Source organism: Phoxinus phoxinus (assembly GCF_949152265.1).
Source record: "Phoxinus phoxinus genome assembly, chromosome: 9".
NCBI classification, from domain to species: domain Eukaryota; kingdom Metazoa; phylum Chordata; class Actinopteri; order Cypriniformes; family Leuciscidae; genus Phoxinus; species Phoxinus phoxinus.
In genome coordinates, this window is record NC_136884.1 from 24,379,941 (window position 1) to 24,445,069 (window position 65,129).

A 65,129-nucleotide genomic window follows, 5' to 3' on the forward strand; every position below is an offset into this window, starting at 1 on the left:
CTCTCCATGCTCGACATGTCGGCGGAATAACGTAATGATAGGGAGCGGGGTCACGTGACTCCACACGCGGTAGTGTTTTAAAGGGAAAGTAATCGAAATAATCGACCTGGGCAAATTTGATCGATTATAGGTTCTGAATGTCGATTTTGATTACTTTTCGATTAATCGCCCAGCCCTATACGCAGGGTCTCCCGCAGCACTTTGGAAATAAGCAACACACGCCTGCCGCCTTAGATACGTCGTCAACAAAAAGTATATGAGCGATATCCGCCGCGTTACTCTGTCCTGTTTAGAGCTTAGATTCTCTGCCCGAGCCGATATTTCCCGCCGCTATACTCTGGCCGGGCCCATGATCTAGAGACGTGCGGGGTGGGACTACTAGATGTGGCCAAGTGCGAGCGCGGGCGGTAGCCTAACGCTGGGTTCACACCGGACACAGAAGTGAAGCGGCGCGGAACGGATGCCGCTTCCTTACGCCGCCCATGTTAACCTATGGTGTCATCCACACCAGACGCGGAGCGCCGTGGCCGGCCCGCGCCGTGAAGCGCCAGTTTCGGCATCTGGTCTATTTTTTGCGAGCTGCGAGTGATCCGCGTCAATTTTCAAATTAAAATACTGCGAGAACACACAAACAAACAGGGAAACAGCGAGAGAGAGAGGCAGGCAGGAGTTGATAAGTGAAAATGGATGATGTCAAATGAATCGTTGAAGTGGAGAAGTACAGGGAGTTGTATGACCCCCAGCACATGTAGTACAAGGACAACAGCAAAAAGGACAAATGTTGGGAGGCTGTAGCAGCAGCAATCGGATCAACAAGTATAGCCTATCGTTTGAATCAAAAGGTGTCACAAGTTCTGTGTAAAAATAATTGTCCATAGATTGTATATTTCCTCTATAGATTAAATAATAGCCTACATCTTCAACACTGTGACCAAATTGAATCCGGCTACAGGGGCCACCAGACAGGGTCCCATTGACTCCACCATCCCCCATTACCTGTTCCAAAAAAGTATTATTTTTATGTATTGCATATTGTGGTTGTACCTCTAAAGTTTTGACAATAAATTCCTCCCATAATGTTAATATCATCTATTAACACCTTTGGCTCATAATAACCCCCAAATTGTATCTTTATCTCTAAAGTATGCAAAAAAAATTCATACATAAAGATGTAAGCAATGCTTAAATAGTTCAAGAATTTAACTTTACTGTAAATAGACATGTAAATTCCTATCTAAATAAGAGGTTAATGTCAGAGTCCATGAAATATAAATAAATTGATTTTCATTCACATTTATTTCAAGCATAATATACAGCAAATTAAGGCCCTAAATAATGTGTATATCTATCTCCCCTCAAATCCAAGTCCCCCTAGCTGTGGTTCAGCATGTCACTCACACCATCCGATCCTGCCAGGACACACTGCCCTCTGGAGAGAGGAAAAATGAAAAGAGTTTTTATCTTGTTTCATGTGCATCCCTGCATCCTCTGTTGCCACCTATGTTCCTGGCATCCAGGAGATGTTCCCCTCTGCCTCCTCCAACAAACTCTGATTTTCCACTGCGTTAAGGAGGTAGTTGTGCAGGATGCACACAGCCATAACAACAGCATCCACATTCTCTGGTGCCATTACGATGCGTGTATAGAGAGCTCTCCACCTTGCTGCCAGAATGCCAAAGGCGCATTCCACCACCATTCTGGCCCTGGACAGTCTGTAGTTGAATATCTTTTGACACCGACCAAGGCGTTGCCCAGGGAATGGCCTCATCAAGTACCTCTTCAAAGGGAAGGCAGCATCTCCCACCATAGTGTATGGTACTGGCCCTTTTTGGACGGCTCCTGGTAGAGGACAGTCAGCAGGAACATGCAACGTTTTGTTCTCCATGCAAATTCCCAAGTCCGATCCACTGTACACACCTCCATCACTTGCCCGTCCATAGTCCCCCACTTGGATGTTGATGAAACAGTAGTCTACCAGTGCTAATAAAACGATGGAAAATGTTTTTTTTATAATTGAAGTACTGACTTCCGGTTTTTGATGGTGCTTTGATGTTTACATGTTTCCCGTCAATGGCGCCAAGGCAGTTCGGAAAATTCCACTTAATCCAGAATGCAGAGGCGATCCTGTTTTCGGTCGAAGTCCAAAGTAGTCGATTGTCGAGTTCACGCGCATAGGTTTAGTTACCTATGATCACGCGCTTGAACTCGACAATCGACTACTTTGGACTTCGACCGAAAACAGGAAGTAAATACAGGTATTTGCGCTGGCTGAAATAACATAATTTTTATTCATATCCTTCACATCTACTGCAGTCAGATTCACTCGTGTTCACTCTGAAGGAATCACTCAACATGGCTGGGCACTTGTAATGACACATTAAAGATGTTAAGAGGCTAAAAGCAGGTTTATAACGTGCCCCATTGAAGTCAACAGGGTGCAAATTTTAAAAAGAGGATAACACAGTGTAGGCAACACCGATTTTTGTTGTTGTTCTCTATGTTAAAATTGACCGGAGTTCTCCTTTAACTCCCTCATACTTTGTCACCAACATCAAAATAAATCACCTTTTGTCACTCTTTTCACTCAGCTCATTTCTTCACTTTACCTTTTTTAGTTAACATTCAACTTTTATGTATATATATGATATATATGTCATATTTTATAAACAGTGCTACCAATATAGGATAATGGTAAATATTAATGTCTAATCGCTTAGGGACACAACCACATGAGATGAGGGAGAGAGATGAGGAGATTGGAGAGAGACACACACATGGAAATAGCACAAGATGGAGGGAGAGAGACAGACAGGGCGAGAGATCATGCAATTGATGAGGGACACACAGAGACAGAAGAACCTCTAGGGAGTGAGACAGTTATTGTGCTTGAAGTTGTTCAGGAGGGAGAGGCAGACAATGGACAGGAGGAGGATGCCAACACACAAAGAGGGAGAAAAAGACCGAGAAATGTTTACAACTGGAAAAAGAACAAACGCAAGAGGTTAAGAAATTCTGGCCAAAGCTACATGAATTCACATGGCATTCAGGTCCCAAGAAGCATTAATGTGAACTCATGAATAAAAATAGAAATTAAACTGTTTGAAATTAAATGTTAAACTGTTTGTTTGAAATTAAATGTTAAACTGTTTGACATGAATGTGAACTCATAAATAAGAATTGAAATTACACCTTAACTCCACGGACCCTGTACCGGGTCTGAAATGACGTCACCAAGAATATACTTTTAAATTATTAATGTCTGTGAGGAGCTATGAGCTCATATGTGGTACCATTTGAAAGCTTAGAATGTCTACTTTCTGGAGATATGCATCACTTTGGCATTTGTTTTACACCAAGTAACTTATTTACACTAAATTACCTTGTTCCACCGAACAACAGTCCCATCATATTCATGTACATGGTTGAATACGGATATTTTTCATATCGCTCAGATATGACACACATGTGAAAATCATATATCAAATAAAAGCTCTCATTGCCAGTAAGAAGGTTTCATAGTTATTTTTATTGAAGTATAATCACATATCTAATACACTTCTAATGAATCATGAGGTATGAAATCAACATTAGTAAACAAACAAGTGAAATTATTGAATGTTTGCTCTGCTATCCGCACTAGACCGCACAGTTAGCCACATATGCTACATCATTAGGTTACCTTAGGTTATTCGCTACAAAATTAGCCGTTTTTCAGTGTTTTCTGATGTTGTGTGCACAAGTAATCCCTTGCTATGCCTAGCGCGAGCCAAACGCACCAAGGTAATGTTATGATATTCAAAAATCCAGAAAAATATATACACATTCTCCGATCCGGATATATCATATATCGTCGTAAAGCTTAGACTCTCCGCTTTACGGCAATGTCTCGCGAGACCGAATAGACCAATCAGGGGCTGTGATATCGCAGCAGGAACATTCAAGAGACGAGATCACAACAAAGCCAGCTCTCATGCGCAAAACCCCCAGACGCGATGAGTGCGCGACTCATCGGACTCCTGCGCACACGGATTTGCTTTCTTATCTTCAGAAATGGCTTCAGGATCGGGTAAACAGCCACCTAAAAACGTTTTTGTCGGCGTGGAGGCAGTTTTACAAGAAATCGACCGATTTAGTGATACAGATCAGGAAAGCGACGGAAGCTTTCATTGAAGGAGAGGATCCTGATGTGGATAAGTAAGTAAACACTTCTAAACTTACCAAATACAAACTGCAATGTTCTGTGATAGTGTTTCTAGCCTTACAAAAACGTTTTGTATTATATTTATTACTGTGGTACTTGCAACACCAATGCGCGCTGTTCTCCAGTGCGCAAATGGCTATGCTAGTGGTTCGTGTTTGTCGTAATGAACAAAGGGAAGCTAGTATTCAGATGTTTGCTAGTTTATTACTTGTAAACGAAAGCATTCGAATAGATGCGCGCTGTTCTCCAATGCGCAAATGGCTATGCTAGTGGTTCGTGTTTGTCGTAATGAATAACAGGACACTAGTATTCAGATGTTTACTAGTTTATTATTTGTAAACGAAAGCATTCGAATAGATGCGCGCTGTTCTCCAATGCGCAAATGGCTATGCTAGTGGTTCGTGTTTGTCGTAATGAATAACAGGACGCTAGTATTCAGATGTTTACTAGTTTATTATTTGTAAATGAAAGCATTCTAATAAACGGTGTTTGTTTGTGTTACAGTATAAGTTAATCTGACGAAGATTGGATTCCTCCAACTCAAACAAAGAGGCCACGTCACTCTTTGCCATGCCCCCCAAGCACACAACCCCCACCCCAACCCCCACTGCACAAACAAGAGGTAGAGGCAGAGCAAGAGCAAGAGCTGGAACTTCTCAAAGAAGGATGAGTGATCAGCCATCATCTTCTGAAGAAGAAAGCTGGCACACTGTAATGGATGCTGACGAGGACCCAGTTTTGTTCTCATTTGCTCCAAAACGACCACCAGGACCTCAGCTGATCATGAGTGCTGTGTATTCACCACGTGATCTTTTTCAGTTGTTTTTTACCACCACTGTTATTGACACAATTATACGAAACACAAACGCTTATGCTGCGAAGAGGGCTGAGTCGGGTAAGAAATTCCCCTGGACAGCACTTGCTGTGAAAGACTTTTTGTGCTACATGGGCATTTTGATTTATATGGGGTTGGTCAATGCAAAGACTATAGTGGATTACTGGTCAACGAAGGACATTTATAGTTTTCCCTTTCCTCGTTTTGCAATGTCCAGAGCCCGGTTTCAAACTATTTCTTGGAACCTTCATCTTTGTGACCTACAAGAGGATGAAGAGAACACAAGAAAAAAGGGAACCCCTGGGTATGACAGACTAAGCAAGATAAAACCCCTCTATATCAACATTGTTTCAGTGTGCAAGACCTATTTTCAACCCCAAAGGCAGCTATCAGTGGATGAGCGAATGGTTGCATCGAGGGCCAGAATTGGACTAAAGCAATATATGAAGGACAAGCCCACAAAATGGGGTTACAAACTTTTTGTCCTTGCTGATTCACTATCTGCTTACACCTGGAACTTTTTTGTTTATGAGGGGAAATCTTCCACAGACAGCGGTAAAGGCCTTAGCTATGAATCAGTTATTCAGCTATTGGATTTTAGTCTGCTTGGACAGGGCTATCACATTTTTATGGACAATTTTTATACCAGCCCAACCCTCTTCCTGGATTTACTGTCCAAACAGACTCTGGCGTGTGGCACCATACGGACCAACAGACTGGGCTTTCCAAAGACCAAAACCAACGACCTCACCAAGAAGGCCAAAAGAGGACACATTCGTTGGCTCAGATACGGAAAGGTCCTATTTGTGAAATGGATGGACACTAGAGAAGTGACAATGTGTTCAACTATACACAAAGCTTACAGTGATGACACCGTATCCCGACGTATAAAGAATGCTGAGGGTGTCTGGAGACGAGAGAACATCCCTATTCCAAAACCAGTGCTCGAGTACAATAAGTACATGGGTGGTGTTGACCTTTCCGATGCGCTTAATGGATATTATAATGTTTTGCATAAAACCAAAAAATGGTACAAAACATTATTTTTCCATTTTATTGACATTGCTGTTGTGAACAGCTTCATTCTGCACAGTCAACTGTCAAAAGCTCAGAATAAGACCCCTCTGAACCAGAAAACATTCAGAGAACAGCTTATTTCTGAGCTTCTCAAGGATACCACAGAGCCAAGTACATCATCCGCCAGCTCAAGAACATCCACCCCAACATGCCTTCCCGAGTATTTTGGAGGTGATGCTACATGTGCAAGAAGAGTTTGCATTATGTGCTAAATGGAGGACAAGAAAGTCAAGACTCCCATCTTCTGCCAGAAGTGCAATGTTGCTCTGTGCTTGGTGTCGACAAGAAACGTCTCAGGTTACGTATGTAACCCTGGTTCCCTGAGAGGGAACGAGACGCTGCGTTGAGACGCGGTGGGAACGCCTTGCGTGATTGCGTCGTGAAGCACATCTAAAATCAGTCCAATGGAAACGGGAGACGTCATGGGCAGGTGACGTCACCGACCAGGAAGCTATAAAGCACTCCCGCGATCAGAGAACACTAGCTTTGAAAAAGCCTGAAGCAAGATGATCACAGGTATGCAGGGAGTATGGCAAAGCAACGCAGCGTCTCGTTCCCTCTCAGGGAACCAGGGTTACATACGTAACCTGAGACGTTCCCTTTCAAGGGAACTCGAGCTGCGTTGAGACGCGGTGGGAACCCTATACCCACGACGCCATATGACAAATGCCTGTACTGTATGAAGACCATGCGCACACTAGAAACAAGCCCCCTAGACCCTGGAGTGGAGTCTAGGTCCAAGTCATAAAAAATAGACAACTGTATGTGGTAAGGACATCCTGCCGCATTACAGATGTCGTGGAGAGAAACTCCTGAATTTAAAGCCATACTCCTAGTAGAGTGGGCCCGGACAGCCAAAGGTGAAGGCTGTCCAGCCGCTACATAAGCAAGTGAGATAGCCTCAACTACTCGCTTGCTCAATATCTGTCTTTAGCTTTTCCTGATTAAGGTGGAGGACAGAAGGCCTGCAGCACAAATGACCTGCAAATTGAGTAGGGACCTAGGAATACAACCCGGCCTGGGGTGAAGAAAGACTACCACCATACCAGGTGCAAATCCAAGTACGTGCAGGCCTCAGCCTCATGTACCACGGAGAAGATGAAATAAGGATCTCTCCTCAGAGATAACCCAGCAAAGAAACATACATTGCAGAAATCAAGTACTGTACCATAGGGCAGATAGCAAGATTCAGAAGGTGTTCTGCACACCAGGCAGAGAACAGTTTACATTTCAATTTTCAGTCTTCTCGTGGAGGGAGCTCTAGACTGGAGTAAGGTCTCCACGACCTCAGTCGAGAGACCTGAATCTATGAGCCGGGCCCCCTCAGAGGCCGAGCCCACAGTATCCATGACTCCAGATGAGGGTAACTCCCGGGAGCAGAGATATCGGGAAATGCGTACAGGTGTAGCCTCGACCACACCTAATACATCGCATCCAGTCCAAGCGGAGCTGGATGCGTCAGGGATAACCACAAAGGCAAAGTTTTAACCGAAGTTCTCCCAAAGAAGCTTCACCACCTCGGGGTGAAGTCTCCATTCCCCGGGCCTCAGCCCCTGCCTCAACAGGATATCTGCTCTGATATACGAGACCATCAGTGTGTTGTCCGGGAGGACAGGCACATGGTGACCTCTCGGTTCTGACAGGAAGTATTGAGATTCTCGGAATACCGCCATCACTTCTAGCCAATTATGTGCCAAAAGGAGATGGTCCTGCCAAAGACCCTTCGCCGAATGACCACTCATGATCACCCCCCACTTGTGAGGGAAGCATCCGTCGATAGCATAAGCGTCAACAAGAAGCCCCCAACACTGGGCCTGGGCGAGAAACCAAGGTTCTTTCACATGACCGAGGCACGTAGGCATAGCCGCGTGACCTTGATCATGCGAAAACGTATTTCCCCTCGGAGAAAACCCCTTGGTCCTGAGCCACCACTGCAGGGGTCTCATGTACAGAAGGCCAAAAGTAATTACATTGGACGCAGCTGCCACAAGACCCAACAGTCTGAAACTGTTCCACAGTGAGTGACTGGCCTAGTTTTACCCCATTTACGGCGAATCATTTATAACACCTGGAAAAGTGGTCCTCTGAGCTGGGAGGAGCACACTCTTCTTGGTGTTGAGTCGCAACCCCAACATCTAAAATGAGACAGAACGACATCTCGATGCCGAACTGCTATCTGCTCAAATTGAGCTAGGATCAACCAATCGTCGATAGTATAATACGCAAATGCGCTGGAGTCTCAGAGGAGCCAGAGCTGCATCCACGCATATTGTAAAGGTGTGGGGTGATAAACCTAGGCCGCACGGAAGAACCCGATATTGGTATGCTTCGCCCCCGAAAGCAAACCTCAGGAACCTCCTGTGATGAGGATGGATAGATAAGCGTCCTTCACGTCTATTGTGACAGACCAGTCCTCGGGCTGAATCTGTGACACAATCATATTAGCGTAAGCATACTATGAACATGAGATTCTGAAACCTGCCGTTTAATTGACGCAGGTCTAGAATAGGACGCAACCCCTCATCCTCATTCGGAACAATGAAGAAGCGGCTGTAAAACCCTGACTGTCTGCTGGGAGGAGGAACCCCTTCTATAGCTCCTTTTTGCAAAAGTGTCAGCACTTCCTGCTCCATAACCAGAGCCTGCTCGAGGTCCACCACTGTGGGGAGGACCCCTAGAAATCTGGGCGGACGAGAACCGAACTGAATTCTGAACCCTTTTCTATAGTGTGCAGGACCCACTGAGAAATATGTGGCAGTAGTTTCCACGCTGCCAGAAATTCTGCTAAGGGCACCAGTCTCTCGAGACTGGCCTCTGGATTTGGTTGAACAGTCACTTCAGTGCCCTGAAGCGGCGAACCGGCAGGGAACAACCGAACTGACCGTTCTACGACCCTCCTCGGAGGATCGTTTGGGGACGCTGACACCTCGGTGCCCTGAACGGAGGACCGGCAGGGAACAACCGAACTGGCAGCGCTGCGACCCTCCTCAAAGAGTCGCACCCCAGAGGTCGCCGAGGAGAAGCGATTTCTCAAAACCGTCCCTGCCCCGGAGGAACCTTCAGAAGCCTGATAGCCTCAGCGTCAGGACTTCTTGTCTAAGTTTTATTAGAGATAACGACAGTCCTCAGATCTTGCCTACCTCTAACTATCTTAGCTCCAACGACCCTCCTCGGAGGATCGTTGGAAAGAGCAGGCACCTCGGTGCCCTGAAACGGCGAACCGGCAGGGAAACCGAACTGACTGCTCTACGACCCTCCTCGGAGGATCGTTTGGGGACGCTGACACCTCGGTGCCCTGAACGGAGGACCGGCAGAGAACAACCGAACTGGCAGCGCTGCGACCCTCCTCAAAGAGTCGCACCCCAGAGGGTGCCGAGGAGAAACGATTTCTCAAAACTGTCCCTGCCCCGGAGGAACCTTCAGAAGCCTGATAGCCTCAGCGTCAGGACTTCTTGTCTAAGTTTTATTAGAGATTACGACAGTCCTCAGATCTTGCCTACCTCTAACTATCTTAGCTCCAACGACCCTCCTCGGAGGATCGTTGGAAAGAGCAGGCACCTCGGTGCCCCGAAACGGCGAACCGGCCGGGAAACCGAACTGACTGCTCTACGACCCTCCTCGGAGGATCGTTTGGGGACGCTGACACCTCGGTGTCCTGAAACGGTGAACCGGCAGGAGAACCGAACTGGCAGCGTTGCGACCCTCCTCAGAGAGTCGCACCCCAGAGGGCGCCGAGGAGAAAAGATTTCTCAAAACCGTCCCTACCCCGGAGGGGACCACCCTCAGAAGCCTGCAGCCTCGGCGTCAGGGCTTCTTCTTCCAAGCTAAATTAGAGATAAAACAGTTCTCAGATCTTGCATATCTCTAACTGGCTAGACAGCGACCGCCACCCAGGTCCCTCTCGATTGTGGATGAGCCCGAATGGCGACGCTCTAATTTGCAGCACTTTAAGCTGCGAGGAGCTTTAGTAGGCTGAGACTGCTCCCGCCCAGCAGTCTCAGGAACATTAGATCGGTGAGGAAGACACCTCTGGAACACCGCTGGATAGAATATATCTTCATTTTGTTGAAAGCGAAGCGTTCAGAGAACAGATATTATTATTAGTTTATTTATTTATTTTTATTTATTTTTCTTTACATCAGAAAAACTTATATATATATATATCACTCCGTGGCCACCAGCAGGAAAACAACCGAACTGGCAGCGCTGCGACCCTCCTCAGAGAGTCGCCCCTCACATACATCCATGTCCTTATATAGTTTACCCACCAATGCTGCCTAATAATATTTATCTATTATTTATGATGGCTGGTGGATAACGTCGGGGAAATGATGACGCCGACTCGGGAGAGAGATAGCTAGTAAGCGTCTCTTTAACCCGAGGCACTGTCATACTATGACATTTAATACTCAAAACATTACTTTAGTAGAAGTTTTGGGGATAAACACATAAAATAGAAACCGGTTTATTCCACGATCTCAACTCCTCAGTGTAGAGATAGGAAAAAAACGGCAATCCCCGACGAGGAGGCTGAGATATAGAGATTTAATTATATTCTCACTCTCATAATGTTCAGTTGGCCAGAAAACATTTAACTTGGCAATCAGCACAAAATAAAACCTCCTTTTATAAGCTCCTCTTTATACAACAGAGTTATGAGCTGACTTATTTATTTATTCATTGAAAACTCACACACATCTGCTTTATTCATATATATATAGATAGGCTATACACATATATTGTTTTTAAACACTAACGATCACCAATTCCTCGGAACTGGAGATCGCAGCACGAGAGTCTCATCGCGGGGAAAAGAAAACGCAGCGCGTGCTTCTCTCCGAGATAAGCCACTGGAGTTAACACGTGAAGGCAGAGATAGGGTGCGCCCGTCTCAAACCTCGCTGTTAGATCCATTTGCGCTCCCCAAGATGCGCGTCGCCGTTGTGCCTCGGCAGCAGCGGGACTCGCGCCTCGGGAAGCGCGCACCGAATCGTCCTCCTCGAAGAACGCCCAGCGGGAGCGAGGTTATTAACAGACAACCTCTCGCAACTCAGTCAGCCCCCTCGAGAACTGACTGGGTATGCTCTACTCCCAAACAAGCAACGCAAAGCTGATGCGCGTCCCCAACAACCGAGATAACACGAGGGTAGGGAACAACACAACGTTTTGAATTCTTGTTTCTTCATAATATATATCTAGATACTGAGACAGACAACAATAAATAGACATGGACAGACAGAGAGCGCTTGCTGAAGGCAACAAAGCTAGTGTTCTCTGATCGCGGGAGTGCTTTATAGCTTCCTGGTCGGTGACGTCACCTGCCCATGACGTCTCCCGTTTCCATTGGACTGATTTTAGATGTGCTTCACGACGCAATCACGCAAGGCGTTCCCACCGCGTCTCAACGCAGCTCGAGTTCCCTTGAAAGGGAACTGCTTCAAGCGCTGGCACACGGAAGGACACGACAAGCAGTAGATCCAGTTGTCCAGAAGTTTGGACACTTTGTGCACCTTTTTAAATTTTTTTTTTTATTGACAAGAAGGGAATATTTGTATTTTATTTTTTTTAGGAAAATATTTCCAGTTTATTTATTTTACAAAAAATTTATTTTATTTGACAAGAAGATCATTTTTTGTGTGTGTTATTTCCTTAGTTTCATTTTTATATTCCCAGGCAGATGTTTGCACTCAAATTCATTTTTATTTATTTTTTGAATATTGCATTTTCTATACAATTTATTATTATAATGTACATTTTGACTATTTGAAAATAAAAGGCAAAAATTACTAATGAGTGTCATTGCTTTCTTTGAAACATGATTAGAAGTCCTTGATTTTGGTGGTAATGTGCCTTGTAATGTCTTGATGTCTTGATTTTGCACTTTTGACAGGTGGGAAACTTGGAGACTTGAATGACAAAAAAGGGTATTTTCCCACCCTTCGGGTGCTTTAGAATAACTCTTCCTTGATACAGACAAAATTATTTTTTCCAGTGTTTGCTGACATATGCTGGAATCAACCAAAACTGGTTGCATGGTGCTAGACCACACAGGGCCTGAGATATACACTTTCAAAAATGTATTTATAACCAAAAAAATCAAAAAGCGCCTTTTTTGTTTCTGTTTATTATGGCACAGACAACATATACTATAATATTGATCACTTTCAGCAGTGTTTTATGTAATGTCAAAGGGTTTTCTGGAAAATGACACTGTGATTTTGCATTTATAGCACTGTATATGGGTATGGGCAGTAAAATGACACCAAATTTGTGTATTTAGGCCAAAGTATTTGGGAATGGGAAACCTTTTAATTTGGGTAGGCCAAATCCAGACGGAAATCCCAAAAAATGGCTTGGTGCTGAAATGAAATGTTAAACAGTTTGAAATGATGAAATTAAATGACTATGTATACAGTATTTTAAATAAAATGAAAAGTTATGAAGTTAGAGTGTTTTTAACCAATGTTTTGACCAATCATTTCTGCATTGATCAGCAGATCAATTTTTTTATTTGATTGCCCTATTTTTCTTTAGAAGAATTGGAAATATTTGGTGCCAAAAAGGCGTATTTGATCTTTTTGCCATATTTTCAAGATTTTGCAAGGTTTTATAATATGTTCATCGTGTTAATATGCCATAATATGTTCACTTAAGAACTTACTCATATAAGTATGTATGGGGTTGCAATGTTATGGTTGAAGGTTAATAAATACAGTTGATTGAAGTGTGGTCAAAATTTTGTTTTGGCTCTCCTGTAAAGTTTGTCAAATGCCACTTACGCCCCTCTGGTTCCAAGCCCTTGATTTGATCTTGTGAACTTTCATACTCATTGTTGCAAATGATCATTTTTAATATTTTGGTTGTAGCCTGTATATCATAACAAAAGGTTTTTCTCTTTTTTTTAAAGCTCGAAAAGTACTCTCCGGCCTAGTGATCTGAGGGAAGAAACATCTGCAGATCTAAGCTGTGATGAGACTGGACCCTCTGGACTGCTTTCAAGGCCTGCAACACCAGGAACTCCGACACTGAGGTCTGCATCTTCCTCTCCACATCGAACCAATGGAGGACATACATCTACCCAGCTTGCAAACCCCCCCAACACACCCCAGAGTTCAGGCCTTGTCATCAGGAGCCGCTAATGATACTTTACAAACAATAAAAAAAAAAAAGGCAAAGGTCAACTGTAGAAGGACCAACAGAACTGCGAAGCAGTAGATATAGGGCAAGGGCTCTCCTCCTCCTGTCTACTCGCACTGGGAAACAGGAAGAGGAAAATAGATTTAATAAATTTGAAGAGAGGATGTATATTTCAACGGTATATCTACACTACTACTGTCTACCATATTCTCTCTCTGGCTGCGTGTGTGTCTCGACAACGGATTAATAAAAGAAGTGTACAAACTTCTTGGTTACAGAATCATGGTGTAATTCATTTTATGAGGTTATTTACTATACCCATGATGTAAAAAATAGCTCTGAATAAACAACAACTGAGCAGAAGCGCTTGTCGACCTCCGCGAAGAATACGCGTCTGGTGTGAACAGGCACGAGCCGGACCGCGCGTGATTTTCCGTTCCGTTCCGCGCCTCTTCCGCGTCCGGTGTGAACCCAGCGTAATGCACTCATTGTGTGTGCGGGCTGCGGGAGAATAACACGATTAAATATAAATATATATTAATAAAATATATAAAAACTAATAAATTGTTATTCATCTGTTGTAGAAACGCAACAAGAACAACTAAAACAAAATAGAAACGATTTACAGGCCAGAGTTTCTATTTGTAACATGTTTGCAGCGTTGAGCGATGTAGCCAATCACAGACATATGTGTTGATTTCTTGAACGTAATGGCCAATCAGAAGCATTTAAGAGAGAATCCCCTCACGGCTCAAAACTGACTTTTTGTTCAGTGCTGAATTCTGCATGCTGGCAAATCCTCTGATTATAAAAGATATTATGAAAGATTCATTATGCAGTCAGCTTCATTGATAATAACAGAGATGTATGAGATCGCGATGAACTCATGTCTGCTTTTTATGAATTATTAAGAGAGCGCGCATTTGCAAGCAATCATGGCAAACCTTGCACACAGCCTGCTTGCTTTTATGTTAAATTAACAGTGGATTGTGAATGTTAATGCTTTAATAACATAATTTATCAGGAGCATTTATGCTGATGTGTAAGGCGACACGTAGGCTAACACAAAGTTAAGTTACACAGAGTTATCCGCTGATTGTTGATGGTCTATGTGCGATGCAAGGCGCTGCTGCCGCAAGGCTAGAAAGCTCCTGGCTGTTCTAGAAAGGAGACTGATCCAATGCAGCAAAGATATTTAACGGCTAAAGTCCGTAGTATAGCCTATTGGCTCTGTTTTATCCAAGGGGGTAATCCATCCGCCGGAAACTGAAGCCTCCGCGGGCGCCGCCATTGTAGCAGAACTTCACCTGCTGTTAGCATTCCATTGACTCCCATTCATTTTTGCGTCACTTTGACAGCGAATAACTTTACATCTGAGGCGTACAAAGACTCCATTTGTCCATTATTTATTTCTAAAGAAACTCGACAATGTATAAAAGGCTCCATTACCTTGTACCTTACGTTATGGCCCCGTAGAAGCCGTTTTTGTAAAAATAGGCTAACGATTGCGTCATAACTCACGCGACTCTCTGTCGCACTGTAGAGAAATTACCGTATAGACCGGCGTAGAAGCTCGCAGGCAATCGGGGGAACGTGGAGGCATTAAGTCCGATAAAGTCAAGAGAGAAGCCCACAGAGAGTGATAAAGTTGATCCCGCTGCTAGCTCATGGACAGCTAATACTCACGCTCTCCGTCTCTGCGAGATTCGGAAGGGAATGATTCAGATTTCTCTCCGCACAGCTACTAGAATACTGACAGCTGTCAGACACGTTGCTCACGTGTTCAAGCTCAGTCTGAGCCTGCGCAGTTCGCCTGGCGATCAGGAAGTGAGTGCTTCAAATGGGCTTCACTTTTCTCCGTTGAAGTCTATGGGGTCGCTGTGTCCATCTTATATACTGTCTATGGTTTTATCCCCAGAATTCCGATCGGCGCACAGGGACAAAAATAAATAAATATTTTCACAGAGTAAAGTCTTCTCTACGAAATGCAATGCAAGAGATCGCACGGGCGACTCCGCGTCCTGATTATATGTCTGCCAAATTTGGTTCTTATTTATTAATTCCAGGCAATTGGTTGATGAAACATTGATTAAAATTAAGATACATTTTATACAAAACGAAATTCGATTTAAAGAAAGGCTTTTTACAAAACAAATCTTAATAAAGTGGTCAAAATAATCTCTGACCCATCTTATGATCCTACTCATGCTTATCACTTTTCATATACCGGTAAGCAACATAGATTACATTAAAATAATAAAATAACATTATATAATGTAAACATAAATATGGAATACAATTTAATTACTGCCTGATGAAAATTTGACTATTTCAAAGTGTGCTCGTTTTTTTCTGAGGTAACAACATTTAACTCATTTAAGTCTGTCTAGCAAAAAATATAAACCATAGCCTAGCCTATATTTTGTTTTGCCAGCATTTTATTTAGACATCATTTCTGTTCTAAATGTGAAATAATAAATGTAATAAACGTGTTCCTTATTATGTTTAATTGCCTTAGCCTCTAATGTTTGCGTGAAATTCTGTTGTTGGGGCGGTGGGGGATTTAAAGCAGTTTATTTCTATACCGGGGGAATTTCTTGCTTTTCAACCACGGTAAGAATAAATCCATACCAGCCATAGTAGGTATGTTTTCTCTTGGTTCATCTCAGTCAGTATGAATTCATTTTGATATACAAGTCGCACCTGATTATAAGTCGCAGGACCAGCAAAACTATGAAAAAAAGTGTGACTTATAATAAGGAAAATACGGTATATATTTAACATATGAGCAGTATGTTCTAAAACAGTATTTTTGCGGTTTACAGACACTATTCCATATCGCGATTAGAACAAAGCATATAAGAATAAAAAACTTACTACTAATCCTCAACTGGATCCATTGCTCCTCGAAGTGAAACCAGCACTTCTGAGGTAAATTTCTCAGGATTATTCCTCACAGCCTCGCAAGACGACACACAGTACATTCATCTGATAACTTGATGTGTTTTATCGAGCTGATGTGGCAGGTTTGCATGTTTGCATGTATTGCCTCAGATCATTTGGGTTTGAATAGCGCGCGCTCTCCGTGGGCATGGTCACATTAAAAGATAACGAGCTATAATAAGCTGAAATGAGAACTCGCTCTTTTTATATAGATTACATAAACAGAGAATATTTGTTTTAGTTTTGAATTAGATAATTTAAAAGTACACACTTAAATTATTATAAAGATATATTGCTCATGCCTGGGTGAATAGTATTCGCTGAGTTTTGTTTAAGTTTAGAGACGTGCTCTAGAAAAAAAGTTCACGGAGAGGCAGAAAGCACACCCTGTTTATTTTATTTATTTTACAAAAGCACAATGTTTTAGACATTTAACAGCTTATTTTTTCATATTTCTTAAGTCTGTATGACCACAAATTACGGAGTATTTTAAGTCTATTTTACTGCTATGTAAAAAAAAAAGGTCCCCAGAGGATTAACCTTAACTTTTGTAATGATGTAAAGCAAAAAAAAACATACATTAACACATCATAAATAAAAAATAGTGTGTGTGAAGCTGAATCTGCCCGCTATCAATTATGAAAAGCCGAAACATGAATCATACGTATTTGACCATTTGCGTTTGATGGACAGGCGATCTGACCAATCACAATCCGCTATTTTCTCCGACAAAGCAGTTAGTAGATTAACGTTGGAGGATTCAAATTTGAGAAAGTGTGTACTGACTTTCCACAATTAAAACAACATTTCTTCTGATAGTCATTTATGTTTACTTGACGCTATAAATGAACTTGAAGGAACCCAGATAGCAAACTGACATTGAATCAACGTGGAAACGACGTTGACGTGACATCGAAACAACATCGTTTTGCTCATCGAATTAACGTTGAATCAATGTCAGACACACCATTCAACCGCATTTCAACGTTGAATCAATGTTTTATTTTCGATGTAATAACGTTCTGATATACCGACCAAATAGTGAACGTTGATTCAACGTTGAAATTTGATCGATGATTAATACTGACCTCTACAACTAAAAATCAACGTTGAATCGACGTCTGCCTGCTATCTGGGAAGAGATTATGGTTCACGAGCAGCTTTAACTGAGGCTCTACAGCGATCTGTCAGACACACTAAAGAGCCACATAACCATATTTATTGCTTACATTTCTTTAAAAAATGACCAAATTTGAAAGGTGAGACATATCAAAAGTAACCTGGTCTGTCCTGTCTGTTAGCGCGTTGTCAGTGTCCCCTCTGCTCCGCGAAGTATTGTTCACTGCATGACAACATGGAGTGGCGTCGCGTGAGTGAGAGTGGCGTAGCAACGGTAACTAAAGGGGTTGGATTTTGCGAACGCTCAATAGAGAAGAGTAGTCTATGTTTAGTTTATGTATTACATTTACATGGAATAAAGCTTTGTTTACTTTGTATTTAAGACGTAAAGCCTTCAAACATGTAAACAATATCGACCTAGTCTGGCCTTTATAACCATAGCTCGGTCATTAACGTCACATCCCTTCATAACAATAAATAAAATTAAGCACCGTTCCTGCTAGAGATGTTTTTGGCGAGTATTCAGTCAGAAACTTTGCCTTCTAGTTTAACACAAGGGCTTTTAACTCTGATACCTAAACCTAAGAAAGATACAACTTTAATAGATAATTGGCGGCCTATTTGTCTTCTTAATAACGATTATAAAATATTAGCCTGGGCTTTGGCTAAAAGACTTAAGTGTGTTCTGAGTTCAGTTATTTATGAGACACAATCAGGATTTATGCCAAAAAGACATATAGCAAACAATATCCGACTTCTTCTAGATTTATTAGACTATAGCCGAATTGGTTGATGATGACAGCCTTATTCTTTTTGTAGATTTCTACAAAGCTTTTGACTCTCTTGAACACAAGTTTATTTTTCTAGCTCTCCAAAAGCTTGGGTTTGGTGATCCTTTCTGCAAGTTTATAAGAACTCTTTATAATAATGCCAACTGTTCCATCAACCTTAAATCGGGTACCTCGCCTAGATTTCAATTGTCAAGAGGAGTTCGTCAGGGTTGCCCTATATCCCCTTATTTATTTCTTGTGGCTGCACAACTTCTTTCCTCCTTTCTTCAGAGTAGTCATCTGCAAGGTATTACTATTGCCAACAAACATATTCTTATTAGTCAGCTAGCTGACGACACTACCCTGTTCTTAAAAGATGAACTACAGATTCCGATTGCAATCCAACACAAAACATTTTTCTCTAAAGCTTCCGGTTTAAACTTAAATCTTAATAAATGTGAGCTGTTAGCTGTTAAAACCTGTCCTTCTCTCTCTCTTTACGGTATTCCAGTTAAGTCACAGGTGACCTATCTGGGTATATCCATATGTAAGGATGATAAAGTTAGATGAAGACTGAACTTTGACCCAGTTGTTGGGAAAGCTAAAAGGAAATTCAATTCATGGTTACAGAGAGATTTATCTCTGAGAGGACGAACTCTTATTGCTAAAGCTGAGGGTATCTCAAGAATGACTTACCCTGCCCTCTCCTTATATGTGGATAAAGCTGCATGTGCAGATATTGATAGAATGCTATTTGATTTTCTGTGGAAGCATAAGAGGCATTACGTTAAAAAATCTGTCGTCATTAATAATTATGAATATGGTGGTCTAAACTTTCTAGATTTTACTTCTTTAAATAATACTTTCAAGATAAATTGGTTAAAACAGTACTTAACAAACCCTGATTCATTCTGGAATACTTTTCCCAGTCTTGTTTTTTCTAAGGTGGGAGGTCTCCCTTTCCTGTTGTTGTGTAACTACAACATCACCAAATTGCCCCTTAAATTGTCATATTTTCATAAACAAGCGCTTTTGGCCTGGCACCTAATTTATAAACACAATTTTAGTCCTCACCGGTATTTTATTTGGAATAATTGTGATATTATTTATAAAAATAAGTCGTTATTTTTCCCAAACTGGTTTAATAATCATTTTTTATTTTGGTTTCTCAATTAATCAATAATGATGGATACTTGTATTCATATTCAGAGTTTTTGAATAAGTACAATATACCTGTCACTCCTCGAGAGTTTGCTATTGTAATGGATGCCATCCCTTATGGAGCAATAACTCTTCTCAGAGACTCAGCTAGATCCCATATTTCTTTGTCAGTAGCTCATCCTTTTGATACAATGATTAGAAATATTTGTTTTTTGTCTAACTCTTCTAGTCGGAACAGAAGAATTAGACAGTTATTTCAAAATGAGATTGTTTCTCTCCCATACACTGTGTCGTACTGGAATGGCCAGTTTGTCAATATTCCATGGAAGAAAGTGTGGACTTTGTCTTCTAAATATTTAATAACCAATAAGATCAAGGATGTCTCTTACAAATTACTTCATCTTTTTTTATCCTGTGAAGCTTTACTTTAAAAAGATGTTTCCTGATATTGACACTTTATGTTCTTTTTGTGGTGCTGAGCAAGAATCTATTTCTCATCTCTTCTGGGAATGTACATATACAAGTCTGTTCTGGAAGGATTTCTGTATCTTTGTTCGCACATTTTCATCACAGAGTTTTTCTTTAATACAAAGATGTTCTTTTTGGTCAGCACAACTTTGATAAAGAGGAAAAGGACCAATATTTTTTGATAAACCTATTTATTTTTCTAGCAAATTTTTTTTTACACAAATGTAAATTTCAGGGTGCTAAGCCCTATTTCTTTATTTTTTGTAAGGAACTTAAATCCTATCTGGACACCCTCAGTACATCCAGCAACTCCAAAGCCCTTAAAACTGTTTCACTGTGTCATTTGCATGATATTCTCCTGACTTTATAACCTGTATAACTGTACTCTCAATTACATTTACCCCTGGTATTGATTCTGTATGTTCTTAGCAATGCAATAAAAAAATAAAATAAAAAAAAATTAACAAAATGGACGTAAATTAATTCTGTACGTTTAAGATAAACATTTAAAACATAAATTAACTCAGAAATTAGCGTTACCTCTGAGAATAACAATAACGTTAGTGGCTAGTCGGCCGCATTAGGCCTCTAAGTTTGAACAGCATTTATGAAAGTTTTATTCATAAGTCATAATACTCAGTCGTAATCAGGCTAAAATAAGTTTACTTTTAATACAATTAATTAATTCACCACTATTTTGATGATTTTTCCGAATTGTAAAAGACATAACACTTACCTGACTGAAGCAACGAGAGTTCGTCATCGACGTGAGAGCCGAATTATTTCCCAGACGCGCTCCAGTCCAGCAGTCTCATTGGTTATAATCACGTGCTGAAAAACTGATAACGGTCATCTTATTTTGTACGTTTGAAATTATATAAATTGTCCCCATTATATAAACATTTAATTAATTAATACATCACTAAACACCAACAATAATAAAATGAGTAAATTATAATGAAGTCAACTGAGGTTAGTTTTAATTAGAATTTTATTATTAATTTCAATACATCCATTATAATAAATACTCATACTAGTGCATAAAAATAAGTTTATTTAAATACATTATAATAAATACAATTCATTAAAATACGTCCATTTAAAAACATACATTATTAAAATGAATACAATTAATAAAAAAAATAGTTATTTTAATTAGTTATTTTGATACTTTGGATCATGATATTTTACTTTCTAAATTAAGTTTGTATGGAATGAAAGGAAGGGCCCTAAATTGGTTGAGAAGTTATCTGAATAACAGGAAACAATATGTACAGTTAACTGATGTCAAATCGGAACTTATGGAAATTAAATGTGGGGTACCACAGGGTTCTATTTTGGGACCTAAACTTTTTCTTTTATATATTAATGACATTTGTGATGTTTCCAAATTATTACAGTTTGTTTTATTTGTAGATGATACTAATTTCTTCAGCTCTGGAAATAATATACAGAAACTAGCAGAATCTATTGAATATGAAATGATAAAACTGAAGAAATGGTTTGATGTAAATAAGTTGTCATTGAATTTAGAAAAGACCAAATTTATGGTCTTTGGAAATAGGAAAATAAACGAATCTGTAGCTTTATCCATAGATGGAGTTGATATTGAGAGAGTGTTTGAGTTTAGTTTTCTTGGTGTAATTATGGATGATAAACTATCATGGAAACCACAGCGTCACTGCGGAGTCGTAAACGTGGATTGACAACAGACCTGGAAGAGGATACAATGCTGAATAAAGTCGTAGTTTTTGTTATTTTTGGACAAAAATGTATTTTCGATGCTTCAAAAACTTCTAACTAACCCACTGATGTCACATGGACTACTTTGATGATGTCTTTATTACCTTTCTGGACATGGACAGTATACCGTTCATACATTTTCAATGGAGGGACAGAAAGCTCTCGGACTAAATCTAAAATATCTTAAACTGTGTTCCGAAGATGAACGGAGGTCTTACGGGCTTGGAACGACATGAGGGTGAGTCATTAATGACATCATGTTTGGGTGAACTAACCCTTTAATTCAAACCACATTAATAATTTTTTTTTTCTGTAATGAAGACATGACAATACAGTAAACTATATTATGACAGGATTTGTTCTGAGAGGACTATTTCTGACAGAGAAATGTAGTTCCCTTTCGTAGTCACTTCGAGTTACGTCGAAATGACGACGAATGGGGTTCGCTTAGAAGCCTATCCTCTTCGAATATTAATAAAACGAGCCAATGGCAAGCAAATGCCATGGGTCTGCTGAATTTGCATAGCGTAACTCCGCCCCACAGTGTGGGTATATAAGGAAGTGAGCCGGCAACATGCAGATATGTTTTCGCTTTCGGAGCCAAGTTTATCCTTCACTCCACAAGCCATCCTGAGTATCATCTCTATTCCTCTTCGAGACGAGCTTCCCTCCAGGTGTTGGTGTGACAGCGAGTTCCAGCGAGTGCACATTCCCTGCGATCTGAGCAGTGATCTGCCAGTGTGTGTGTGTTCTCTCCCTGGTCGCTTCAGCATCTGCGGGGATTTCTCCTTCTCTCTAAAAGAGCAAAGCGCGTGGCACGTCTTTTTAAAGATGCATCGCCCGTGCCCTTCTGGTTGTGGTCACTGGCTGTCTGATTTAGATGGGCACAATCGCTGTTTTGCGTGTTTGGGCTTAGAGCACGCCAAAGCAGCGCTTGTGGATGACTCATGTTTTCATTGCGGAAACATGACCATCGCGACACTACGGTCGAGACTCAGTGATCTCGAAAGAGTGAGAGTCCCCTCATCCACACCCCGATCTACCCCCTCTAGTAATAGAGCTGGTACTTCGGCTGGTGGCCAGGGTGACCTGAGGGTGACGGTGTGGCAACAACAACCGACGATTCGTCCTCGGGCCACATCCCCCTCTCAAGTGCCGCAACCCGCGAGCCGACCAGATGATGCGCTCGATCAGTCCCGGCCAACGGTCGGCGGCGGACCGAGTGCGCCGTCTGGCGCTCCTAATGACGATGCTATGTCGATCACAGCATCACAAGGTGGGCAGGAGTCCTCGGGAGATGAGGGGTCGGCTGTGCTGCCGCCTCCGGGCGCGTCAGCATTGCCCGATCCTGATCCCGAGCTGACGGCCATGCTTTCCCGGGCAGCCGCGAGCATCGGGTTAGAGTGCAATCCGCCACCCTGCCCCGAGCGCTCGCGTCTGGACGATTGGTTTTTGGGCGCGGCCGCCGATTCACGTCGGCGTCCAACCCCAATGCCTTTCTTCCCGGATGTGCATGAGGAGGTCTCGAGGTCCTGGAAGACACCCTTGTCTTCCCGTGATCGCTCGGCGACCTCCTCCGCCTTTCCTCCTCTCGATCAGGCGGCTGTTTACGGGTACACTGGGGTGCCTATGGTTGAACGCTCTGTTGCGATGCAACTGTGTCCACAGAGTGCTTCTTCCCGTGGTGATCCTAAGCACCCCTCCAAGGCCTGTAGGTTTTCGTCGACCCTGGTGGCGAAGACCTATAGAGCTGCGGGGCAGGCAGCCGCCTCATTGCATGCCATGGCCACTCTGCAGGTCTACCAGGCCCAGATGCTCAGGGACATGCACGAGGGGAGGACTGACCCAGGGCTCTTCAATGAGCTGCGTGCCGCCACTGACCTCGCTCTCCGGGCGACGAAAGTGACCGCACGCTCCCTGGGCCAGGTGATGTCCACTAGTGTGGTCCAGGAGAGACACCTCTGGCTCAACCTGGCCGATATGAGGGACGCTGAGCGGACTCGTCTGCTTGACGCCCCCATATCCCAGGCTGGCCTCTTCGGCGGAGCGGTTGAAGATTTTGCCCAACAGTTTTCAACCGCCCAGAAGCAGACTGAGGCTATTCGTCATATTCTGCCCCGACGGCCCGCTGCTGCCTCCACCCAGCCGTCGGTTCAGACGCCTCAGCCTGCTCGCCGCCGAGGGCGCCCTCCCGCGGCTCCCGCCCCTCCCGCACGGCCCCAGCAGCAGCCTTCACCCGGGCCGCGTCGTGGAGGACGCCGCAGGCAGGCGCCCCAGCCCTCTCCAGCCCCGCGCCCCGCTAAACGCCAGGCCAAGCGGCGCTCCTGAGACGGGCTGCTCAGAGATGGCCATCAGTTCTTCTCAGGAGATGGTAGCAGGACCACTCCTTCCCCCGGTGGAGGGCCGGGGGAGAATCCTTTGTTCTCCACTCCCCGCTGCTCACCCACGGGTGGGCAGCACCCTAATGTGGTTAAAGAAAGAACTGATATCCCCATCTCTGAGCCCCCAGAAGGGAATGACAGTGCGCGCCGCCCACGGGCCCCGCCGCTCTCATCCCCTTCTGTCGCCAGACCCCTGCCAGAGCACGCCCCCGTGGAACGCTGGTCCTTCCCTGGCTCCCTCTGGCAGGACGCGGCTAATGACCGTGCCCCCACACCGGGCCGCTATGCCACCCACGTCCGGGCCGGTCATTCCGCTTCGCTGCACCCCCGCGGGGACGTCTGTCGTCCGCATGACCCCGCTGGCACAGTCCTTGGGAGCCTGGTTAGAGCTTCCCAACCTGTCCCGCTGGCTCGCGCGGACCATCAGGCTCGGCTATGCGATTCAGTTCGCGCGGTCTCCTCCCCGCTTCAGGGGAGTCCGCTTCACTATGGTCGGTGGCAATGCCCCTGTCATGAGAGCGGAGGTCGCCACCCTGCTGGCGAAGGGTGCGATCGAGACTGTCCCTCCAGCCGCAATGAGGTCCGGCTTCTACAGCCCCTACTTCATTGTCCCCAAGAAAACCGGTGGGTTACGACCAATCCTGGATCTGCGCGTCTTGAACCGTTCCCTTCACAGGCTTCCGTTCAAGATGCTCACGGCCAAGCGCATTTTCGAATGTGTGCAGCCACAGGATTGGTTTGCAGCGATCGACCTGAAGGACGCCTACTTTCATGTCTCCATTCTTCCTCGACACAGGCCGTTTCTACGGTTTGCTTTCGAGGGGCAGGCATACCAGTACGCGGTCCTCCCATTCGGGCTGGCCCTGTCTCCTCGCGTCTTCACGAAGGTCGTCGAGGCAGCCCTTGTGCCGCTACGGCAACACGGGGTTCGCATCCTGAATTATCTCGACGACTGGCTAATCCTAGCTCACTCTCGGGACCAGGTTTGCGAACACAGGGACCTAGTGCTCCGGCACCTAGTCCGTCTGGGCCTTCGGGTCAACTGGGAGAAGAGCAAACTTTGCCCCGTGCAGAGGATCTCTTTTCTCGGTATGGAAATCGACTCGGTCGCCATGTGCGCGCAGCTTACGAGCGAGCGCGCGCAGTCACTGCTGACTTGCCTGAGACAAATCCAGAGCAAGAGTGCGGTTCCACTGAAACTTTTTCAGAGGCTCCTGGGGCATATGGCATCTGCAGCCGCGGTAACGCCGCTCGGATTGCTTCATATGAGACCGCTTCAGCACTGGCTTCACGATCGAGTCCCGAGGTGGGCATGGCACCAGGGCAAGCTCCGAGTACCAGTTACTCCGACCTGCCGTCAGACCTTCTCCCCGTGGACGAACCTCAGCTTTCTACGGGCCGGAGTGCCCTTAGAACGAGTTTCCAGGCATGTTGTTGTGTCAACGGATGCCTCCTCCACGGGCTGGGGTGCCATGTGCAATGGACATGCTGCCGCGGGCTCCTGGACAGGACCCCACCGCCTATGGCATGTCAATTGCCTCGAGTTGCTGGCAGTACGTCTCGCTCTGCACCGCTTCCGGGCGCTGCTCAAGAACCAGCACGTACTAGTCCGATCAGACAATACCGCGACAGTAGCGTACATCAACCGACAAGGTGGTCTACGCTCCCGCCGTATGTCGCAACTCGCCCGCCACCTCCTCTTATGGAGTCAGAAGCATCTGAGGTCGCTTCGAGCCATTTATATTCCGGGAGACCTGAACTGTGCAGCCGACGAGCTCTCACGGCTTCAGCCTCTTCCTGGAGAATGGAGACTCCATCCCCAGGCGGTCCAGCTGATTTGGGATCAGTTCGGGGACGCACAGGTAGACCTGTTTGCCTCCCACGACTCGTCCCACTGCGCCCAGTTTTACTCCCTGACCGAGGGCACGCTCGGCACGGACGCTCTGGCGCACAGCTGGCCCCGGGGCCTCCGCAAATATGCGTTTCCCCCAGTGAGCCTTCTTGCACAGACCCTGTGCAAGATCAGGGAGGACGAGGAGCAGGTCATATTGGTTGCGCCGCACTGGCCCACCCGAACCTGGTTCTCCGAACTTGTACTCCTCGCGACAGCACCTCCCTGGCCAATTCCTCTGAGGAAGGACCTCCTTTCTCAGGGACGGGGCACCCTTTGGCACCCTCGTCCCGATCTCTGGAACCTCCACGTGTGGCTCCTGGACGGGACGAGGCAGGTTTGAGTACCCTACCACCAGCGGTGGTGGCTACCATCACTTCCGCTAGAGCGTCGTCCACTAGACATGCCTACGCGTTGAAGTGGAACCTCTTCGTCTCTTGGTGCTCTTCTCACTCAGAAGACCCCAGATCATGCCCGATCAGTGTCGTGCTTTCCTTCCTGCAGGATGGGTTGGAGCGAAGGCTGTCTCCCTCCACCCTGAAAGTATATGTTGCCGCTATCGCCGCACATCACGACGCAGTTGATGGTAAGTCCGTGGGAAAGCACGACCTGGTCATCAGGTTCCTGAGAGGAGCGAGGAGACTACAGCCTCCTCGCCCTCCTCTCGTTCCCTCTTGGGACCTCTCAGTGGTACTAACTGCCCTGCAGAGTGCTCCCTTTGAGCCTCTGCAATCAGTGGAGCTTAAGTTCCTGTCAATTAAGACAGCGCTCCTGGTTGCTCTGGCCTCCATCAAGAGGGTAGGGGACCTGCACGCATTTTCTGTAGACGAAGCGTGCCTGGAATTCGGGCCGGCCTTTTCTCACGTGATCCTGAGACCCCGGCCTGGATATGTGCCCAAGGTTCCCACCACTCCCTTCCGGGACCAGGTGGTGAACCTGCAAGCGCTGCCCCTGGAGGAGGCAGACCCAGCCTTGGCATTGCTCTGTCCAGTACGCGCCCTCCGTGCTTACGTAGACAGAACGCAATGTTTCAGGACCTCAGACCAGCTCTTTGTCTGTTATGGTGGGAAGCTGAAGGGAAGGGCTCTCTCCAAGCAAAGGTTGTCTCACTGGATAGTGGACGCCATTGCTTTGGCTTACCAGCAGCAAGGTCGACCGTGCCCCCTTGGTGTGACGGCCCACTCCACCCGGAGTGTGGCCTCCTCTTGGGCTCTAGCGCATGGCGCCTCGCTAACAGACATCTGCAGAGCTGCAGGCTGGGCGACACCCAACACATTCGCCAGATTCTACAATCTCCGAGTGGAGCCAGTGTCCTCCCGAGTACTCGCTTCAACCAGCCGGTGCTAGGACCCGCTCAGGTGTCTTCGCTTGCTCGCCATTCCACTCCACGGACTGGATACGTGCGATATTCTCCTCAGGTGAGCCTGATAAGCCCTGAGTTCCTCCAGCGCTGTTGACGTCAACGCCAGAGTTATGCCTCCGGCAGCTTTCGCGTTGGCTAGGTGCCACCATGTGCATGGTTCCCCCGCTGGGCGACCCCCACGTGTGTATTTCCACTGTAAGCCTCCTTCGAGCATGTGTCTTTCCCTTGGCAAGCCAGTCTGCCACCCCTGGGGTTGAAATACTCCACCCTACGGGCTGGACACCCCAGTGTTATCCGTATGCACCCCCCTCCGGGTCATATGTGTTTTCTTAAGTCCCCCCCCTTCGGGCGGGCACTGATTGCATATTTCCACTGTGATATGCTTCCCAGTGTACCTTGGTATTCCTGTGTTAAGTAGGAGTCCTTCGTCCGTGCTAGTCTCACGACAGGGAGCTCAGACTTACGCAGGGCACTGGAAGACAGCCGAGGTGGCGTGATTGGACTGGGAACCCCATTCGTCGTCATTTCGACGTAACTCGAAGTGACTACGAAAGGGAACGTCTCGGTTACGGATGTAACCCTCGTTCCCTGAGTAGGGAACGGAGACGTTACGTCTTCCTGCCACTTCCGCTGTACCGCTGGAACAGCCTGAGTTCAGCTTGGCTCCTTCAGCGAAGAAACATATCTGCATGTTGCCGGCTCACTTCCTTATATACCCACACTGTGGGGCGGAGTTACGCTATGCAAATTCAGCAGACCCATGGCATTTGCTTGCCATTGGCTCGTTTTATTAATATTCGAAGAGGATAGGCTTCTAAGCGAACCCCATTCGTCGTCATTTCGACGTAACGTCTCCGTTCCCTACTCAGGGAACGAGGGTTACATCCGTAACCGAGACGTTTCTGAAGTAATTTTTTACCTTAATTCCAATTACATGAGTGATTTTTAAACCGTAATGAAGACATGACAATACAGTAAACTATATTTTGACAGGATTTGTTCTGAGAGGAGTATTTCTGACAGGAAAATTTAGTTTCTGAAGTCAAATTTTAATGTGACTCTAAATTGAGTTTGACACCACTGCACTAAACCAACTGAATGGTGAATCTGTTGGAGATAGTTTTATTTGCCTGATGAATTACCATTGGTTTTCTGTTTTAAGATGATGATACATGGGGCAACTTTTTGTTGTTGTGGGCACTTTTGCATTGAGATATCCAAAGAGAAATTTGTTGCCCACTCTCAATGGGAAAGTGCCCAAGCAACATTGCTCAAAAAGTTGCCCGTGTATCATCACCTTTACTTGTGTATTTTCTTTTACCCTCCAGAATGTCAGCGGCAAGTTCACCATACAGCAGGCCTGCGCCCACCCGGATCACCTGTGTGAACAATCGGACAAACCGTCGGGCTAAAACATACGAGGTGTCCAAAAATAGCAATAGAAATAGCATCCTTCAAAACCAGCACAATAAGTGCCCTCAGTGATGGCGTGAGGGCATTTCTTGCTCCTGTGGATGGTGAAAGCCCACTGTTTGAAACCGGCTTTCTTCGAGTTGCCAGAGGAGGCAGAAAGATCAGCCAAGTACCTCCTCAATCCACCAACTGCGCTGATGTCTGGGGAAGACCAGGACCGGTTCACAAGGGGGGGATTCATCTCCCTAACGGGAGAAATTGAAAAAGTGAGCAAATTTATTTAATAATAATTTTATTCAATAATTAAATTCAACTTTTTTTTTAAAGAGTTTTCCCCCAGATTGTAATTCTATAGCCACAAATGTTTTGCTAATTTGTATTAATATTAAGATAATCCCCGCCTTCATTTTATCGCCTTTTTTTAATAAATAAGTGAAAAGTGACTACGGTTTTAATACTTAAAGGTTGAATTAAGGTAACGTTTTGTTTGAAGACGCATTTTAATCAGATTCACAGACAAAGTTATATTGATTACCTCTAAGCTGTCACATTGTTAATGTGTTTTCTGTTGTTTATCATGGACTTTTAGTTTGTTTTCCATCTTCAGTGTTTTCATCATCTCTGTCGTCATTTTCATTAGTTCATTTTCGTCACCTGTTTAGTTAATTAGCCTTGTTAATCATCATCATCATCACCTGTCGTCACTCGTTGTCATCTGTGTATTTAAGTTCCTGTCTCTCACCCTTCAGTGGTCGGTCAATGCTTATGCTAATGCTTATGCTTATGCTTGTTTATGTTACGTTGTATGGAGAGTGTTACCCTTGCCTGTACCAGTTTTGTTTAAGTTTGATTCTAGTAAAAGTTTGAATTGGAACTTTGGGCCTCAGCCTGTCTTCATCCGCACCATACCCGTGACAGATTGACCGACCCAAAAACGCTATGGAGGCATTTCTGTTCAATCAGAATGGGAGTTCATTGGAGGAGTTGGTGGAAGTTTACCTTCATCTTCATCAGGATGTTTACTGGGAGGAGGAGTTTTTGAAGCAACGGTTCTGGAGAGGACTTGATGATCCTCTAGCCCAGATATTGCTGCTCAGGGACTTAGATAGACCTTTTATTGAGTTTATGGACAGAGCTCTTTGGGTGTGTGGTTCCTCACTCACTGTGGGAGACATCCAGCCAGATCTTCGCGTCCAGCCAGATCTTCGCGTCCAGCCAGATCTTGAGCCCGCTGACCCTGCGCCAGAGCCCTCGTCGCTGCCCAGCACAGAGCCCTCATCGCTGCCCAGCACAGAGCCCTCATCGCTGCCCAGCACAGAGCCCTCATCGCTGCCCAGCACAGAGCCCTCATCGCTGCCCAGCACAGAGCCCTCATCGCTGCCCAGCACAGAGCTTCCTGCACCGCTGGTCCCGTCCAGCCCAGAGCTTCCTGCACCGCTGGTCCCGTCCAGCCCAGAGCTTCCTGCACCGCTGGTCCCGTCCAGCCCAGAGCTTCCTGCACCACTGGTCCCGTCCAGCCCAGAGCTTCCTGCACCGCTGGTCCCGTCCAGCCCAGAGCTTCCTGCACCGCTGGTCCCGTCCAGTCCAGGGCCTTCGCCACTGGTCCCGTTCAGCCCAGAGCCTTCGCCGCTGGTCCCGTCCAGCCCAGGACCGCCTTCGCCGCTGGCCCCGGTCAGCTCAGGGTCCTCTTCGCCGCGGGTCCAGTCCAGTGCTGACCTCCCCAAGAAAATTTTGGGGGGGGGCAATAAGTCCTCTGAGGGGATCGTGGAGGCCCTGCCGACACGGTCGCCATGGCCGCCCGAAGGGTCCTCACCGCCATGGCCGCCCGAAGGGTCCTCACCGCCATGGCCGCCCGAAGGGTCCTCACCGCCATGGCCGCCCGAAGGGTCCTCACCGCCATGGCCGCCCGAAGGGTCCTCACCGCCATGGCCGCCCGAAGGGTCCTCACCGCCATGGCCGCCCGAAGGGTCGTCTCCGCCGTGGCCGCTCGAAGGGTCCTCACCGCCGTGGCCGCCCGAAGGGTCCTCACCACCGTGGCCGCCCGAAGGGTCGTCTCCGCCGTGGCCGCTCGAAGGGTCCTCACCACCATGGACGCCTGAGGGTCCGTCTGCTCCGCCATGGCCACGCCCTCATCCTGCTCCGCCCTGGCCACCTGCACGTCCTGCTCCGCCCTGGAGGCTTCCTGCTCCAGATCGGCCACCTGTTCATCAGCCTCCAGGGCGCCCACCCTCCCACCCCTTTGGATGTTTTACGGCGCGAGGACGCGCCTGGGGGGAGGGGGGGGTTCTGTCACATTGTTAATGTGTTTTCTGTTGTTTATCATGGACTTTTAGTTTGTTTTCCATCTTCAGTGTTTTCATCATCTCTGTCGTCATTTTCATTAGTTCATTTTCGTCACCTGTTTAGTTAATTAGCCTTGTTAATCATCATCATCATCACCTGTCGTCACTCGTTGTCATCTGTGTATTTAAGTTCCTGTCTCTCACCCTTCAGTGGTCGGTCAATGCTTATGCTAATGCTTATGCTTATGTTTGTTTATGTTACGTTGTATGGAGAGTGTTACCCTTGCCTGTACCAGTTTTGTTTAAGTTTGATTCTAGTAAAAGTTTGAATTGGAACTTTGGGCCTCAGCCTGTCTTCATCCGCACCATACCCGTGACATAAGCACTAGTAATTGTATTCACTTGCATTGCATTAACAACAATCTTACCCTTGTGGTCATGCAGTTGCAGGTCCCCAGGATGACCCGAGTGGCTGACGGAGAGGTCCCCATCAGAGACCCATCTCTCCGGTGTGGCCAGAAGGTGTCCCTCTGGCGAGATGAGGCCCTGGTCGAGCTCAGCCTGGGGGATCATGTTGAGATTTCGTGCCTCAGGGCGACTCTAAGACCTGCTGCAAAACTGAACTCATCCAGCTATTCAGCTGTGGAGGTACACAACATTATGCATCATGTAACCTAATTATTCTCTAATTGATCTTTCTGCATCTTCCTACACTCCTGAGTGTGTACCAAGTGTATATAATTTTTTTAAAACTTTTATATATTCATTGGTAATCATTTATATTGGTAACACTTTAGAATTAGTTATATTGGTAACACTATTAGTTAATATTAATGCGTTGACTAAGTTACCTAACAATGAGCTACACATTTGTTACAGTACTTTTCAAACTGTGTAACACATAATGTCAGTTAATAAAATACAACAGTTTCAAAAACGTAAATTTTCATAACATTTTAGTAAATGTTGAAATTAACACTAACAAAGATAAATGCTTCAGAAGCATTTTTCTTTTTAGATCATGCGGTCAACTAACATTAGTGTTCATGTAATATGCCTTTTGTGCAGGTTCCACTCATAGATGGAACAGATTATTTAATAATGCAGACAAAAAGGTAGACATGACATTAAAATCATTGTCAGCAACACAGTGGAGTTGTCGTGCAGATGCATCTAAAGCCCTTTGTGCAAACTATTCAAAAATCAGGGATATACGTCAGAGCATATCATCTGATACAGGTGAGAAACGTGAGACACGCAATGAGGCAGGAGCATTGTGCTCAAAATTGGGCACTCTCGACATGGCATTTATGACACAGTTTTGGCACTGTGTCTTAGGCAGATTTAAAGTGACAAGTGAGGCATTACAAAAGCCTGACATGGATCTGATGAGTGCAGTTCGTCTGTTTGAGTCTTTGAGATCATGGGTTGTATCACTTCGAGACCAGGTTGACCATTTTGAAAGATCTGCAAAGAATATTCCTGGGGTGTGCAAGTCATATAAAGATGAACTGCAGCGGGCCAAAAAGCGCAAAGCATTTTCAGATGAATCGACAGAGCATGAACTCTGAATGGCCGGGAACGATACCAGGTAGAAACATTCAATGTCATTATTGACAAGCTAGTCAGCTGTTTAGACCACAGAGCAGATGCATACCGGAACATTAATAACACGTTTGGGATTCTAATGAACATGGAATCTGAGGATTTGCTCACTGTTCGTAAACAGCCTGATGCACTCGGTGCCTTATATTCTTCTGATTTAGATCAGAACGTTGCAGATGAAATTATCCAGTTCAGATGCTTCATGGAGAGTGAGGTGGATAAGTCTCCTCGAAACATGCTGCTGGTGCTCCTAAAACATAGTCTGCAATCAATTTTTCCTAATGTGTTTGTAGCCCTGCCTATTTTTTTGACATTGCCGGTTACAAACTGTGAAGGAGAAAGATCATTTTCACACATGGCAAGAATTAAAAATGAACTCAGAACAACACAAACACAGCAGCGCCTCAGTGCACTGTCACTCACTGATGGCCATTAGATCTCAGCTGGTAAAGGACTTGGACTTTGATGACATTGTAACCGAGTTTGTTAGCAGGAAAGCCAGAAAAATGTCTTTATAAGGACAGAGAAAGACAGAAACACTGCAAAAAATGACTTTCTTTCTTAGTATTTTTGTCTTATTTTAAGTACAAATATAAAAAAATTCTTAAATTAAGATGCATTTTCTTGATGAGCAAAATTACCTAAGAAAATAAGTCCAGTTTTTAGACATAAAATAAGAATTTTTTGTGAATACAAGCAAAAACAAATCTGCCAATGGGGTAAGCAAAAAAATCTTTAACTTTTTTCTTAAACACTTAATTCAAGAAAAAATAGTTTACCACATTGGCAGTTTTATGCACAAATTCACTAAAAACTAGACTTATTTTCTTAGGCTATTTTGCTCATCAAGAAATTGCATCTTAATTTAAGAATTTTTAGATATTTGTACTTGAAACAAGACAAAAAATACTAGGCAAGAAAGTATTTTTTTGCAGTAAAGAGGAGGAGAGATACAGACAGAGCGAGCCCCTGAAGAAGAGAGGAGGAGAGATACAGACAAAAAAGCCCCTGAAGAGGAGAGACAGACAGAAAAAGCCCCTGAAGAGGAGAGTCAAGTCAAGTCACCTTTATTTATATAGCGCTTTTTACAATACAGATTGTATCAAAGCAGCTTCACAGTGATTACATGAAAATAACACAAAAAACAATTTCATCATCGTCCACCTTTAAGGCAGATCTATAATATTGTTGAATATTAAATGTCCCCAACTAAGCAAGCCAGAAGGCAAGGCAACAGCGGCAAGGAACCAAAACTCCATCAGGTGACAGAATGGAGAAAAAAACCTTGGGAGAACCCAGGCTCAGTCGGGGGCCAGTTCTCCTCTGGCCAATGAGTGAACAGTGTATGATTATGATTCAGGAGCATTACAGGTCAGAAGTTCAGAATGAATCAGAGTATTTGTCCAGTTCTGGTTGGTTGAAGTCGGAGTGGAGAGGAGGAGAGACTGGTTGACACTTCAGGTCAGCAGTGTCGTCGTGTCCTGGCGCTGGTCCTTCATCAGATCTGGATACGGCCTGGTTCCGGTGGACAGCGGTAAACCTCGGGATAGACAGAGAGACTAATATTAGCGTAGATGCCATCCTTCTTATGATGTACCAAGTACATCAGGATTTACGGGAAGTGTTCCCGGTCCCGGCTGTTCTAGACTATGCAGCCTAATTATAGAAGTCTATAATGTGTTATGTGTATGCTAGGCCGAAGAGATGTGTTTTTAGTCTAGATTTGAACTGACAGAGTGTGTCTGCTTCCCGGACAATGTTAGGAAGACTATTCCAAAGTTTTGGTGCTAAGTAGGAAAAGGATCTACCGCCAGCAGTCGATTTTGATATTCTAGGTATTATTAACTGGCCGGAATTTTGAGATTGCAGTAGACGTGAAGGACTATAATGCGTTAAGAGCTCGCTCAAGTACTGCGGAGCTAAACCATTTAGTGCTTTGTAAGTGATCAGCAATATTTTAAAATTTATACGATGTTTAATAGGCAGCCAATGCAGTGTTGACAGAACGGGGCTAATATGGTCATACTTCCTGGTTCTGGTAAGAACTCGAGCTGCTGCGTTTTGAACTAGCTGTAGTTTGTTTATTAAGCGTGCAGGGCAACAACCCAGTAGAGCATTACAATAATCTAGCCTTGAGGTCATAAACGCATGAACTAATTGTTCTGCATTATTGGAGGAGAGGAGGAGAGAGACAGACAGAAAAAGCCCCTGAAGAGGAGAGGAGGAGAGAGACAGACAGAAAAAGCCCCTGAAGAGGAGAGGAGGAGAGAGACAGACAGAAAAAGCCCCTGAAGAGGAGAGGAGGAGAGATACAGACAGAGCGAGCCCCTGAAGAGGAGAGGAGAGAGACAGACAGAGAGAGCCATTCAAAGAGACAGACAGACAGAAAGAGACAGACAGACAGAAAGAGACAGACAGACAGAAAGAGACAGACAGAGAGAGCCCCTGAGGAGTAGAGGTAAACTGTGTGTGTGTGTGTGTGTGTGCTGCTCTAACTGCTTTATTGTTAATTTTTTATCTAATACTTTCATGTTTTAGTCAAACTGACCTATGCTGTTTGCCTCCTTTTCATCACTAGAATGGCGAGTAGAGAAAAATGGGAAAAGAAGAGAGAGACAGGCAAAAAGAGACAGTCCCTGGATAGCTAAGAAGAGAACAAAAAGAACATCTGGAGATAGGAGACAGAGGATAGACAGAGAAGATGGACAGACAGGAAGCATGAACAGGCGTGTGTGTGTGTGTGTGTGTGTGTGTGTGTGTGTGTGTGTGTGTGTGTGTGTGTGTGTGTGTGTGTGTGTGTGTGTGTGTGTGTGTGAGAATTATGGAAGAACCTGATTAATAGACTGGATTTATAGAGGTGAGGCAGTAAGTGCTTGCATATGCCAATGAGTTACACTACACAGGGAAATGTCTTGATATTGTTGCTGCTGGTCCAGGAAAGCAATGTGGTGTAAATCCTGTATGATGGATAATTAAAGGTGTTGTTATTGTCCAGATTGTGCTGTAAACTGTCTGTGTAAATCTTGTATAAGCTAGAGGAGTTTCAACAAGTAGTACCCTATAATTAAAAACCTTGTTTGTGGACACGTGTGGGGGAGGGGGGCCCTACAAGAAATTGTGCCATGGGGCCTCTGAAGTCTTAATCCGGGCCTGCATGTAATGACTCATGTCTATTGATATATAATGCCTTTGCTGAGACTTCCATTCATGTTATTACATTTCAGAAGACTGTAGCTGAACCAGTGGAGGTGTAGCTCACCATCATCGGGGTCATGGAGGGAGATGCAGGCGCCACAGTTCTGCTGACTGACGTCTACGAGGAGTACACTGTCCCTGCGGCTCTACACCTCGACATCGCTGCTGATGACCTGCCAATTAAACTGACACTAACACACCAACATAAAATAGTTCATAGCATTGAACCGTTGGGGGAGATGTTGGAGGTCATGTTTGAGTCAATTTGACTTTTTGTTTCGATTTTAATAGTTAAAATTTGTATTAGTTGTTTTATCGGTTATGAATTGTTAAATTTTTTATTAGTTGTTTTATCGTTTATGAATTGTTAAAAATTGTTATTCGTTGTTTTATAGTTTATGAATTGCTAATTTTCACAGTTTAATAAAACGCGTTTTAATACATTTTGCTTTAAGTGTTTTTTCTATGCATTCCATAAATCTAAATTAAATAATCAGTAGCCTAAGTCTGATGCATTTTATCACCTCCCCCTACCATAAACATAATCCCGGCTAACCCAGCACTTAATCACAACTTCACCATCCAGCTAGGCTTGTCATCCATAACTCCATCAAGATCAGCCAGGAACCTTGGAGTTGTAATTGATGACCAATTGAATTTCACAGACCACATCGCTAGCACTGCCCGGTCATGCAGATTTGCCTTGTACAACATCAGAAGGATCAGGCCTTTCCTATCAGAGCATGCTACACAACTCCTTGTTCAGGCGCTTGTTCTATCCAGACTGGACTATTGTAATGCTCTCCTGGCTGGTCTCCCAGCTTGCACTGTCAAACCTCTGCAACTGATCCAGAATGCTGCAGCTAGAGTGGTCTTCAACGAGCCAAAGAGAGCACACGTCACTCCTCTCCTCATGAAATTGCACTGGTTGCCGGTTGCCGCTCGCATCAAATTCAAGTCACTGATGTTTGCAGACAGAACAACCACTGGGACTGCTCCCCTGTACCTGAACTCATTACTTCAGACTTATGTGCCATCCAGAAACTTGCGCTCTGCAAGTGAGCGGCATCTGGTGGTGCCATCTCAAAGAGGCACGAAATCTCTCTCTCGGACCTTTACCATGACTGTTCCCTGCTGGTGGAATGATCTGCCTAACTTAGCCAGAGCTGCTGAGTCTGTAGCCATCTTTAAAGGAACACTCCGACTTTTTGGGACTTTAGCCTATTCAACTTATCCCCCAGAGTTAGATAAATCCATACATACCTTTTTCATCTCTGTGCGTGCTATAAGTCTGTTTGACGCACCCACCGCTAGCCTAGCTTAGCACAAAGACTGGATGTAAATGGTTGCAGTTAGCATACTAATCCAAATAAGTGACAAAATAACGCAAACATTTTCCTATTTACATGTTGTGATTTGTATAGTCACAGAGTGTACAAAAAACAAAGTCACATGAGACAGACATATTTTAACCGTATAAATACTGGGAACTATATTCTCTGAAGGCGAAGCACTGCTACTTGGGCGGAGTGATAACCGCAGCACCTGAGACGCGCCGTGGTGAGGAGCAGAGAGTTCGTTCAGAGCGCATCTCAGGTGCGCTGCGGTTATCACTCCGCCCTATATTCAGGGGATATAGTTCCCAGTATTTATACGGTTAAATTTGTCTGTGTCTCATGTGACTTTGTTTTTTGTACACTCTGTGACTATACAAATCACAACATGTAAATAGGAAAATGTTTGCGTTATTTTGTCACTTATTTGGATTAGTATGCTAGCTGCAACCATTTACATCCAGTCTTTGTGCTAAGCTAGGCTAGCGGTGGGTGCGTCAAACAGACTTATAGCACGCACGGAGATGAAAAAGGTATGTATGGACTTATCTAACTCTGGGGGATAAGTTGAATAGCCTAAAGTCCCAAAAAGTCGGAGTGTTCCTTTAAGAAACTGCTGAAGACGTATCTTTTTCGGCAGCACTTGAGCACTTGATCCAGTACTACTAACACTAACACTTTCTTATCCATTCTATAAAAAAATAAAAAAATAAAAAAATGCGTTGGATTGTACTGTGAAGGGTCATAGCACTTACAAACTGTTGTCCTACTGCTAGTTTAATTGCTTCTAATCTTCTCATTTGTAAGTCGCTTTGGATAAAAGCGTCTGCTAAATGAATAAATGTAAATGTAAGCATAAATCCTTAATGTTGCTCTGATCTTTATGCTACCAAGTATGTTAAAAGTACTTGGTAGCATTAAGATCAGAACAACATTAAGCATTTATGTTTATGGTAGGGAGGTGATAAAACTCAGACTTAGGCTAATGATTATTTAATTCTTCATTACTTATACAACCTTCTGGAGAAAATGTTACTCTTACAGGTTGTATAAGGAATAAAGAAATAGAAGAGAGTAATTAATTGCATAACACTAACTCCTTATAACAGTTAATTGTATATTTATATAATACTTATATAGACCATTTCAAAGACGTAAACAATAACAAATGCGTTGGAATGCTACTGCGCATGTCTGGCCCTGAAGCATTTCTGGTGGCGCCATTTTAGAACCACAGATCCATTAAAACAAGCTCGTACTTTAAGTCCGAAAAAACGTACGAAAAGGCAACAGTTAAAGTATTTCCAAAAACTGAAAATAAACGATGATTGAAATAATCGGACCCTTTAAATAAGACTTTGGTGCGTAAACTTTTTACCTGAATAGTCTGACGGCTCATTATCCGATTGCGTGTTGCGGCTGCTTGCGTGCAACTTACACGAGAGATGCGATAAAAGCATATCACAGTCTGGATGCTTACAATTAATTAATTAATCAATCAATTTGATATCTCACAAAATGTTCAGGATTCGGCTTTTGTGTTCTACAGTCGCCATTCATCATGTTTACTGTGGCGAACAGGACGACGCGAGGCCGGTGGCGTGATTACTGATGAGCGGCAGCTGTCAGACGCACCGGTCTCGTATCTCTCAGGGAGGAGCGTGAATTTTCTTAACAATGCTAAAATGCACATCAACCGATCACTTGTTTAGCGTTCATGTAAACACTACATTCAGATTCACCAATTGGAATGAATTCAGTTAGATTGAAACAAAAACATGTAAACAACGAATGGCAACCGCAGAAAGCAAAAGCTGAATCCCGGACATTTTGGACGATCTCGGCGGCCGGAAATGTCCGGGAAAAAGGATGTATGGTAACCCCTACTACTCAGCTTTCTCCACAGAACAAGAGCCTGTTAGCTTAGCTTCCAAATAAAAGATGGCTGACACTATTTGTACATTCTGTGAGTGAGATCCCTCCCTCTATGGGCGGGTTGAAAACATGCGGATCTAGCGCCTTCTACTGGCTGTAGTTTTTAGCCTCTGGCCAAAAAAAACTCAGATGACGAAAATACATAAATCTCTCGTCTCAGGGGGATATGAGGGAGGAAAGCATGGTAATTCGAAAATACAAGTTTTCTACATATACAAAGCTTACTGCTAAATCCTGAAATATCCCTTTAACAGAAACAACTGAGTTGTGCCATTTAAAACAATAAAAATGATATAATACGCACTGTTGCTCAGTATTAAATTTTAGCTTGAGATATGCACAAAATTTTTATTTGCTACCAGCAGGATACACAAGAAGCACGTGCAGGGACGCACAGACGGTAGTGGTGGTAACGAACATCACATCACCCTCTTGCGCATCCGTGCTGAGCTTCCGGTGGAATCACAAAAAAAAATGCACACTTAAGTGTCCCTGCTTGATATCCAAACAGAATATGCTCATCAGTGGTTGTATGAGTAGACATTATCTATAGTAGATAATGTACTATTTCTTGATTTCTGGACAACGTAACGTTCTTTTTTTATTATTATTGTTATTGTACATATATTCACAGATGGTACTTTAAGATGGTAAGAGGATCATTTAAAAGCTTAAAATCAGTCTAAATCAAGCGTAGCGTCAGTTCTGGCAGATCACGTTAGTCAAGCTCACATTAGCTGACTCTCAGCTGATCCACGTCCACCTATAGGAATACGACGCCCATCACTGTACATATATAAGCTCCTTCAGTATTATCAGCAGCCATCACATTTCTCAGGAGCTAATTACCCTCCTCCATCCCCCGCTCCTCCTCTCGCCCAGTCAGGATTTGGCATTCTGATTCCCCTTGCATCAGAATAAATTCTCGAATTATGTTGTACTTTAAAATCTTGAAATAATGATATCTGCAAAACATTCATGTTGATTCTGTTCTGTTTACCCTGAGGAGGGTTATTGCTGCTCTTATCCATGCTAAGCTGCATGGATGCGCAAAGAGTTCTCGCCCAGAACGGAACCATGCCGCCAATCCAAACTATATGCTAATTGTCAATCGTTCATAAGCAATCAGTTGGCATAAATGTGCCATATAATTCATTGATTGCTCTGAAGTGCTGTTGGGTGGGGCCTGTAGAATGCGTAACAGCCAATCAAACGTGCAGCACTCATCATAAATACTGGCGGTAAATCGCAGATCCCTTACTCTTCTTTTAGATGGCACCACGCGTTTGGATCGTCGGCAGTTCAATCATCCGCAGGCTGCATACTTCTGTGAGCAGCGCCTCGATGAGAACATTGATCTGCGCTGTGAGATCACCTGGGATGGCAGAGGAGGAAGACTCTGGGAGCAGCTGCTTCCAGCTCTGCGTTCTCTTCGGGCCAGAACTTCAGCTCCTGACATCCTGATCATCCACCTGGATGGGAACAGTTTGTGTCGGGAGGGCCGCGATCGCCTGGATTTCCTTCGGGAAATAAAGCGTGACCTGGCCAAATGCTTCAAAAAGTTCCCAAGAACCAGTTTGTGTTTTCTCACATTCTACCCCGTCTGAGTTGGAGAGGTCAGACTGGCTATAGCGTTGAAAGGCGCCGGCGGTGGATCAACGGGGCGGTGTCTGGCTTTTTGATAGGGAGACAGATGCGCTGCATTCACCACAGAAACATCTGTCTCTCCCATCTGTCTAGCGATGGAGTCTGAGCCGAGAGGGAAACCAGCTTCTGCTGAGCAACCGAAGAGAAGCTCTGCAGGTGGAACTCCAAAGTTAAAGCCACCAAATGTCCTTTCAAAGGAAACAACGGCTCTTTTAAAAGCCACCCACTCATTCAAATAAAGAGCATTTTTACAAATGTGTGAAATTCTTTGTTCTTCACATTACTTGAGGTCAGGTAGCGGATACTTGTTATAAAATAAAAAATTTGATGACACGCACATGTAAAAAGCGCGGTCACAGAAAATGTGATTTTAAACCATTTCAAGCGCGAAACGACTCTCGCGCTGTTTTATGTGCTGCACACAACCAAAACGTGTGAACCGAAAAAGTGCTTTAATGTGATTTTAAACCATTCAAGACTCAAGCGCTGTTTTATGTGCTGCACACGCATCCAAAACGTACATACAGGAAAAAGTGTTTTTAAACCATTCAAGCGCGAGAGGACTCGCGTGCAGGTTTCAGTGCTGGAGGCATTTTGAATCTTTGAACTAATAAAAAAATGGCAAAAATTCTCGGCACTAATAAAATAGGCTAAACTAGCACATCTCATTAAAACAATGATAGGAAATCTTGTTATGACTTTATAATAATAAAAAAAAAATGGAACTTAGTTTAAATATATCAATTTTGGAGGTGTAACGGTACGCAAAAATCACGGTTCGGTACGTACCTCGGTTTTAAAGTCACGGTTCGGTTCATTTTCGGTACAGTAAGGGAAAGAAATGCAAAACATTAAAGGGGTCATGACATGGGTTTTTTTTTTTTATTATTATGTTCCCTTAGGTGCAATTATAGTATTACTATAGATTTTTTTACAAAAAACTTTTAAAATGTAGTGATTTATGACCTTTTCCCACCCTGTTTCTCATCCTCTGATTCAAACAGTCTGTTTTGTCCGCCCCCAGCCAGAACATTTGCGGATTCAGCGTATTTAAAAAGTAGTTAAAAGTTTTAAATACATTACTTACAGTTTGCGTCGTCGTTGTTGAGCCCAGAATAGTCGGCACGGACTTATCTTTGAGCAACACTTTTCTGGCAAAGCCAGCATAATTTTGGGATTTGTTCTCAAAACAGTCATCCTTCAAATGTATAGAACAAACGCTTAAACTAACACTGCCGTGACTGAGACGTCCGCAAAAAATAAAGTGCATCCATTTTTCCCTGACGACTGGATCTTTCGCAGCGTATTCAAAGATGTTGTTTGTCCACAGCCAGGAACAGCACATCTGCGTGGCATCGTAATTTCCTTGTACACAGACCCACTCGCTGTCCGTCGACTGAACACTTGTGAGGCGCGCAGCGCGCGGGCGCGACAATGATACGAAATGAGCGTAGTTGCCTTGCGCTTTAAGCGTAGTTGTCTTGTGCCGGAGGCGGTCGTATGCAAACGCTGGTACGTCACTTCGTACCGTGACGTCACTTCTTACCATGGATCCAGAACGAGCTGTATTTAGAGCTTGATTAAATAAATGATTCGTTTATAATAGGGAGGACGTCTTAAGCTATGAAACTTGCAGGACGTTTTAATGGTACAAAGACCTCTTATATACCAAAAGATCAAGGCAAATTTGGTTTCTCATGTCATGACCCCTTTAAACTGCTGGTTGTTTACTATAAACTTTTTTTAAACAATTTGTTTACACTTTTTTAAACACACTTTTTAATAAAATATAACGTTAGGCTAATAAATAAAAAAGATATAAAAAATAAAGAATAAGAAATAAAATACTGCTGCAAAGTTCTCCACTAAATAAAATACTCTCAAACCAATATTGGCCATGACGCTAGCTAGCGAGAGGCTGGGCTAAAGCGAGCGTGCCGTGTATGTGGTGATCTTTATTTATGCGATATTTATGTCCGAGCCCGACCCTAGAGTTAAAGTCAATTTTTTTTTCTCATACTAATGACACATGTACGTTTGTTTGTGTGGAAAGCCCGCTTTTAACTGAAAGGTATTCGGAAATGTCCACAGATGAGCGCATCAGCGCTCTTAACACAGGCGCGCGTTGTCACAGCAACATAAACAAATTTCCGCACACAGGAAGACAGATGTTATGGTAATATTTTACATGTATTTGAATCACAAAAACGATTAATCAGATTTAATCAGTGCAACGCGAAGACTTCCGACACTTAATATGTTCGTGTGGAAACTCGGAATTGATGTATGTTCCGCACACAAAACTAGCCTAATTTACGTGAAAGATTGCATTTGGTACCGAAAGTCCTGTACCGAAACGGTCCGGTACGAATACATGTACCGTTACACCCCTAATCAATATATATAGTGTTCACTCAGAACACCCTAGCAACCGTTTAGAGCCACCTAGCAACCATATTGCAACCTATAGAAGCCATATTTCAGCTCCACAATATCGTACAGACATGGTTGTTAGCTTGTATGCAATCATGTACAACACCCTAGCAACCGAGTGCTGAATTATTACCACTGCAAGCACCACTGATATTTTCTTCAGGAAATGACATCAGTTTGACGAGCATCCCGTCCAACTGTCATGCTGCTAGCTTTGACAGCGAGCTGAATGGAATGGCTACTTTTCTAGATCCAATCAACTCCCAGTGAAAAAAATTAGCTATGCCCTCTAGTTATTTTTTAGTTTCACTCGGAAAATAAGACACAACTTCCGCTTCATGAGGGGTAAATATTGTCCCTCAATAGAATACAGACCCAAGTTATATGGGGAACCGAGGCCCTTCTGAATATAAAATGGATAGATTTACATTATATGAATTTAAGCAGGCTCTTGAAGGGGTAAGAGATATCCACGGAAAGTGTGTATATGCATTAAATGTTTATGCAGACTTTATAATGAAGTAGGCCTACAGAAATTAGGGAAACTCTCCTCAACATGGAAATATGGAATTGTGGTGCCTGTTCCAAGGCCTGGGAAAGATAACTATCCTAGGGTGCCCAATCTTAGGGTGTATTCACACCTGCCTTGTTTGGTTCAATTGAATCAAACTCTAGTTCGTTTCCCCCCTTGGTTTGGATCTTTTGGGCAGGTGTGAATACAGCAATCGAACTCGGGTGTGGACCAAACAATCGAACCGAGACCCAGCTAAAGAGGTGGTCTCGGTACGGTTCGTTTACGATGTGAACATGAACCGACCCAATATCAATATCGACCCAATATTGTTCGTTCAAGTGCGAAAGAGAATTCCATTCCGGCGCGCGGTCTGGCCACACGATACTGTTGCGCGTCTTTCTGCGCGTCGTGTGTGCATCATTGGAATGGAATGAATGAATGAGTGTGTGCGCATCAGGACATTCACATACAGAGCCTTCTCTTTAGTCTAATCGCGCATAAATGCTTTAAAAGCATAACACAAAAACAGTAAAAGAACAAATATTGCAGTACGAAATCTCCAATTTTTTTTTTTTTATATACAGTCATGGCCAAAATTGTTGGCACCCCTGGTAAATATGATCAAAACTGGCTGTAAAAAATAAATCTGCATTGTTTATCCTTTTGATCTTTCATTCAAAAAATTGCCAAAATTCTAACCTTTCATTGAAGCAAGAGAATTGAAAGTGGGGCTAAATCACATTATGAAATAAATGTTTTTCTCCAAAACACGTTGGCCACAATTATTGGCACCCTTTTATTAAATACTTTTTGCAACCTCCTTTTGCCAAGATAACAGCTCTGAGTTTTCTCCTATAATGCCTGATGAGATTGGAGAACACCTGACAAGAGATCAGAGACCATTGCTCCACACAGAATCTCTCCAGATCCTGCAGATTCCCAGATCCATGTTGGTGCTTCTTCTCTTCAGTTCAGCCCACTCATTTTCTATAGGGTTCAGGCCAGGGACTGGGATGGCCATTGCAGATCTTGGTTTTGTGCTCAGTGACCCATTTTTGTTTTGATTTTGATATTTGTTTTTGGATCACTGTCCTGTTGGAAGATCCAAACATGGCCCGTTATAAGATTTCTAGCCCCGGCTGTTAGGTTTCGATTTTTTATCTGTTGGTATTTGATCCAATCCATGATGCCATGTATCTGAACAAGATGTCCAGGACCTCTGGCAGAAAATTAGGCCCACAGCAGTAAAGATACAGCAGAGTATTTCATTTTACACATGGGGTACTTTTTTATCCCTGTGTGCACCAAACCCATCTTAAGTGTTTGCTGCCAAAAAAGCTATTTTTTTGTTTCATCTGACCATAGAACGTTTGAAAAGTACCGGACACTACTGGCACTTCAAACGGGACGGGTTCTATGGTCAGATGAAACAAAAAAAATAGCTTATTTTGCCCCACTTTCAATTCTCTTGCTTCAATGAAAGGTTAGAATTTTGCCAATTTTCTGAATGAAAGATCAAAAGGATAAACAATACAGATTTATTTTTTACAGCCAGTTTTGATCATATTTACCAGGGGTGCCAACAATTTTGGCCATGACTGTATATCTCCGAACCTTTTTTTTTGCACTTCCTGATTTCCCTACTTGAGAATCCTTGTCCAATGAATGGACAACCTTAGCACACATGTGGTTTTGTTTACACATTTTGGTTCACTTGCAAAAAGAGCAGTGTGAAAGCGAACCGTACCAAACAAAAAAACTAAAAAATGTATTTGGTCCGGACCAAAGCAAGTGAACTATCGGACTTTCCTGGTGTGAATACACCCTTAGATTAGTTCCTAGAGATCCTGCAAAGTTCATCTACAACCCCGACAAACAACTGAACCAATTTAGATATACAGGAGCACTTGATAATTACAGACAGGAGTGTTGGATCAAGGTTGGATCTGAACTAGGTAGATCTCAAGGAACAGGATTCCCTTCTCGGTTATGATGAGAGAGGACCCAAAACCGAGATACGGCAAAAATAGTCTTTAATGTAAATTAGAAGCTGTCCACAAAATGTAAAACAAACAGAAAGTTCAGCGGAGTCCATAGAAAACAGGAATAGCTGGCTGGCTCATAAACGAGAACAGAAATCTTCTCCTGGGACAGTGCAGCGCAGGATGCAGCCAGAAAACAGAGAGAGAGTGGCGAGCCTTGGGTCTCACGTGTTGAGAGAGAAATCCAGTAGCTGGAAGCAGGTGCTGTTCGGGATCTCGGAGACAGGCAGCTGATTAGGATACAGAGAACACTTAATAGCACAATAAGCAATATACAGTCTTAGAATCGGCTCCAGTAAGTTCACGGACAGGACAGGACAGGACAGGACAGGACAGGACAGGACAGGACAGGTAAGCGAGATGCAATACGCATGTAGCATAAAATAATCTGACAATGAGACAAGGAGGGTGAGAGCTAGAAGAAGCAGAAGCAATTAGAGGAAAAGAGGGAACAGGTGGAAGGAAATTAGCGGGGAGAATGTAGAGTGAAAACAGCTGAGGGTGATGAAAAGACGAGAGAGTGGGTGTGAGTGTGTAAGTGAACGTGTGTGTCTGTGTGTGTGTGACCACAAGAGGGAGACAGAGGAGGAGGAGAGAGCCAGGATCATGACATTCTCTATCCCTAAAAATGATAGGTCTATAACTTTAATTCAAAAATTTGCAAACTAATGAAAAATCCATGAAAATGGATATGTTTTGATTGATATATATCCTGGAAACCAGATAATTATTACACCCATATCAGAGGTGGTTTAAGAAAGGGATGCAGCAAACTAAAGTTTCGAGACTGAAATAATGAAAGCCCAATTGAATAAATAAGTGGTAATAGGAGTATTCTTTGATCATTTAAAAAAACGGTATATGTTTGTGTCAGGTGTATGTTTTGTTTTCATATTGTTTCTGAGTTGCATGAGTTGTAGTTTCTGTCTCAATGGTTCCATTGGTTTTCGATTAATCCTTGTTTGTTGCCATGGTTACTGATTATATTTGCCACCTACTTTGTGTTTGGTTTCTTATGTATGCTGGTCCTAATAAACTGGGTACTGAAAATGACGTGTTGTGGACAACATACAACATATGCAGGCATGCAAATTTGACATAGAAATATAACGCAGTGGGATTTGAATAACAACGGGTCGATTCTTTCTTTTGGGAGACAATAACTTAATTTATCGTGCACTTTCGACTTTACAACTTTGCAGAACGTTTACATTCACAAAGAGCTATATGACAAACAGCATGAAAGGGAATATTCGAGAAACCATAATAAGGTCACTTTAATGTGTGTATATATATATATATATATATATATATAAAGTTTATTTTTGTGCGTTTAGTCATTCTGAATGGATTCATATAGCTAAATGCAGTCAAGTCAATACAGCAGATTTAGTTGTCTTTTGGCATCATCATGTGGTCCTGTTTGGTTCCTTTTACTTATTTGTATAATAGAGCTATAAACACATTTTTCCAAACAGTTTTCAGTTACACTGAGCACGTACATTGTGAGTTTTTTTTTTGTTTTTTTTTTACATATGAAAATTGTATTCTTGAATGTCTTCATTTACATAGTAGCTCTGAATTATATGGACTCTAGATTATTTAAATTTCCAGTGTCCTAAACACCCCACGTGTTATTAAAGGACTCCTACATTTACCTCAAAAAAACAGTTTTGGGACTTTCATACTCTAACTTAATACAGGACTTATTAATAAATGTTCCTGTCAAATCATAGTTTGAGACAGTATCAGCGGTAACACAGCTTACAAATTCCATCAGATGAGCTCCAAAGGTAGCCATATCCAAGTCCAAATTGACAAAACCTGTGCATTTATTCACTAAAATCAAATAACAGTGCAATGTTCATGGTTTCATTAAGTTTGTCCTTTTATTTATACTAGGTATGCTTACATGCACAAAATATCCATACAAATAAATCCAATCCATTTTCAGATTCTAAAAGTTGTGCTTACATATTCATGTTACATGTGATAAAGAATAAAAAGAGAAAGAGCAGAAGATAATCTGGTCCACATTTAGTTGTGGTATGAAAGTAGCCTTGATTTTCCACAGATACGTATTTTCTGGTGACATTTTAAACTTCCGAGCCATTTAAATCTCTTTCCACAAAAAGAACACAAATAGGGTCTGACTTCTGCATGACTTTTCAGGTGTATTTGTAAGTGTGACGGCAAAACAAATTTTTTGTTACACTTATCACAATTAAATAGCCCTTTTCCAGAGTGAATGTTCAGGTGATTTTTGAAAATGCTCCTTTTTCTAAACCTTTTGCCACACTGCAAGTTTGCAATTTGCAAATGTTCTTTCAGGTCTCTTTGACACGTGAAATTCTTTTTACACTGAAAACACGTGAAAGGATTGTCTCTAGTGTGAAGTCTCATGTGAGTGTCAAGATTTCCTTTAAATCTGAAACGCTTTCCACAGTGATGGCACACGTAAGGCTTCTCTCCAGTGTGAATTCTCATGTGAGTCTTAAGGTTTCCTTTAAGTGTGAAACCCTTTCCACAGTGATCGCACATGAAAGGCTTCTCTCCGATGTGAGTTATTACATGCTTCTTAAGGTGATTTCTATCTGTGAAAATACTTCCACACTGATTACATTTAAAAGAGTTCTCTCTTGAGTGAATCCTCATGTGCTTATTAAGGGTCACTTTATGTCTGAAACTCTTTCCACACTGACAACATGTGAAAGGCTTCTCTCCAGTGTGAATTCTCATGTGATACTTAAGATTTCCTTTTTGTGAGAAGCTCTTCCCACACTGTTTGCAGATGTAAGGGTTCTCTCCGGTGTGACCTCTCAAGTGGATATCAAGGGATTCTCTATATGTAAAATTCATTTTGCAGTGGGTGCATGTGTAAGGTTTCTCTCCAGTGTGAATTCTCATGTGAGACTTGAGGCTTACTTTATGACTGAAACTCTTTCCACAGAGAGAGCATGTGAAGGGCTTCTCTCCAGTGTGAATTCGCATGTGATACTTAAGATTTCCTTTTTGTGAGAAGCTCTTCCCACACAGTTTGCAGACGTAAGGGCTCTCTCCCGTGTGACTTTTCATGTGGGCATTAAGAGTTGGTTTATATGAGAAATTCATTCCACACTGAGGGCATGTGTAAGGTTTCTCTCCAGTGTGAACTCTTCTATGATTCTTGAGACTTGCTTTATGACAGAAACCCTTTCCACAGTGATGGCATGTGAAAGGCTTCACTTCAGTATGCATTTTCATGTGATTCTTAAGGTATTTATTGAATCGGAAACTCCTTTCACACTGTTTACATTTGAAAGGCTTGTCTTCAGAGTTAATTATTACATGCCTGTTAGTCTTTTCAGTCTGTGAGACATTCAAATATTTTTCTCCAGTTATGAAATCATGAGCTTCCTCTTCCATTTCATTCAGTTCTTGACTCTCCTCTTTCAGTGCCATCAGGTCTACAGCAGAAAAAGACAAATAAAAGTTAACCCCAGTTTAATGGCATAAAGCAACAGACATCAAAACATTGAAATGTTTCCCATTCCTTAACTAGATTGTGGCAGCCCGCCCGCCATGGTCTAATCTGTCCCGCCTCAGTTTCATAATGTACCGAAAATATATTTAAACTTCTCACATAAAAGTGTAGAAATTAGAACAAAGTTTTGAGTCCCCTTTAAAGTTCAGGTACAAGTCAATTCACCAAATTGGTTCTTTGTTAAAGGGGTCATGACATGAGAAACCAAATTTGCCTTGATCTTTTGGTATATAAGAGGTCTTTGTACCATTAAAACGTCCTGCAAGTTTCATAGCTTAAGACTTCCTCCCCATTATAAACGAATCATTTATTTAATCAAGCTCTAAATACAGCTCGTTCTGGATCCATGGTAAGAAGTGACGTCACGGTACGAAGTGACGTACCAGCGTTTGCATATAGACTGCCTCCAGCACAAGACAACTACGCTTTAAGCGCAAGACAACTACGCTCATTTCGTATCGTTGTCGCGCCCGCGCGCCTCACAAGTGTTCAGTCGACGGACAGCGAGTGGGTCTGTGTACAGGGAAATTGCGATGCCACGCAGATGTGCTGTTCCTGGCAGTGGACAAACAACATCTTTGAATACGCTGCGAAAGATCCAGTCGTCAGGGAAAAATGGATGCACTTTATTTTTTGCGGACGTCTCAGTCACGGCAGTGTTAGTTTAAGCGTTTGTTCATTTGAAGGATGACTGTTTTGAGAACAAATCCCAAAATGATGCTGGCTTTGCCAGAAAACTGTTGCTCAAAGATAAGTCCTTGCCGACTATTCTGGGCTCAACAACGACGACGCAAACTGTAAGTAATATGTTTAAAACTTTAAACTACTTTTTAAATACGCTGAATCCGCACAGGTTCTGGCTGGGGGCGTTAATAATTGATGCATAGGCACTGACGTTAGCCAATCATAACAGTGGGCGTTAACACTGATTCAAACAGTCTGTTTTGGGGGTGTTTCCCCTTTAAGAGTTCAGAGGATGAGAAACAGGGTGGGAAAAGGTCATAAATCACTACATTTTAAACGTTTTTTTGTAAAAAAAAACTATAGTAATACTATATTTGCACCTAAGGGAACATAATAATAATAAAAAAAAAAACATGTCATGACCCCTTTAAATTTGCACGCTGAACTTAAACTGTGCAAATTTTCTTGTTGAGGGACCGAGGTCCACCCAACCACAGTCTCACAAAATATTGTGGGAAACACTATTTAGATAAAGCATCAAACCCATCTGTATGCTGGGTCCCATACCCACTAAACTGCTGAAAAAGTCGTTTAATGTAATCCCAAAACCTCTCCTCAACATTGTCAACTCGTTGCAGTCTGTAGTACATGCCTGTAGTACATGTAGATGGAGCTATATTTCCATCACCCTGTTTTTATGCACATTTTGAAGTATCACATCAGAAACGGGAGATGGAAACGCCAAATTTCGAAAGAAAAACCCTTAATTCGCAAAAGTTTTTAAGCTCGCTTGAGGTGATTTGACCCGTGCGAAAAAGAGTTAATGCGAGTAATGGGAGATGGAATCACATTTGCTGAATAAATTCAGACTCTAATGAGGATGTGAAGGAAGTGGCATGAATGCATTTAAAGGGATAGTTCACTTTGAAATTAAATTTTGGTATGTTTTAGCTTACCTGAAGTGCATCCAAGATGCAGGTGTCTTTGTCTCCGCAGTAGTTTAAATTTTGATATTTTTAGGTCAAACCGTTCTTGTCTGTCAGTCATATAATGCAGGTATATAGGCACTGTAACCAAAAGCATGCAGAGATGTCTCTAATAGCATGCAGAGAAAAGTCCAAATTAAAAAATTCACCATCGTAAGTGCACATTGATGGCCTAAGCTCGCACGAACTCATCCGGGAGTGTTGAGTTTTCACTTATTCCCAATTTGTAAGCCTTCTATCTTGACGCACTACTCGCTTCATAGTTCATGTCAATCAAAGGCATACGTTGAGCCGTACAGCCAATCACACTGCAACGTCCAATCGAAGGCGGTTAGATTAGTTTCCGGGGAAGAAATCCGGTGTAAACAGATCACTTGGACGTCGTTGTGTAAAAGAGATAAAAACTATATAAATACTGTTCGTTTTATCACACAAACCGCTTGTTTCGTGTCTTAGGCCATCAATGTGCACTTACGATGGGGAAATTTTTATTTGGACTTTTCTCTGCATGCTATTAGAGACATCTCTGCATGCTTTTGGAGACAGTACCTATATACCTGCACTATATGACTGACAGACAAGAACGGTTTGACCTAAAAATATCACAATTGAAACTACTGCGGAGACAAAGACTCCTACATCTTGGATGCACTTCAGGTAAGCTAAAACATACCAAAATTTAATTTCAAAGTGAACTATCCCTTTAAACAGTCTGTAAATGTACCTAAATTACACCTTCTTGCTCTTCAATGCCAATGTCAGTGCAAAGATGAAATTTGTTGATAATGATTGGTAACATACTCTTCCTGATTGTGTCCTATTATTTATAAATATACTCAATTTATAAATATACATTTTTGAATTTGACATAAAAGATGACATTTAATAAGGTTAGAAAAACATTTCTTCCTCTGTATTGTTAAAAACAATGCCCCGAAAAGTTATTTTCGAAGGGAAGGACATTCCAACTGCTAAACACCTCTTCAACGTATTCGTAAAGTCCAGTGTAGCAGTGCAGTTACATAAGTGGATAAGAACATCAGGAAATGCCACAAAGACTTCCTGCATTGCCTTCAACAATCAGGATCCATCAAGTCACCACATAATTGATTCTTAAATCCCAAGAATCGATTAGTCATCTTGTTTTCAGTTGATGAATGGGACATTGTAGCGAGCATCCCATCCAATAAATCTAAATAATCTTTGTGCTTTGTTACTATTGATAAGAAATAAAGTCTCAGATTTCAAATTACGCCCATTTTCTTACTAAATTCAAAAACATAAATACCGTTTTGGCGCTGTGGCGTGAGATCGCTCTGGCAGAGCTCAGCTCAAGAGAAGCAGCAGCACGCAGCGCACATGATCTCTTCTGTCTTAATAAGATGGAACACATGGAATCGCTCAATCAGTGTTTCAACCGCGGAAAGACGTCAGTAAAAGAGCTTTTTTTCAGTTTTATACTACCACTACAACTGACTCCCATAGTTTACAGCATTAGTTAAAAGATTTGTTTTCCTTGAGAAAATTTGCCATGTATTGTACCTGATATTCAAAATAATCAATATTGAATCGAAATCGAATTGCAAGCTTGTGAATCGAATTTTGAAATTTGTGCCAATAACCAGCCCCAGAAAACATGATCCTGTAATGCAAGTTATCAGTGTTCAACCGTTCTGATTTTTCAATGTCACTGCAATAAAACCCAAATCTTAAGCTTTTAGGTGAATTCTGCCATGTGTGAAGATCAATTACATTCCCAAATTCAGTGGGATGACGACAACATCATTGATCAATTGTGCTTTTCAAGTATGGTGAAGATATATCCTTGAAGTCAGTGAAACACATGTGAGATGTGCTGTGGTACTTGTTTGAGGATGTTCTCAGGTTAATTTCTTTCTCTGTCTCTCCTTTCCCACTCTCACACAAACAGATATCAAACATGAGCCATTTTGGTGTTAAATCGCTTGGAATTAAAATTAGTTTTTTTTTGTTTCCATTTTTTCATTCAAGAACTTGTTCAATAACAAATAAAAACTTGTTGTTGTTTTGAGTATAACCTGTGATCTATTAAGTATAACCTGTGATCTATTTGTTTCTTGCTCATTTCTCTACTTTCTCATGCGCGTTACCTTTGTCAACTATGTTTCCGTATGGTCAACTGTGTTACTGCTGTGTTTTTAATTTTCAAAAATACTCAGTTGCCGACTGTACAACATGTTTAGTTTTCCTGCAAGGTATTTTTCTTCCAAAACACCATATAAAAGAAATTGCCTTGTTTGAGAAAATGTGAGGACCATTTAAAGGGATAGTTCACTTTAAAATTTAAATTCTGTCATCGTTTACTCACCCTCAAGTTGTTTCAAACCTGTATTAATTTATTTCTTCTGCTGAACACAAAGGAAGATATTTTGAAGAATGTCGGTAACCAAACAGTAGACTGTACCCATTGATTTCCATAGTATTTTTTTTTTGTTAATAAGAGACAGATATCAGCACTAGAGGATGGATACCCGACCCGAGCGCGACAGGACCCGACGGTACCTGACGGGCCGGGCCGGGCCGGGTTCGGACAGATACTTAGAAATGGTGTTCGGGGTCGGGTCGGGCTCGGTCACATCAGCGCGATAAGGCTTTAGACATTTTAAATTTAAAACAGCTTATTATGTAGGTAGCCAATGCTCCGCGCGCTGATGCGCTCCTCTGTTGAGATTTTCGAATGCCTTCCTACAGTTGCTTAATAAAAGCGGGCTTTCCACACAAACAAACGTACATGTGTCATTAGTATGAGACATTTTTTTGGATTTGAACTGTCGGGCTCGGTTCGGGCTCGGACATAAATATCTTTATGCCTATTGGGCTCGGGTCGGGTTCGGTTACTGCTCTGTCGGACGCAGGCCACGCTCGGACACAAAAATTTGTCCCGATCCGCACTCTAATCAGCACCACACGCGAGTCCTGTGGATATAAAGGAATAAGGACATTTATTTCTACCGAACTACCTGCAAGTGCTGAATTACTAGTTACTCACACAGGTCAGTTTATGTGACGGATTAAACTTGTGAGGTAACCCAGCGCTGTTTCACTCGCTCTACACCTACACAGTAAACTGCATTTGAGTGTGGTGAAAGTTATAATGTTATTCTATGTGTTAGTTTGTCTGTATGAGACTAGCAGTAAGCAACATTAGAATACCGTATATACCCAAATATAAGACGAGGTTTTTAAATGGGGAGTCGTCTTATATTCGCGATATAGACAACATCACAGGGGAAAAGAACAACGGAATTAATATGAAATAGTGACTGAAACGCGACCCACTAACACAACACCAGCTTTCCCTTCCAAGATGTTAATCTGCACAAAAATCCTGATAATCGAGCCGTCGTCTGATGAAATCAAATACACATAAGATAAAGACAATATCTGTGCTGTGATTTCGGCTATACTTGCATGTAAAATTAGAGAAGCAACATAATATCTGTGTTTAACTGAATTAAAGCGCTGCTCCTCTCTGCCGTGCGAGACGCAGAGAGAGAGAGGTGCACGATATCAGTGCAATTTTCAAATAAAATAATTTTCTGTTGAAAACCAGATTTTTTCCACACAAATCTCTTTTTGTCCCAAAAATAAGTCTGGAAAATGGGGGGGGGGGGGGGGGGTCGTCTTATATTCAGGGTCGTCTTATATACGGTAATATCTAACCGTTCGTTCTCTTAATCTCCGCCGTATCGCTGTAAAATACAGCATTCTGTGCAGAATTCAAATAGGTCCGATACGTTTTGTGGTCTGCGCAGACTCGCGTATATGATCCGCTTTGTGCTGACCATCTGGACTGTGAAACCAAACTTTATTCGCCCCAATGGAAAGCATATTACACTGTCTGAATCATTCCCTATCCCCTATATTGGCTAGTGCACTATGCCATTCACCATGTAGTAACAAGTGAACATTTTCAGCCGCAGCTTCAATTTATAATGTAGGGGCGGGACGCTTCAGATTCTAGAGAGCACAGAAAACAGAAAATCTAATTTGAAGCTGAAGTGATGTCATTTATCCAAATTGGCAGAAGTGAGAGACTAAGTTTTGAATGCTTAGGATAGATCTTCTAAATGCGAATTTTGTCATTACTTTGGAGCACACTAGCTTATTAAAATCCCCATGAATCCTATAAGAATCAAATGACTTTTTCAGCTCAAGTCTAGCTCACAATATTTTTTGAAAAATGCAACTTAAATGGGCGTGGATGGCTGTGAGAAGGGAGTGGAGTGGGTGTGGTGTGGCACGGCAGGGATAACTGTCATTGGCCATGCATATCGACTGTCATTAAAAATCTGTGGTAAAACGCGAGTAAAAAATGCTTGATTTTATTTTTATAGCAGGCAAAGTTAAAGTCTAATGAAATGCACTGACAGCTTATTTCTGTCCTTTCAAAAAGTAACTGAACGCCCAGTAATCGAATTCTATCGAATAAAACATTAAATGTAATGTCATTATAACATATATAGTTGTTTATATACACACTATAAATGCATATATTTGAAAATAATACATTTTCAGCTTAAAAAAACGTTCTGTGCATAGCCTCGATCTACGCGCCCCCTGAACCCCAATAATAAAGATGGACAGTGACATAGAAATGTACAGTGGCAGCAGTACCAGTACGCAGGGCTCAGTGGAGGTGGAGGACTTCTCTCCTCCTGGATACCCAGGGCTAAATAGAGACATAATAGATGGCGGTCTAGCCCTGGCAGCATCGCGGGGAAACACATGCAACGCACTTGAACTATTGCACCACGAAAACAAACACTTCTGTCCCATGATTGCCTTGCTCATCTACTACGCAATATCACAGTTTGACATGTCTGTCATTGGAAAGATCCACGTGGTGTCGTGAATAATTAAGAGACAGAGTCTTCTCATAGGATATGAAAGCTCAGTCTCATTAATAATTATGAGAGACCAATGAGTCATCAAAGCACGTGCGGTGCACTGCCACGTCACAGGACACGATGAAGATTTTAAACCCGGAAGACGAAAATAGCGGATACAAACTCAAATTTAACCATTTTCCCCCTACTATTAAATCTAACAGATACTAACATTGTTTTCAATGGTGTTCAACACACATACCTCTGTTATAATCTCAGAAAATTTGGTTTAGGGTTTCATGACCCTTTAAGAATGAAACCAACCTGTTTGTTCCTCAGTATCTTCTTGTTTCACTCTGAATGTTTCTTCAATCTTCATGTCTTCCATCTCCTCTTTAATAAACGCCATCTTTAAATAGTGCGTCACGTGGATCTTGTTGCTTCACCAAGAGTTTTTCTGTGTGTTTAGAGTGACACATCGTCATGTATAAGATGAGAATAATTAACAAAGAAAAATCAACCCAAGCTAAAGTTCTGGGTGCGTCTCAATCGGCTCCCTAGTTCAGCGCACTGGTAAGAGAGTCAGTTCATGATCAGTGAATCATTGTACAAATCATTAGTTTGAAATCTCGAAAGCTTCGTTCCTCTCATCAGTGACCGAATTCGTGTTTACAATAATCTGATTCACAACATAGAGAGCGAAATGAGACGCACCTTACTGATAAAAATAACGTCCATTTAAACCAACTCCAGGAGGTGGTTTCTCTTCAGCAATATCTATCCGATCAGTAAAAACGCATTAAGTGACCAGGGGTAAACTATTAGTTAAACAATTACAATGTTACTTTTAATAATAAATAATTAACTTTGCATCACTTGTAAGAATTATACAATTGATTGGATGGTTTGATTCTTCTTCAGTTTTTTGGCGCTTTGCATCCAGTGTGCATATCGCCACCTACAGTCATTATTTACTTATTTTCATATCTTCCTACATTTATAATTACTCGATGCTCCATCCTATTCCATTTTCTGTTGCTGCGTGTTCAGATCCTCCAGAACAATTCCGTAGTAAATTAAATTAAATTCTGAGATCCAGAATAGACTAGAGCATCCTCATTCCTTATTTAAATCCTTCCACTTAACCGTTATATATATATATATTAATTGTATTAATATTCTGTATCCTTCTCTATTAAAATCATATCCTAATAAATATTTCAAATCCTTATTTACCTTGTATTTCTTGTTTAAATATGCAATTAATTCCTCTTTCTTCATCATACCTTTTACAGTCATATATTATATGCTCCACTGTTTCCTTCTCCAATTCTCACATAAACCAGTCTCATGTACTCCCGTTATGAACAGCTAAGCGTTCAGTCCCAAGTGTCCAAGTCTCATCCTAGTAATTATAATCTCTTCTCTACTATTTCTACCACTTATACCCCTTTTTAAAGCATTTTTTGCTAATTCATCAGCAGATTCATTACCATATATTCTACGTGTGCTTGCACCCAGCAGAACACAACTACCACTCCTTTTCTTTGTATACGCCATAATAAATGTAAATATTTCACACACAATCTTCTCTAGAAGAATGAGTAGATAGTGATGTTAACACAGAAGCAGAAAATACCACTACACTGTCTGGTTTTACTTCCTCTACCCAATCTTTTAGTTAATGATATTTTAATATCTGGAATATATATTCCTACTCCTAGAAGCCCTGTTTTTCAGTCTTTAGATCCATCAGTATAATGTAGATACTTGCATAGAATTTCCTGTATGTGCTTATTTACATAATATTTCAGTTTACCCATTTCCTCCCATTCCCTTTTCTAATATCTCTTAATCAATTGTAAACACCAGGAGTTATCCATGTTGGGACCTCTCACCATACAGGTGACACATGTTTTCTATGTTTTCAATCTGATATTTCTTTGCAAATTTGTTTCTATTCTATCCATATCCACTCACTTTGTTATTTAAGTATTCCCAGCAATGATTTAAAACATCTTTAGCTATATGATTTCCAGTATAACTCTATAAAGACAGAAAGACAATTAAACTCTCCTCAAACTCAATAGCCTCTTAAACTAAAGTGCATCTGGTATTGTTTTAGTTGCACCTAAGCATATTCTAAGAGCTTAATAATGTTTCTGATGCTGAACTATAAATCATGCATCCATAATCAATAATAAACCTTATCAGTGCTTGCTATATTGTTAACATTGATTCTCTTTCTGCTCCCCATTCTTTTCCAGCTATTGCCCTGTATTTAAAATCATCCTGCATGTTAATCTATTTCCTCAATATGTTTCTTCCAGGTTGGACGGTTCTATTTAAACAACTAATTGTTTTAAAACACAAACCTTTCTTCAGCCGAATCACAACAGATGCAGGCTGGCTAGCGGCGCAAACTTATGACGTCACATCACCAGACCAAAATAAAAGTCCTGTCCACACGCAAAAATGACAAGAGTGCATGCATACTACCGTTCAAAATTTGGCATTTATACCAAACATCCTTGTATTGAAATGCAAATAGTGTAAAATGTGATAAATTTATAAAAAATAGAGAAAAAAAATAATAACAGACTATATTATTCAGTACATGTCAAAAGTTTTTAAAAATATATATGTTTTGGAAGTCTCATCTGCTCACCAAGGCTGGATTTATTTGATCAAAATCAGTAAAAACTGTTATATTGCAAAACATTATTACAATTTGAAACAATTGTTTACAAATTTAATATATTTTAAAATTTCATTTATTTCTATGATTAAAGCTGATCCAGCAGCATTACTCCAGACTTCAGTGTCACATGATCCTTCAGAAATTCTAATCTGCTTTGATGCTCAGACATTTTTTTTAATAATAATTATTATCAATGTTGAAAAGTTTTTTTCTGCGTAACATTTTTGTGGAAATGATTTGGACACAAATATAAAATATTCACTTTAATGAGAGGACAATTTTCCTTTATATTGCAAAAAGTATTTTAAACAAAACTGCTCATATAAAAGAACATTTTCAATAAGATTTTAAGAATTTTAATTTCAATTCCAATCCTTGTAGAAGACAGATTTATTTTTCAGTATGTATCTTTTATTATGGGGAGTAAAATTATGTTTGTAAATCCATTTCCAATAAAGGAAACCTAGGAGATTTACTAATTTGCTCCCTCAATTTATTAAATTGTGCACACGATTTACTATTTGGTTCCCTCGATTTAAAAATCGTGCGTATGATATAGCAAATCGAGTGAACGAAACAGTAAATCGTGCGCATTATTTATAAATTGAGGGAACAAATTAGTAAATCAAGTGCACAATTTAGCCAAAAAAATGTTTTCCTGCATGTCATGTTTGAAATGTTTTAAAGGGCACCTATTATGACATTTAAAATGTTCCTAATGTTGTTTAGGGAGTCCCCAACAACAGTTTTACGTGCATGCAATGTCAAAAAACACTTTTGTTTTCGTATAATATGCATTTATTTCTACCTGATTTGCTCACCGACTCCCAAATGATTCGTTCAACGACTCATTTTTCCAAACCCCTCCTTTGCGCGACGCTAATCTGCGATTGGTCAGATGACCCAGCAGTGTTTACAGAGATAATACTTATTGTTTAACACGGAGTACAATGATGCTTTTATTAATTAAATTGTGTTATAATAATGATTATAGTCCACTGCTTTGTAGTTTGTAGTAAAAAACTAAAAATAAGATAAAGAATTTAATGTTATGTTAGCGAGCATAGCCCAGAGTTCATATTGTAAAAGCACAATCAGTCTTTGTTTGCGTTAGCCCGATGCATAAACATAACGTTTAAAAAAAAAAAAAAAAAAAAATGCAGTTACGTTACTACGAGGTATTATTCTATTCTTTAAGACAACTCCGAAACCAACGACAAACACTTCACATATCTCAATACAATTGCCATTGAAGACCTAGAAGCTAAACGGTGGTTACACAACAAACAAAATAATAATTAAGCATGCTACATAAAACATAAAAGCAACAATTATTAATAACACTTACAGGTTGTGATACGGAGGAGGAAGCTGATGCAAATACACTTAGAAATGAACCTTCACTCAAAAAAATTATTCTTTAAACTTACTTAATTTAATTATGGACAGTGGTTCCACACAAGCAAATAGCTTTTTATTAACATTAATGGATAAAAACAATAATTTTTTGAATCTATGTTAACTCCTTTTGTTGGGACAACACAACTGAATGAGGAAGAATCTATGTGAAATAGTAATGTTTAACTAAATCAATGGAATTGCTTCCCTGTAACTTAAATTGGTTAAGTTAAGTGAACATGCATTAGTTTATTTAAAACTGTCCAAATAGGTTACATTCAACAAACACAAGGAGATTTGTTTCAAATAACTCATTTAAATTATGGACAGTGGTTCCATCCAATCAGTTCTTGTTACTTTAACTCAGTAGTATCTATTTAAAGTTACACCTTTCAAACCAGCATTTGTTTGTCTGTGATTGTTTTGTAGAGTCATAAAAAGACAAGATATGCAACAAATTATCAAACTGTATTTGTTCAACAGTTGCAATTAACAGTTTTTAACAGCCTGCTCACCCATACATTCATCTCTTTAAACTTGTGCAAATGTATTAACATCATCAAAAATTACTTTTACACATTGTTCAAAAAAAGTCAAAAGACTTCTGCAAATTCAGTGTAAATTAAAACTCTATAAAATTTGGTAAAAGAAATACAACTTTTTTCATTTTTTAACAAATTGACACAATACAATAATAATAAAACAATCCTCCATGCATTCAAAATGTCCAGATGGGAAATGTGTCTAACGATACGTTTAACAATTATCAAATGACATATCAAATGACATATTACTGGACATCTTTCACAGAAAATAACAGATGCACCAAGCACCAAATAGGCAGCTTGCAACGAAGTTCAACAGTTTTGAACATTGAATAATACAACAAGTGTAACCTGCAATAGAAAAATCAAAATATTGCCCTTTTTTAACATTAAGGACTGTTCCTGGAATGGCAGAATGTTAGAGTCCTTACTCAAACATATCAGAGAAAGAGCTTGGTCTTCAGTGTTTGGACTTTATTGGACAACTTGTTGCCATCTAGCTCCAGAATAATTTTTTGAAGGACTTCGAATGTGTACCTTAGTTCAGGAGGGTAGCTCAGGTTTAGTCCATAAATCAGTCCCAGCAACATGGCTGCTGCATATGGGACACTGGTAAGGTCCTGAAGAACCTTTTGACCCTCTAATACCACTCCAAGATCTGCTGGGCTGTCTTCCATGTCTGCACCTTCATGTCTTATGACATAAATTCCCATCACAGTCTTCTGGATCGCCTCCTCAGTGCTGGCAACGTCTGTATCCTAGAAGGGATATTTAAAAAAATAAAATAAAGTACTCTTAAATTCCTGTGTATTAACTTTGACAAAACATTAAAGGGTTAGTTCACCCAAAAATGAAAATAATGTCATTAATGACTCACCCTCATGTCGTTCTAAGCCCGTAAGACCTCCGTTCATCTTCGGAACACAGTTTAAGATATTTTAGATTTAGTCCGAGAGATTTCTGTCCCTCCATTGAAGCTGTATATACAGTATACTGTCCATGTCCATAAAGGTAATATAAACATCATCAAAGTAGTCCATGTGACATCAGTGGGTTAGTTAGAAGTTTTTGAAGCATCGAAAATACTTTTTGGTCCAAAAATAACACAAAATAAGACTTTATTCAGCATTGTATTCTCTCCCGGGTCTGTTGTCAATCCTTCACAGTTACGCTGATGGCGTAAGACGCTGATGACGTGTATTTCTGGTGCGCCCGAGCTTCATTTATAGACTGAGGGTTAGGGTTAGGGTTACAACGCACGCTGTAAAAGTGTCTCATCCGCGACATGCACCTTTACGCACCATTAAAAAAATGATATCCACGCAAACAATGTAGAATAGCTTGAATATAGCGTGCGTCTCCCTCAGACTGTAAACGAAGCTCGGGCGCACCAGATAACACGTCATCAGCGTCTTACGTCAGCAGCGTCACTGCGGAGTCGTGAACGCAGATTCACAACAGACCCGGGAGAGAATACAATGCTGAATAAAGTCTTATTTTGTGTTATTTTTGGACCAAAAAGTATTTTCGATGCTTCAAAAACTTCTAACTAACCCACTGATGTCACATGGACTACTTTGATGATCTTTTTATTACCTTTCTGGACATTGACAGTATACTGTATATACATTTTCAATGGAGGGACAGAAAGCTCTCGGACTAAATCTAAAATATCTTAAACTGTGTTCTGAAGATGAACGGAGGTCTTACGGGCTTAGAACGACATGAGGGTGAGTCATTAATGACATTATTTTCATTTTTGGGTGAACTAACCCTTTAAAGCATCCTTGAAAATACAGAAACAGTTTAAAAAGCACATACTCACCATATACTCCCAAAACAGATTTATGATGTTTATGATGCATGATTTTATGCTTCCGCTCCTCCGTGAAAGATCCAATATCGGTGCGCTTCACAGATCATCATTAATCACGCCACTGGGTCTCGCACGGCTCTCTCACGTCCCTCGACCTAAGAGAACGTCACAAAATCGCCACAAAGTGTTTTTATGGCTGAATTTTATAGACATGTATTTTCAACAGCTGGTTATTTTTTGTCTGAATTTTTAGGCCCCGTTTACACGTCCGTACATGGTTATTTTGAAAAACTGAGACATTTCCACGCAAACGGAGAATTCGCATCCATCTGAAAATGATTATTTAAAAAAAAACTCCGGCCAGAGTGGAGATTTTGTAAAACTTTGTTTGCATGTAAACTGAGAGAGTTTTAGGCAGCCGACGTCACAGTATGTGACTATTTTCGGGATTCTGATTGGCTAACGTGAGCTTGAGCTTCTCGTTACATTGCCACCTGCGGGTTTGGCATGCTCTTGACGGCATATACACGGGTTCGTGTAAACTAACACTTTTCTGAAAACTGACAGATGTGCACGATGTTATTTTTGAAAACGGAGAGGAGTGAAATGGCCGTTTATGAAAATGGCCTTAGCCTTAGACTGCAAATATCCAATTTTAAAAAATACGGATTCAAGTTTTCAAGACGAAGAAGAAATTCAGAACTTCAAATTCAGTTTTCTAAAAATCAAAACCATAGACTGTAAAAAAATATGGACGTAGTGTCCGTGACGTCACCCGTAGGTTTCTGAAGAGCATTTTTGAAGCCTAAAGTGGGCGGTGCCGGCCGTCGCCATCTTGGCCTCGCGTCACCGCTCGTCACTCCCGGATAACAGAATATGGGCAAAGAGGCGGAGCTGAGGAGCCTGGCTATCTGAAACCACGCCCACCTAGCGCGACGTTATGGCGTTAGCTCCAGGTTAGCTCAGGCTTGGGAGCTAATGCTATATGCTACTGACAGTACCAAGTCTGCGACTGCACAGCGCCTCGTGCTAAAGTGACAGTTGATGATTAAAATCAGAATGCCAATTAAAAGGTCCTGTTTTTGCCCTTCGAAATATTATAATAGTTAAAAGACATAGCTACAAGTGAGACTGTGTATCGTGAATCTGTACAGCTATTCTGCTAGTTGAAAATGTATTATGCAGTAACTTTACAATATTACTCTGAGAGTGTGTGTGTGTGTGTGTGACCGTGATTATGTGCATGTCAGTCACTCTTTTATTACAGTCTATGGTCCGTCAGCGCAGCATCGCTCGTCAAGTTCGTAGAGAGCTTTATTATTCAGTCCATTTTAAATTCTGATTTTGGCCGCATCTCAAATGGGTCAAACCATAGATATATTACATATGAAGTTCAAGTAAATCCGCGCTCATTCAAGGATGTGCATTTATTGCATGGACGGAGAAACACAGACACCTGCAGGATTTCATCTGACGGTACATAAACATGTTATAATCTGTCCAGAGCAACGGCACCGCAGGACGAGTGTAGCCTTTATATCTATAGACGTTTTTAAATCTGAAAACTCCAAAAAGCAACGAAATTGTCAGACATCCATTAGTGCATGATGTTCACAGAGGAAAACAACTGGAATACAGCGCTGGTTGTTCTCTCGAACGATAACGGCAGAATCCAAAGCCGTGGGCGAAGTAATGGGTATATTAAACTATAAAATAATCCCGAAAAAAAGAACAAACACGGCAGAGATGGCAAGTTCAGCGGCTGGAATTTGCTGAGGTGAAGTGACGGCTAACTGGCTAGCATTTACATCAGCGGGAATCCACCTGTCACTCAAAAGTGGACACACCCTTAATTTTGCAGAACTTTAAATATTAATCAACTAAACGGGTGAGTTATAAAAAAATTCACCCCCCTCACAGTTGTTATGAAGGGCAAAATTAGCTGTATAGACCAAAGCCACAGAGAGAACCAGGCTGTAAACACGTTTTTTTCTGCTGTAAAGTTGGGCATTTTAACATGGGGGAGATACAGATTTGACTCCCTTCTGCAGCCAGCCTCAAGCGGCCAGTCGACGAATTGCCGTTTAATTCACTTCCGCGTTGGTTTCAAGAGAGAGACAGGGAGGTTGCCGCTTGATCAAAACGCGTAAATTCAGATCTTACAGAAAGTAGGTCACAGGTCATCCACAGGGAAGAGTAGAGGATCTCAGAAAAGTCAAATGGAGCATTTTGGCAGATTACAGTAATTTTTTGGTGGTGGTTCAAAGGAATCCGTGAATCATTCGTTCAGTCTTTTTTTTTTATATATTGAAAGTAGAAAATTAGATTTCTAATATTAGAATAATAGTCCACCGCTGCAATTTTACGGATTCTTAACGCGTTTATTGCAACTACATTTAATCTTTTTCTCATTAAACTACCAGACTAACGAAAGGCTCGACACAACCCGCACCGAAGAGCCGAGACAGGGCTTTCTTCTGTGTAGACCAGCAGTTCTCAAGTGCCAGGGGGGTCCGTGAAATAATTTGCTATAACCTACCGTATAACCACAACAGACAAGAGGCTTGTTTGAGATGAGCAAAATCTGAGCAGAACCGATCACCGGTGATTAGTGCGAGATGCATGCCGGTTAGAAATGTGTCCGAGTGCGATCCGCGGACGTGTCGGATTCTGCAGTCGAGTGGAGTTGCTCTCGATCGACTGCGCTGATCAAAAGCACGATGGGAAACGACTTGCTGACGACACAGCTTAATGCTCATTGGTTTAAACAACCGTGATGTATTGTTCTCTTTTGAAATGTTTGATTTTAAAACTCTGATATCATGTTTTTATGTGTATAAATTATGAGCGAATATTCCCAAACTTTCTGACAGTGTGATCTTTATATGGGTTATGTGATGTCATTTTATTAAAACATATACACATAGATATATATATAAATAAACATGTCTAAAGTAATTTGGGTGTCTTGTTCATTATATTTATTTTCATATAAAAGCAACAGAACTTAAATTACATCCCGTTTATTAGCAACACCCTGCACGAGCGTGAATCGCGCGATATCCGTCTTTGATCTCACAGGTGTCTGACCCACTGTGAGAAGAGAGATATGTCCGTCT

At 42.1% G+C, this 65,129-nt stretch overlaps 1 protein-coding gene and 1 long non-coding RNA gene across 2 annotated transcripts; one reads left to right on the top strand and one right to left on the bottom strand.

Moving 5' to 3' along the window:
- The first annotated feature begins 21,223 nt into the window (after positions 1 to 21,223).
- On the top strand, positions 21,224 to 31,426 carry LOC307004256. Its single transcript, XR_013798959.1, has 3 exons — positions 21,224 to 21,692; positions 28,418 to 28,768; positions 31,229 to 31,426. It is a non-coding gene; the product is annotated as an uncharacterized lncRNA (long non-coding RNA).
- Positions 31,427 to 47,159: 15,733 nt separating this feature from the next.
- On the bottom strand, positions 47,160 to 58,042 carry LOC307004263 (uncharacterized protein). Its single transcript, XM_079623356.1, has 3 exons — positions 57,926 to 58,042; positions 55,875 to 56,007; positions 47,160 to 48,935 (listed from the first exon to the last, which is right to left on the bottom strand). Exons 2-3 carry the CDS (start codon positions 55,957 to 55,959, stop codon positions 47,527 to 47,529), a joined length of 1,494 nt encoding a protein of 497 aa, XP_079479482.1. The 5' UTR covers positions 55,960 to 56,007; positions 57,926 to 58,042; the 3' UTR covers positions 47,160 to 47,526.
- Between the last annotated feature and the right edge of the window lie 7,087 nt (positions 58,043 to 65,129).

What these genes read in the sequence shown, in the direction of transcription:
- LOC307004263 (XM_079623356.1), bottom strand. Translation starts at nt 55,959, where the DNA reads ATGGCGTTTATTAAAGAGGAGATGGAAGACATGAAGATTGAAGAAACA. An exon ending in AGATACTGAGGAACAAACAG is followed by an intron (nt 48,936 to 55,874) that starts GTTGGTTTCATT and finishes TTTCTGCTGTAG; the next exon opens with ACCTGATGGCACTGAAAGAG.